The following is a 72,089-nucleotide window of genomic DNA, read 5'->3' on the forward strand; positions in this document are numbered from 1 at the left end:
AAGAAATAAGTGCCCTGAGCACGGCTGATTAGTTGCTACCATTACTGAGCATTTTGTGTATTGAGATCAGTATCATCATTCTGATCATGATCAACATTCAATTTATAGAAGAAACAAGCTGAGAGGTCTAAGAGGGTAAATAGAAAGTCACGGAGCAAGATGTCTGTATCACACCCAAGCCCATATTCTTTTTTAAATTATACTTATTATAGTAGTGTTTTACCTGCATATATAAATACATAAATATGCATCCTATATGTGCCTGGTGCCCAGGGAGGTCAGAAAAGGGTGTCAGATCCTCTGGAACTAGAGTTACAGATGGTTGTGAATCATCAGATTGGTATTGAGAACCGAATCCAGGTCCTCTGCAAAAGCAACCAAGTGTTTTTCAACTGTTGAGCCAGCTCTCCCCATGCCCTGAGGCCATGTCCTTAAGCCTTATCTTACATTTTCCCCCCTCCCACAAGCAATAGCTGTGGGCACTTCAGAAGAAATCTGACCCTTTGACATAGCCTTTCCTCTGCCACGGTTTGTCCTACATAAGGAGTCACTCCTGTCTACAGGATATATTGATAAAAATGTTTACAAGGATCTATTGATAGAATATTCACAATTGTGTCTGTAAGAAATTAGAAACAACACAAATGGCCAATTACACTACAGTGTGCTCATACAAAACTGTGCCACTACTAGTAGCTCCATGTTTTAGCAGACTGTTTAATAACCTGGAGGAAATCTTTATGATTGTCTTTACTCTTAAATTTTAAAAATTATATAATGTGTAGCTTTCTTGTAAAAGTTTGCTATGTCAGGAAGAAAAGCAACAGTATTACCCTGAGCTCAGCAAACTGAAGTCTGGGCTCCAAAAGGCTAATATCTCAAGGAAGAGACTCTACTCTCACCCCAGCCTATTCTTGGAGGCCTAAGAGACTGTAACAATGGGGACAGACTAGTTCAAGAGGGAATATCTTTGCTCATGAACCAAGCTAGAGCCAGAAGACAGCAACTGGGATATCTTCTAGAAAAGGCGAGGCCTAACCTTTAGGAACTTGAGCCAAGCTAACTAAATTCAAGTGTTAGATGCCTCTCACTAGCTGGGTTACTTTAAACAAGCCACATGACTTCCTTAACCCTCAATTTCCCCATTGTACCAAGAAATTTGGGAGACAGGGCCTGGTGTGGGCACATGCCTTTAATTTCAGCACTCAGGAAGCAAAGGCAGGTAGTTATAGATCAGCCAGGTCTACATGGTGAGCTCCAGGACAATCAGAGCTACATAGTGAGACCCCATCTCAAAAGAAAATAAAAACAAAACCAAACTCGGAAGTGGAGATAACAGTATTAGCCTCACACTAATGTATGTACTTACCAATGGATACTGCATCTGCACATCCATCCCTATTTTGTACCACCCTGCCACATCCATTTCATTTCCTTCTAGGTCCATCTTCCCCTCACCTCTAGTAAATACAGTGAGCACAAAGACGTTGGTGTTAAAAAGATTTCAAGGTCTGCTATCACCACTCACTAGTTACATGACTTCAGGTAAGTTACATACACACTGCTTTCCTATAAAATGGGAATAGTGGTCTGTCAATAAAAGTGGTCTAATAGTACATTTAGAGAACTAAACACGATGAGCACATGCTAAATTTTTGGCATGCAGTGTCAATAAGTTACAGTTATTTGACCTTTTGGTAATCTCCAGAGAACTGAGCTCAAGAAGAGGCCGAGAGGCCATGTCAATATATGCTTGTCTGTAGAGAGACACTCTTATCTGCCATAGCCCAGAATCAAGCTGATCCTCAAATACCTAGGGGATGTTGGGTTTCAAGGGTCATTTGAGCAGCCAACTCTGATTACTGTGGACACTGGTGATGGAGATAAGGTCCCTCTAAGGAGTCTGGGGCAGCTACAGCAGCCCTGAGCTCTGTCCAGTTTGTAGATATCAGCCTTAGACACCAGACTCCTGTCTGCTAAATGCTAGATGAAAGGGTTCAAGTCTGGTCAGTTATTGTCCAATTCAAGGTGACAGGCACATTTTCCTTCTTCCCACCAGAGGATCAGCTCCTGGCATTGGCACACACCAGCTAAACTGCCTCCCTTCTCACTCATAGACCCCCTAACTCATTAACACCATCTAAGACCACTGTAGGCAGGTTCTGAGCAGCTCCCTATAGACCCTTACCATTCTCTTTCCTGCCTGCCCCCAAATCCCAACTATGTCAGAGGCCCCAGTCCCTGCTGGTAACCCTCCAAATTCTCACTCACTCTCTGAACTTCCCATTCGGACTTTTCACAGGAGTGGAGGCTCTATTTGGACCACAGGGCCCAAAGACATTGAAATACAAGGCTGACTAGTGAGGGCATACTGATAGACCCATAGACCCATAGTCCCAGCAGGGTCCAACACCTTCCCCCCTCCCGGAGTCAGGAAATTCAGGATGAAGTATGAGGTTTCCAAGCTGAGAAAAAAAGTAGTTCTCCCAGCTCTCTCTCACAATAGAACCCACCGTCATTTCTCACACAACAGTGGCCACATTACACTATTATTTAGCCAAGAACACAATCAAGTGGGAAGGAACTGCCTCCCCTCTAGACTCCTCCTCCAGGAAGTACTTAAATAAATGGAATTCTATAGTACTTGATATGTAGGCTTCACCTTTTCCTATAACTTCACAGTGACCAATATAGCATTTGTATACCATTACCTCTGGGACTTGCTAGGGACAGCGCCAGAAAGCCAGAATGAGCCCAAGGCAATGGCCTTCACAAAGGCACAGGCGACTTGATTGTGGGAACTCTCAAGGCAATTTCCTGACTTTGAATGCTAAAGAAACCTCACCACCAGTTCAACCTAAGTGCAGGAGTCTGGAGAAAGATCGAAGAGATTTAACTTTTAAACAAAAACTCAGTAACCACCCCCTTGTCAACCTGAAGCCTAAAAAGGAGAAAGCATCAATCCTATAACTCCAAATGACAAATAATCCTAAAAACCATTGCTGTGTGACAACATGTTTGAGAATGAGGTCAGTCGTGCAGTTTCTCCTGTTCACCCTAGAACAGCAGTTCTCAACCTTCCTGACACTGCGACCTGTTAATACAGTTCCTCATGTTGCGCTGACCCCCAACCATAACGTTATTTTCATTGCCACTTCATAACTGTAATTTTGCTACTTTCATGAATAATAATATAAATATCGGATATGCAGGATATCTGATGTGTGATCCCTGTGAAAGAGTCATTTGACCCCAGAGGGATCGTGACCCACAGGTTAAGAGCCATTGCCGTAGCACAAACCACCCAATACTCAGGAATTATTTATCGAATGTGAAACAAATCCAAGGCTTGTTTCATTCAAATGTCATTTGTAGTAATCCAGACTCCTTCTGTTTATACCCACTTAACATAGAGGAAGTAGGTTATACTACAAAACTCTCTGGATTTTGAAATGAGTGCATCTTCCTTTTGGTCTTGGCTCTGCTGGTAACTATGAGACCTTGCATAAGTCTTTGTACTTAATTGGGAGAAAGATCATGAAAATGAGAGCAAAAGCAAGCGGCATGGCCCATGTCATCAAAAGGCTCCTTTCAGCTATGTTGTTCAACAGAGCCTGCATTTTATGACAAACAATTTAATCATGTGTCTCGAACACAAAAATCTAACTCTTTCACCCAAGTTGGAATAAATAAATAACAACTGATAGACAAATATGTGGCCCGTAACTCACATCAAAGACTAGGAAGATGGGTGTCAAACAGTGGGGGCGAGATTAAAAGCGCACCACTGCTTTAGGAGAGGACCTGATTTCAGTTCCCAGCACTTATTTTGGGTGGCTCACAACTCTCTAACTCCAAATCCAAGAGATCTGACACCTTCTTCTGACCTCTGCAGGCATTGTACATAGGTGGTATGTACTCACAAGCAAACATACACACATAATAAAATATAAAAAGAAGTATAAAAAGAAGGCAAAGGAACGTGGACTGTCAAGAAGGTAATTCTAGCCTGTATTCTGAAATTCTAGAATCATTTCTAAATCAAGGGTCCTTTCATTCATTTCCAGACCCATGAGGGGGTGGGAGCCTTGAGCTCTCATTTATTGATTTATCAGAAAATAACCTGGTACCAAAAGGCCATGGACCATGGACAGATAATTCACAGAAGAAACTCAAATGTCCATAAATACGAAGTAGATAAAAAGTGCAGAAAATATCCAGTCTCAATATTAACCAAGCAAGTACATGACACTGAGGTTTACACTATCAGATTATTGCATTGAATGTTTGAATGCCATGGGTTAAGCAAGCTTTCTGCACTTAACCAGAGCTGGCACCCTTTCCATGTAACTATTTGGCCAAGAGCTTGTAAAAGAGCATTCTCTGTGACTCAATAGTTCTGCTTCTAAAAATATACGGGCATATCTATGATTACAGCCTTACACATTTCTAGAAACAGAACTTTTGAGTCACAGAGTGTTCTTTTACAACCCACGGCATTCAAATATTCGGTGCACTGTACTATGCAATATTGACACACAAAAGTCTGTACGTGCTTAGTACAGTTGCAGGTTGTTTTTGTTTTGAGATAGGGTCTCACTGTGCAGCCCTGGTTGGCCTAGAACTCATTCTGTAGACCAGGCTGCCCTCAAACTCACCTGCCTCTGCCTCCTGAATGCTGGACTTGAAGGCATGCACCCCCACACCAGACACAGATTTTTTAAGAATATCTTAAATCTAAGGTTAGTGTAATCTGTGAATATGGAACTCAAGAAAAAAGAGCCTACTGTACTAGCTATGCTATAAAGGGAAAAACTAAAAGAAAGTAACTTATAAGATAATGTATTTTAATAGAAACACTTGGGAATGTTTATGCTGACATATAATAAAGTACAAGATACATCCTACTGTTTTTAGAATCACTGTTGAATGCAATAAAAACATAGACTCACACAGGTAGTTTGTGTTGGCAACTTCAATACCCAAGAACAGCACTATAGACAAGGATAGCTTATAATAAGTTTCCAAATAAAGTATACTACTACCTTTCCACAATCTACACAGTTGCTGCATTCCTGGAAAGTCCGTTTATAGTCACATTATAAGATCATTTTATATTTATTTATGAAATTATTAGGACTGGTAATTATACCATCTTACACCTGTATTCATGTTCTATAGGACATTTGAATGTTCTTAAGATCTATGTCTATATTTCTTATTCCCCTTTCATATTTACCCAAAACATGCAATTTACCAACACTTTTTCTTGTGCATTGGGTTTGTATCCTTTAAAATTAATGATATTCGGGGTGTGAGCCTTTGAGTCTATTTTTAAAACCTATCGCCTGAGAACAGCAAGAGATTCCTAGAATGTATTCTCAAAAGTAACACAAATGCCTTTTGAATTACTGGGAATGTGATTCTTCTTTAGTAGCACCATAAGAAAAAAAATTATCTTTAGGGGGAAAAAAGCTATTTACTGTGATCTCTTGGTGATTTTCTCTCGCCTGGCCCCAGCCTCAGGAGTATAAAATGAACTGAGTTGGAATAAAGGACTAACAAGGCCAGGCTACAGAGGGTGAGAAGGAGGCTAAGTTGCTAGGTAACCACTTGAGCCAATCTAAGTGGTCCCAGAGGGGTACCAGATACAGGACAGCTCTCTCTCTCTCTCTCTCTCTCTCTCTCTCTCTCTCTCTCTCTCATGCTAAGTTGAAGTCCCTCTCAAAGGAGAAAGGAAGGTTTCAAAGGTGAGGGAGGGGCCCGATCACTCATACTAGGCACAAGTAAAGAAATGAGGCAGAAGCACAAAGAAACAGACAGCCCTATATTTCTAAAACCATTCAAGTCTCCTTCATTAATTGGCTTCCCCCAAAAGAAAGATTTCTTTATTAAGAAGTACCAGAGAGTGAAAAACCCCAACACATACACATTTGTAGGCTCACACAAAAGTGCAGAGATTTACATATTAAATTGCATTTAAGTTAGAAAATAGATTTTAAAACAAAATATTTTCCCCTAAAACAAGATAAAGAGATTTGGTCAGTAGGAAAAGGGGCCTTAGGGGTAAGGTAAGGGCAGGATGGTTAGGATGGGAAGAAAGGAAATTAGCTGCTATAGAATTCCATCCCCATTCCTGGGGAAAAAAGGAAAAATGTAAAAGGAGCAATAATGATCTCAGCTAGGGCCAAGAGGGCCCCAGAGCCAAAGGGATATAAATTTTCCCTTCCCTCAGAGGTTTTGAACCAACGCCAACCATCCTGGCCTGGAGAAGTGGGGTGGGTGCATAGGAAGTGTGAGGAATGGAAAGGAAGGGGAGCATTGGAGAGAGTGTCAGCCATTGAAAACATCAAACAATATAAGGCCTCTTTCCCCAGAGAAAGATCAAGTTTTCAATCTCTCCTCTGATCAGAGCTCAGACTAGGGACAGTCCCAGCTGGTATATGATATGAATGGGACAGGTATTCAGGCAAAAGTCTTAAATACAGAAGAGAGAGAGGGAGAGAGGGCAAGGAGAGTGAAGAAGCAGATTTAAACAAACAACAAAACAAGCAAACAAACAAAAACATTTTATACTAGAGATAAAAGATTTCCATTTTGATCCTTCCCACCAGAAGAGAAAGCTCTTCTGGCTGACCTAAGGGGCAGCAGAAGAGCAGCTGAGGTAAGTTGAGGGAGGAAAGAAATCCATTTTGTCCCAAGAGTGAACATGAGCTGAGGAGTGACTAGAAAGGGAGTCCCCATGAGGGGCAGTTGATTGGAAAACACAATAACACAAAAACATGAAACTTCCACACTCTCCACGATTGTCCCCCTTTTCAACTAACTGAACCCAAACTGTAAGAACAAAACTGAGAGAGCCATTGAAAAAGTAGGAAAGGAGAAGCAGAGAGGAGAGGAAGTTGAGTCAAGCTCTCTCCCAATGACTCTCTTTCCCCCAAGGATATTAAATTCAAATCCTGCAGCAACCAAAACAAAAAGACACAGAGAAACCTGGGAGCAGCCAATTTCACCAATTACAATTAACTGGAAAGAGTGAAATAGGAGTCTTGATTATAGACCATTGAAAAGAAATGCATGCCATCACTTGTAAAAGATCACTAATGAAATACTTCCAAGGGGAGGCCCTGGTCAGCCTGCTTCAAAATCCAAGACTCACTTGCAGACAACAGTGTCCACCTACTTAACACAATATCCCAATGAAGAATATGTTCTCTAAGTGTCAACCCTTTACTCTCCCAGTCATGCTCACACTGTGTATTGCTTGGACGTCCTGTCTTCATAGTCCAGAATAAGATAAACTTCGGCCCAGAATTAAATAGATCAACGGAGAGGTTGAATTTGAGAGGTATCTATCTCTTCAACCCAAGGGTACCCAAGAAAATGGAAGTATGGGAAGTAACAAGCAACCCCTTTTACCCCCCACCCACCCCCTGACCCAACACACAAACACATTCACAACCCCGTGGTGGCTCTTGAAATGGAAGGGGAAGGAGGAGGCAGGCAGCTTGCATTAGACACAGTTTAATTGCCTTCAAATAGATTAAAAGTTGTGGTTCACACCCCTTACTGTCCCCATAAGTTGTCCAGACAAGACCCTGGCTTAGAAAGAGAAAAACACAGGTACTTTAGGAAATATAGCCACATATAATACATAGAACTTCTTCCCTGAAATAGTGCAGGTCCTAAGCAGAGCTGCCTGGGGGCTACAGTCCACCCCCAGGGTGAAGTGGCTCAGGGACTCTGCCGGTGGAAGTGCTGGAAGAGTAGGGCTTGGATGAAGCCCCTGGTGTGGTTACCATTGCCAGAGGTGGGCTGAGGCCTTGGAGTGGAATACCCGGGAGGGTAGCAGTGCTGGGCTTTCCCTCACTCAGCCAAGGCTTAATGGAAGAACTGTTTAGCCTTTTTGTTTTGTTTTGTTTTCTTTTTTTTTTGAGGGGAGGAAGAGGGATAGGAGGGGAGAGGAGAGGAGAGGAGAGCCTCTCTGTGCCTTGGCTTCCCCATTTGTGCATTCAGGGCCTCTGTAGGCCTTACACAAGAAGTCTGAGGGGTAGTGTTTTAATGAGCACTCAGGCTTCCTCTGAGGAAAAGGAAGCACCAAAGTGCAGGCTTTTATTACTGCCATTCCTGCTCCCAAAGGAAGCAGGAGTCAAAAAAAGAAAATTAAAATGGGCTAATGAGAAAAGAGGGGAGATGAGACAGAGAGTGTGAGGGGCTATGCTGTTGGCATCACATCAATGCTTATTGAGAATAGCACAGGCATTGAAGTCTCTGGAGAACCTATGAGAAATATAAATTGTTATCTCTACTATGACTACTTACATATATCATCTAATGGGGGAAAGAGTGGAACTTGGATGTTAGAGAGTGGATGGGGGTGGGGGGAGAGGAAAAGCTACACAAATAAATACAAGTGGAAGGTATTTGCCCTGTTCCTAAAAGGATTGGCTGGCAATGCTGGCACTTTGTAGCCAGGAAAATCCTCCAACCTCACTCTCCAATCCTCATTAGGTCTGAAGGAGTCAAGAGCCCAGTTAGGATTCCCTGGCCAGAGGTCTCTGTGACTGCCTCTGGACTCAGGATACGTAGCAGCTGGAAAGGACCTGAGTCAGTCTTGAGCATCTTTAGCCCAAGAATGAGACCAATGACCCCCAGCAGGAGAGCTAGGATCTGGAGGGAAGAGAAGGGGAGTCCAAGGACACCTTGTGGCTGAGACCATGGAAAACAAGTGCCATGTCCCAAGAGACCCATTTGTCCAGTTGCCAAGAGGTAACTGGCATCTTCTGCCACTGTCTTAAGTCCATAAATTTTAAAAAAAAAGTTTGCAGCAAGAAAATGCCAGTGTGCAATTCGGTGACTAAAGACCAAAGGAAAATAGTAATAAGGGACAGCTTATTTGCTCTCTGTCTCAGGTTGATCTTCCCCCTGAAATCTCTCATAGCCCTAATGAAACACAAACAAAAGTCTCTTCCATAGACAGGCTACTTCTCAGCTTCAGTCGCCTCCTGTGGTGGCTCTGGGGGCTCCGGAGGTGGCATCTCTTCCGGAGTAGTGCTGTCCTCTGGCATCTCATTAGAGTTCATATGTTCTGTTGAGGCCTGAGAAGTAAAAGATATCAGATTCAACGCAAAGTTCTCTTAAAACCAATGCAGATAATCCAAAGGCATTGACTTCTTCCTTAGAAACCTTTGACTCCAGTGACACTAATATATGCAGCCATGGTTACCAAACTCAGACCAAGACCATTTCCTCAGCAGAATGTGCCTGCACCTTATTGAGGTCTATCCTTAAACTGTTATGGACAGATGTTTCCACTATTATAAAAGATGATACTAAGAAGTACCATGAATAATTACATACAAGCATACCCACCACTACAGAATATTATATTGTGCTTATCTAACAAGGTTTGGCCCAATGGTTTTCAATCCTGTTTCTGTCCTAACAGAGAATTTATTAGAATAATGAGTTGAAATCTATGAAAGTGGTTTCAAATGATACATATGATTTAAAATGTCTCATAAGTGACTCTAAAATAATCCTGTCCTATATTTAGCTGAAAACCACTAACCTATATTGTTATTATTTGGAATCAGCCTCATCAGAAAAATGATATTCAAGATGGTGACAATGACATGCTTGCTGTCCTCTAAAAAGCAAATGAAGCTGGGCGGTGGTGGCGCACGCCTTTAATCCCAGCACTTGGGAGGCAGAGGCAGGTGGATCTCTGTGAGTTCGAGACCAGCCTGGTCTACAAGAGCTAGTTCCAGGACAGGCTCCAAAACCACAGAGAAACCCTGTCTCGAAAAACCAAAAAATAAAAAAATAAAAAATAACAAAAAAATAAATAAAAAGCAAATGAAAAATTTAGGGGAGAAGAAAATAATATCCCTACAAAAGGTATGCACATGAAATAAGATATTTTGAAACAAAATTTAAATCTAAAAATCTATTAGAATGAAAACATATTTGGTTAGATTTCAGAATATGAAACTGGCATACAAAGATTAATTATGTTTCTCTATACTCCAATGAGCAATGCAAAAATGAAATTAGGAAATCAACTTCATTTACATTAATGTCAAAAAGAAAATATTTATGTAACAAAAGATTCATTTAAAACTATAGCATCAAAGAAAACCAAAATGAACAAAAAGACAGCCCATGATTTTTGGTAAGGGTTCCCTTCCTACCTGGCAGAGAGCTACTATCCCACTGTATCATGACATGTCAGCAGGTATGAGAGTCAAAGAAGCAGATCGGCTCACTCTTTCTCTCTCTGTGTCTGTCTCTCAATCTCTCTCCCCTGTGTGTAGATGTGCATGTGAGTGTGTGAGCGTTGCAAGTACCCTATCACTGAGCTCCACCTCCAACAAAAGATAGCCATTAACAATGGCTCAGAAAACTTGTGTCATGGTGGCAGTATTCCTCAAAGTGATCTATAGAGTCAATATAATCTCTATCAAAATTCCAGCTGGTTTCTTCACAGAAACTCATAAGCTTTAAGATAATCCTAAGGTCCACCTAGGATTTCAAGGAACCAAGACAAGCCAAATCAATCATGAAAAAGAATAAAGTTAAAAGAATAGTATTTCCTGTTTTAAAAACTTTTCAGTGTTAAAGCAGCAGAGACAGTCATGTACTATAGGCATAAGAACAGACATATAGATCAACAGACTATAATTGAGAGTCTAGAAACGAAATCACACATTTCAGTCAATTGATTTTCAAAAAGAGTGCCAAAATAATGAGGGAAAGAGAACAATCTTTTCAACAAATGGTAGAAAAATAACTGGATATCCACAGACAAAATAAATAAATAAGATACATGCTCCCTACCTCTTCCCACATATAAAAATTAACTTAAAATGGATCAAAAATATAAGTGTAAAAGTTCAAACTATAAAACTCTCAGAAGAAGTGGAGGAATCTTCACAACCATGTATTAGGTAACGGTTTCTTAATGTGGCACCAAAAACATGAGCAAAAAAGAAAAGAAAAATTGACATACATTAAAATTTAGAACATATGGGCTGCAGAGATAGCTCAATGGGTTGATGTGTAAACATAAGGACCAGAGTTTAATCCTTAGAACCCAGAGTAGGAGAAAGTCAAAAATGGTGACAGACACTTCTGATCACAGAGAATCTAAAAACAAACAAACAAAAATACAAGCCAAACAAATGAACAAGCCATCAAAAAACAAATCTGGAAAGCACTTAAGGAACAGTAAAAGTTATCCTCTGTCCTGCTATCTGCCTACACACATGAAGCAGGATAGGGGGTGAAAAGGGCTGAAGGGGTTGGGGGAGAGAAAGAGAGGGCGCAAACAAAAGATTTGAATAAACATTACCCTTGTGAAGATATACAAATTACTAATACCTATATGGAAAGATGTATGCATCATTAGTCATCAGGGAAATGCAAATGACAGATAATGAGATAACACGTCACATCTACAGACGCTAAAATAGAAAGATCAGATAACCTATCAGATAATGCTAGTGGAAATGAAAAATGGTGAAACTTTAGAAAGCATCTCAGCAGCATCCCAAAAGATGTAAACGTTTTATTTATATAATTGTGTTACCACTTCTTTCAGCAATTTCACTCCTAGGAATACAGCCAAGAAAAATGAAAGCATTTGTCCATGCAAAAACTTGCACAGAGACGTTCATAGTAGCAATGCTTATAATAACCAAAAGGTGGAAACAGGGCTAGTGAGATGACTCAGCAGGTAAGGGAACTTGCCAAGGAAGCCTGATGACTTCAGCTTGATCCCTGGAATTCACAATGAGAAGAGAGAATTGACTCTAAAAGTTGTTACCTGACCACCACATGCACACTGTGGCATACACATGCCCACACTCACACACACGTACCGCATATACACATACCACAGTAATGATAAATAAAATTTTAAAATAGAAAAATGTGGAAATGGTGAACAGATAGATACAATACAGTATATCCATGTGATGTGATATGAGTCAGCCATACAAAGGAATGAAGTACAACCACATGTTGATACATTCAAAAGGTTACACCTGGGTAGGGAGAGCTTATTGTTAGAGTGTTTGCTTAGCATGTATGAGGCCCTGGGTCCCATCCCCAGATCTCATTGCTAAGGTATGCAAGGTTTCTTTTCTTTCTTATTTATGTATCTGTTTGTTTGTTTTTCTAGACAGATTTTTGTCTGTAGCTTTGGAGCCTATACTGAAACTCGCTCTGTAGACCATGCTGGCCTCGAGCTCACAGAGATCCACCTCCTTCTGCCTCCTGAGATTAAAGGGGTTAAAGGTGTGTGGCACCACCGCCCAGTGTATAGAAGGTTTCTTAAGGCAGAGGATAAGGAAATTCTTTTTTTTAATTTGTGACAATCATACACATGTTAGTATACTATACTAGGGAACTGTACATTTTAAATAAATATTGCATGGTATTGCATTGAATCTCAGTAAATATCTTAAATTTCAAACTGGGTGGTGGTAGCACATGCCTCTAATCCCAGCACTGGCGAGGCAGAGGCAGGTGGATCTCTGTGAGTTAAAGGTCAGCCTGGTCTACAGAGCTACTGCCAGGACAGGCTCCAGAGCTACATAGAAAAACCCTGTCTTGAAAACCCAAATAAAGGCCGGGCGGTGGTGGCGCACGCCTTTAATCCCAGCACTTGGGAGGCAGAGGCAGGCGGATCTCTGTGAGTTCGAGACCAGCCTGGTCTACAAGAGCTAGTTCCAGGACAGGCTCCAAAACCACAGAGAAACCCTGTCTCAAAAAAAAAAAAAGAAAAGAAAAGCCAAATAAATAAATAAATAAATAAATACATATAGTTCAAATAACTTTTAAGAATTGTACAAAATATATCTTGACCAAAAAACCCGGGAGAATGCCCACAGCACCCGCATATTATACCAATGTAAACACATCACTAACTCTTACATGGTCCTCTGGCCACACCTTTGCCCCTACAACATTGTATGTTTCCCTAATCAAGCTACTCTTCACCCGCTGAGCAATGTTCTGTTTTCTTATCCCCATCTCCACCAGACAGTAACTTCTTTCAGGGAAGGACATCATTCAACTTGCTCACTGGTGTATCCCTTGAACCTATGAAAGTAGCTGGCACAAAATAACTCATCAGTATGTGTCAAAGAAATGAATAAATCTTAATCTATGCCAAGGGCACAAAGATCTGAAGGCACTATCAAGGGCAGAAGCAGAGACAGGGAATCTGGGGAGGTTAGGATACAAAAATCACAGTTATATTTTGAAGCTGTAGAGGTAGCCCACATGGTCCCTCTCACCGACACAGCATAAGTCTGCAATACTTACTGGACTTTGCGGCAAGAGGCTACTGCTGGTCTCTTGAGTACTTGGAGGACGACTTCCATTTTCCTCCAGTGGCAAAATACCCCTTCGATCCAACACACTGTCAGAGATAGGAGAATTAATCAAGGTCTTTGGCAGCCACTCTTCTACCAGCTCAGTCCCCACTGAATCTTGTTATGTACATTAGAAAGTACAAACATGCCTTTGGCAATCTCTCCTGACCCTAGCACACATCTACCTTCTATTTACTCTTCCACAAACTAAAGGATGTCACATTAACCAGGGAACAAACAAATGAAATAACCAGTCCATGGTTTATGGACCATGTAGATATAGTGCCACGTGACAATTCCCAGAAAGGCCTATTTGAGATTAAGAAGCTCCATTCAGGAGAATGCAGCACAGCAGGCAAGAAAATGGGTTTGAGTAGTTCATCCTAGTAGCCAAGAACACTTTTGTTACTCAAGTACCTGGGGGGCAGGGGGCCACAAAGCACTTCACAGCAGTTCTTCACAATGTTGCCATGGCTGTAGGGATTCTGCACACGATTCTTCCCTGTCCAAGATCCTTTGATCTAGAGGATAAACGCCAGGGCTTACATTAAAAAGTTATGCTGGAGAAATACATGCAGCATGGGATAACGGAAAAGTTCAAGAGGTGGATAATGGCAATCATTGCACAATAACATGAATACACTAAATGTCACTGAACTGTACATTTAGAAAAGCTAAAGATGTTGGGCATAATGGCACACACCCTGTAATCCAAGAATTTGGGAGGCCAAAGATGGAAGAGTCTGGGTGCTAGGCCAACCTAGTCTACATAGTAATCTCAAAATCCCACAAAAATAAATTAATAAAAAATTTAAAATGGTTAAGGTCAAATGGTTAATGCTTTATTTTATATATATTTTACCAAAATTAACGACAAAAATAGGGGCCAGGGAGATTGCTCAGTAGGTAAAGGCACTTGCCACCAAGTTTAATGACCTGAGTCATCAGGACTCATAAGGCAGAAGGAGAGAACCAAGTTTCCCTCTGAAATAACACAAGTGCTGTCATGCATGCACACACACTAATGAAAATTTTAAAAAAGCAAATAGTTGAACATGAAAATTGTTTATAAGAGTAAGAAAGAAGACAAATGAACACGTATTATTTTTATTCTAAAATACAGTGTATATAAAAACTCACAGAGACTGTGACAGCATACACAAAGCCTGTGACAGCATACACAAAGCCTACACAGGTCCAGACCAGACAAAATTCCAGCATGGAGAAGAGGAAATAGACACAAAGTCCTACCACTAACCAAGAAGTTATCTGCAATTGATACTTGCTGGGAGAGAAGTCAGTTTTCTCCAGTGAGTGTCACTGGATATAACAACCACTCTCCAGGGCAGGCTCCAAGCCCACGAGTAGTTGGCCAACACAAAACAGACTCTGTATTTTGCCTTTTGTACTCTTTGTTTTGGTTTACTTTCCTTTGGCATTTCTTATCTTTTTTTTTTTTTTGGTTTGCTTAGAATTTTGTTGTTGTGACTTTTTTCTTTCTTTTTAAAAGAAAGAAAAAGAACATGAAGCCAGATGGGTAGGAGGTGGGGAAGATCTGGGAGGAGTTGAGGTAGGAGAAAGAATATGATCAAAATACATTCTATGAAAAATTTTAAATAAAATTAAATTTAAAATACAGAGTATGTGTAAACAAATAAGATCAAATCTAGACAAGTTTAGAAGAGTATAAATCATACCATTAACAAAAGTGATATCTAGAAGGTAAAGTTATGGGGATGTACTTATTTGTTCAACTATATTTTTCTCATATCCATAATGAATTTGAATTGGTAATTCATTAAAAGTAAATATTTATTTGGTGTAATCATCCTATATTCTAAATTTAGAATAGTACCAAAAGCCTTCGCTATTATTTGCTTGTTTTTAAGGCAACACGTCACTCCATAGCCCAGAGTAGTCTTCAACTTGAGATCTTCTTGTCTGAGTATCTCTAGAAACCACTGTGATTATAGGAGCGTTCCATCACATTAGGACTTCAACTAGCCTTTAAGGACCTATAAATAGTTAAAAGACATTGTGCCTATCCAACTTTTTAACCTCTTCCTAATGTTCTGCAGGCATTCAGCTCCAAACAAAGCTGTTTGCCTTCTCTTCTAAACCTTTATTTAACAATCTCCCAAGCCAGGTTTCTTTTCCACTTGTCTCAATCTTCCAGGCCTTGGCAACATGGTTTCCTAGGTGACTAAAGAATGGGAACAGAGAGGATATATAGCAACATGAGAAAGCTGACTCACATCTTCATTGGTTGTCTGGTTGCGAGCCACGAGGAAAGTGTGAAATCCAGTCAGTCCCACAACAGACCAGAGTGTGAAGAAGCAAATGAGAACTTCCAGAACAGTGAGGTTAGGTTAAGGAATACTCAAGAACGCAAACTAGGGAACCTGATGTTTCAGTTCACATTTGTGATACTAGTTATACCACCTTTACCTCTTGGAACAAGTATCACAAAAGTCAAATTATCTGTATATAACTATACATGAATTCTAAATTTCACTGGATAGATCCTTTATGAAAGTTAATGCATTTCTGCTTATTCACGATGAATAAATCTCTAGCATCTCTAGCATTTGACTGTCATCAGTTCTTCAAAGAGGCCATTTAGGTAGGTGCCAAAGCTAAACAATGTTGGCCACCACTGCTAATGAAAATCCCACCCAAGATAAATTTTATAAATGAAAAATCAGTGGGATAGAAACAAGATGTGGTTTATCCAAATCTCTTCTAAATCTCCTTTTCAGAACTGTAGTCACTGCACAAAATAAGCCTCCACTGGAACAGTAGGGCAGGGCTCCCAGCAAATAGCACAAAAGTGGACTGAGACAGACAGTAGCCAACTAGAGGCATTAAGGCTGCACCTGGAAGGACTCTTGAAGGAGGGGAGACAGCCGAGAAAGAGGTGAGGGGCAAATTTCCCTTAAAGTCCTGACCATTTTTCATTCAAGTTGCTAACACTAGGACTACATTTGTTAATTTTAGGCTTTGGCATTCACTAATGTCTGGAAAACTAGATAGTGGGAGAACTGCAGGAAGAAAACATGCTGGCAAGCAGTTTAAGACGCTTCACAGGGATAAACTGCCAGGGGAGGATATGTTCCAGGAGTTTCTTTCAATGTCTCCAGGAAGCCAATTTTCAAGGATTCTGTGAAATTGGGAAGAGGAGCAGAAATAAAAATTAGTGACTTCAGTCAAAACTATAAAAAGCCCCTTAGTATCTACTCACTTCCTCATATTCCTGTCCTGTACTATACTCTGGCAAAAGAGAAGGTCCCACCGAGGCAAGGGGAAAGAGTTTCCCTTTCATCTGCACACATGTGACTGAGTTCACATTTCCAACACACTCCAATGCAGCACTAAGCACTGGTACAGAGCTGGGAGAAACTAAGCATTAGGTTCCTTTTCCCAGTTCCCAAATATGGACATGCAGTGGGATAGTAACAGATGAAAGAAACCAGAAGTACTCTAGAGGAACCTTCTCACAGATGACCCTCCCTTGTGTGATCGCCAGCTTAGAGCTCATCTCGTTTCAAGACCTCTTGCTTAGCTCCATACTCATGCACATGCACATGAGGGTGTGTTTTCCATCTCTGAAGTATATACCATAAGCCACAAACAGGAAAAAGACATTCCCACCACAAAGATATAGCTTGCAAGACAGAATGAGAGGATGTGTAGCGGCAAATACATACCCAACCTTGTGTATCACTTCAGAACCTCTCAGTACTCTGGGTGTGGCTCAGGAATTAGGGCCCCATTCTCACCAGCAGACAGCCAGAGAGAAGGCCAGAATACTCAGTAAATATCTATCTACCAATGTGAGCTCAGATTGGTTATCACTCAAGAACAGACAATAGTACTCACTTCTGTTTGCTCCTGGGGTGTCTTCCTAGCTACAAGGACCCACCAGAAATCCAACTTCCCCTAAGCTACCCCTCAAGCCTTTCCCCACCTAACTCCAGTGACAGATGCTGCCCTGTATACTCACTGAGGGCCACATAGACGATGTTAAAGGCGAAGACATAAATTGTAAGGAGGGAGAGAGAAAGAATGAAGAGGTAGAAGTAGCGGTAGTTCCTCTTTCCAACACAATTTCCCACCCAGGGGCAGTGATGGTCGAAGCGCTCTGTGGAAGAAAGGGAATTCAATGACAGACTCAAAACAGAAGCCACCCCACCAGCCACATGGTACCCAACCCAAAGAACTCAAGGAGCTGGCCATGGTGGTGCACACCTTTAATCCCAACACTTGGGAGGTAGAGACAGGTAGATCTCTAGGAGTTTGAGGCCAACCCAGTTTACGTAGTGTGTTCTAGGCCAGCCAGAGCTACCTGTCTCAGAAAAGAGCTACATACATACCTGTCTCAACAGCAGTGGAAGGGAAGACAACTACAGTTGACATCCTTCACTTTATCAAAATGTTTTCACCTCTAGCTCATTTGATCTTATGATGGTTTATCATTGTTGTCAACTTGACAATTTTGGTAATCAACGAAAACTCAAGCTGCTGGACAAATCTGTGAGGAATTTTCTTTCTTTATTTTGTTTTTGTTTGTTTGGTTTTGGTTTTTGTTGTTTTTTGAGGCAAGAGTTTCTCTGTAGCTTTGGATCCTGTCCTGGCACTCACTCTGTACACCAGGCTGGCCTCGAACTCACAGAGATCCACCTACTTCTGCCTCTCAAATGCTGATATTAAAGGTGTGGACCACCACTGCCTGGCATGAATTTTCTTAATCATATTGTTTGAGGCAGGAAGAATCTCCCTAAATCTGGGCTATACCTTCTGATGGTAGCCTACATAAAAGGACACGGAAGAAGAAAGCTTTTGCTTTTTGCCTGTTCACCCTCACTCTTGCTGGCAAGTTCATCTATCCTGTTGCTGAGGCATTCCTTCACTGGTATCAGTACACACTTCTTCAGATTCCAACATAGACTGAAGACTAGGAATCCTCTTGGACTCTAGCACCATACTGAAGTTGTTAGACACCCAGAGTCGTGGACTTAACAACTACTTACTGGATTCTTGGCCTTTTCATTAGGAAGCTATTATTGAACTAACAAGACCATAGCCTGTATGCCATTCATATATATATGTATATGTATATATATATATATATATATATATATATATATATATATATATTCTATCAGTTATGTCTCCTTAAAGAAGCTTGACTAAATAGATCTTCACAACTACACTGGATGTCAGTTTAAAAAATATTTTCTCACTTTACAGTTCAAGAAAAAAGGCTTTGAACAGTCTAATGGTTGGGTTATTTTGTCAGTTAAGGGAAGAGGCATTGCTTTTTCCAGTAAAAACCTTAGCAGGTAGATTTACTAAATTCAGAAAATAAATTTGAGACGTGAACAGTATGAATCTTTTACCTGTATTCATTAAAAATATAACTCTACAATACACCATTCCTAAAGCTGTATGGAATAGGCTGGGTGGTGGTGGTGCACACCTTTAATCCCAGCACTGGGGAGGCAGAGGCAGGTGGATTTCTTTGAGTTCAAGGCCAGCCTGGTCTTCAAGAGATAGTTCCAGGACAGGCTCCAAAGCTACAGAGAAACCCTGTCTCGGGAGGGGGGGGGAACACCCCTCCCCCCAAAAAACTGCATGGAATAGCTCGAGGAAACAGAAAAAAACATAGACTGTAGAGCATGCAGAAATTTACCATCTAATAAGCACACCATTATAAAAGAAAGTATGATTTCATGAATAATTGTGAGACAATAAGCTAACTGGTAGAAAATAAAGTTACTATTTTTCCTTCACACTATTTGATAAAATAAATTCCAGATGGATTGATTAATCGTTATAGGCAAAAAACAAATTTAGATAACAAAATAATTACAAAGACTAGATATAGGACTTTCCAAGCACCTAAATAATCCAACAAAACGTAGAGGACAAAGAAAAACAAATTTTACTAGGGAGGGAGAGGCGGGAGGATCTCTGAGTTTAAGGCCAGTCTGGTCTACAGAGCAAGCTCCAGGACACTGAGGACTAAACAAGAAACCCTGTGTCATAAAACCAAAAGAAATCCCTTATTTTAAAAAAATGACTTTCCATACATTAAAAATACTAGTGAGACAGTTGTGTGGCAAAAGGCACTTGCCTTGCAAGCCTGACAACCTGAGTTGGCTCCCCAGAGCTCACATAAAGTAGGAGTGAATCAATTCACAATGTTGTCCTCTGACCTCCACATTCCACAGCACACAAGCCCCACCCACATCAAACACACACACAAAACATTCTCTCTCTCTCTCTCTCTCTCTCTCTCTCTCTCTCTCAAAAGGAAAAACTAGAGAGAACAAACATATATGCCTAATTTTGTGAGAAATCTTTCTAAATCAATAAAAAAACACACTTCCTCAAGAAAAGTACCAAAGACTACTAGAAATTTTCTAAGAGAGTTCCTCTTTTTTCAGTTTGGGTTGTTTGTTTGTTTGTTTCAAGACAGGGTTTCTCTGTGTAGCCCTGGCTGCCCTGGAACTCACTTTGTAGACTCTTTTGCTAGTCTCTACCTTCAGAGTGCTGGGACTAAAGGCGTGTGCCACCACCACCCAGCTTTGTTTTTATTTTGTAAGACATTATCTCACTATGTAGTTATAGAGTGGGGTCTTAATTCAATTGGAATTATGTCCCCCTCTGAAGAGGATGTGACACTAGAAATGTGTGAATGTAGAAAGAAAAGGTGTGAGGACACAGCAAGGAAGAAGCCATCTGCAAGCCACAGAAAGAGGCCTTTCCAGAAACTAACCCTTCTGTCACCTTGGTCTTAGACTTCCCAGTCTCCAATACCATGAAATATACATATTCTGTTGATTAAACAATCAAGTCGATAGGATTTTGTAGTCATAACCCAGGCAAAGATCCAGTTATATAGTCAGAATGAGAGACCCTGTCTCAAGAAAATAAGTTGGGAAGGCAGCATCTAGATGGTTCAGAGGACAGAAACATTCTCAACCTTAAACAAGTCAACCTCAGCTGAATCCATGCGGCTGACTTAAAGGAGAGAGAGAGAACCACATTAAAATGCACTCTGAAGCACATAAGCACAAATAAACATTACACAACACAAATACACACAAATTAAATTAAATTTAAATTTAATCTGAGGTGGGGAGAGCAATTGAGGAAGATATCCAATGTTGACCTTTAACCTCTAACCGCATGTGTGCACAGCCAAAACACACACAGACACACACACACGAACATGTCCACACACATACACACTCAAAAAAATAAAATAAGCCTCTTATATGTGGAGTAGCCAGAGAATTAGTGTAGAGATTCCTCAGAAAACCAAAAAATAAAACTACCACAGAGATACTTGCACATCAGTGTTTACTGCTGCAGTACTCACAATAGCCAAGATAATGGCCCCAATCTAGAAGCCCATTAACAGATGAATAGATATCCTAGACATATAACAATCGAATTCTATTCAGCTGTAAAGAAGAACGAAATTAAGTCGTTGTCAGGAAAATGGATGGAACTAGAGATGATTATGCTAAATAAAATAAGCCAGAGTCAGGTGCTATGTATTTTCTCTCACATGAGAACAAGATTCGTGTGTATGGATGTGTGTGTGTGTGTGTGTGTGTGTGTGTGTGTGCGCGCGAAAGAGAGAGAGTTGAATAGAAATTACTGAGGCAAATATGAGCAAAGTGTAATGATACATGTGGATGAAAATGGCATAATGAAACCTATTATTTTGTACAATAACTAAAAACTAAACAAAGACGGGAGATATAACCTGTGATAAAGCGCTTGCCTAGCACGTGTGAGGACCTGGTTCAACCCCCAGTGCCACAAAACCCAGAAATTAAAAATCTTTTATATTATATTATGTCTTGTTTTACAAACAAAGGAATTAGAAGGAAATACAGCAAAAATAGAGTGTAAATTTAAAATTGAGTTTTATTTATATTTTTATGTCATCCATATTTTTTAACACAGCACAGTATTTTAATTGACTTTTTAACAAAGGGGTTGGTGGCTGGAGAGAAGACTTAGTGGCTAAAAGCACCTTCTGCTCTCCCAAAGAACCTGAGTTAAATTCCCAGCACCTAAAATAACATCTCATAACTATCTGTAACTCCAGTTCTAGGGGCTCCAACACCCTCTTCTGGTCTATGAATACCAGGCACACAAGTGGTGCACAGAAGTACACAGAGGCAAAAGTTATGATAAGTTAGTATAAAATAAAAGCTAAGATAAAATAAAAATAAATGAAATGGGGGTTGAGGGATAGCTCTGTTGTAGTGTTTTCTGTGCAAGCATGGGGACCTGAGTTAAGCAACCCCCAGACTCACATAAAAAGTATAAGACATGGTGGCACATACTTATAATCCCATCACTAGAGAGGCAGAGACAAGGATATCCCTGGGGCTCACTGGGCAACCAGGATAGCCTAATTTGGTAAGTCATAGATCCCATAGAGAGACCCTGTCTCTAAAAAAAGGGAGGAATGACATCCAAAGCTCTCTTCTGGCTTACATATGCATGGGCAACCACACACACATGAACACACACACAAACACCTCTAAAGGGGGGGGTAGTATTTGAAGAACAGTGAGCTATGTACTAATCAAAAATACGAATGTAAGAGTAGTATATCTCCTTGCTAAATGGTTACAATATATGTTTTTTCAGAAAGAAGAAATGTATAAAGAAAACTGTCATGCTCAAGCAGTTAGCATCATGCCTAGAATTATAGTCTCATTTTAAGCAAACTTGCCATATAAAAACGTTGAGAAAAATGCAAATTTATACAGATCTATGTTTTAACATCTTTTTAGTGCCGCTTTCAACTTGGTTCTAGAAGCTGTCCCACCCATCGCCACAGTGGCAGGAGTCAGAGCACTCAGAACTTATCAAAATGCTGAGAATAGCCGGGCGGTGGTGGCACACGCCTTTAATCCAAGCACTCGGGAGGCAGAGGCAGGCAGATCTCTGTGAGTTCGAGACCAGCCTGGTCTACAAGAGCTAGTTCCAGGACAGGCTCCAAAACCACAGAGAAACCCTGCCTCGAAAAACCAAAAAAAAAAAAAGAAAGAAAGAAAACAAAATGCTGAGAATAAGTGACTGTTGAATTCAGTCATAAATGAGACATTTATATTGACCCTATTAAGGCTCAAAGAACTTCATGGAAGAGGGAGAAGAAGGAGTACAAGAGCCGGGGGATTTGGAATGCTGATTTCTGAATGAGCATGACAGGATCCATTGTACTCATGAACAGCTTCTATGGTTACCTGCACAAAATCAAGCCAGCTAATTCCAGCACAGATGAAGGGGGGGGGGCTCATGAGGTTCCACCTTTAGCTGAGAATCCATCAGCAACTGATGACTGCTGGGAATGGAGAGTTGTTTTTTTCTTTAGGGGTGTGGTTGCCAGATAATAAATGACCCCATATCCATGCACATGCAGGCAGCACTAATTGAACTCAATGGGTTATAAAGAATAAAATGGGGGCTGGATAGATGGCTCAGTGGTTAAGAACACTGACTAGCTGCTCTTCCTGAGGACCCAGGTTCAATTCCCAGCACCTATATGACAGCTCACAACTGTCTGTAACTCCAATTCCAGAGAATCTGACACCTTTACACCAATGCACATCAAATAAAGTGTTAAAAAAATAAAATGAAGAGGGCATGAAGTTGGGAGAGGCATGTGTTGGGGGTTCTGGAGAAGGTCAAGAAACATTGTATGCATTATGAAATTGTCAAGAAATGTAGTAATAAGGGCGGCGGGGCTGCGTCCCCAGCACCCCAGCCGCCCGCACGGCTAGCTTATGCCCGAAATAACAACACACAAACTGTATTCATTTAAACACTGCTTGGCCCATTCTCTTCTAGGCTAATTCTCACATATTAATTTCGCCCATTTCTAATCATCTGTGTGTAGCACCCCAAGGTGCGCTTACCGGGAAGATTCTAGCCTATGTCCATCCTGGGTCGGAGCTTCATCCCGGGAGCAGGGCATGGCGTCTCTCTCAGGCGTCTGCTCCAGAGAGGAGAGCTGTCGAGACTGAGCTCACTTCCTCTTCCTCCCAGCGTCCTGTTCTGCCTATTCCTCCCACCTATCTTCCAACCAATAAAATGGGCCAAGGCAGTTCCTTTATTAGCCAATGACCTTCCTCCATCAAAGAAAAATTAAAATACAATTTTCAGAAACATCCAGTTTTAACATTTATCTCTGATTAGTAGGGGTTTTTACATTAATTAGATAATTAAATTTTCTGTTTTATGAACTGTATCTTTCTCACAAAGCATCAGTGCTTTTCAAGAATCAACTTATAAGCTGGTGTAGAGGCATATGCCTTTAATTTTAACACCTGGGAGAAACAGATGTGCAGATCCCTGTGCGTTCTGGGGCAGCCTGATCTACATAGAAAGTTTCAGGTCAGCCAGAGCTACACAGAGAAACCCTGTCTCAAAAAGTCAATCGTACAATTCTTCTATTTTTTTTACTTGGGTATAGGTTTGCCTACATACATGTCTGCATGCCTAGTACCCACAGAAGCCAGAAAAGGGTGTCAAATCCCCTGGAACTGAAGTTACACATGCCATATATAGCCATGGCTGTCCTGGAACTCTCTTTGTAGACCAGGTTTGGCTCGAACTCACAGATATCCACCTGTCTCTGCCTCCTGAGTGCTAGGACTAAAGGCATGCACCATCATACCTGACTGTATGAGTTCTTTATATATAAGAATATTAATAAAGAGAGGGATGGGTTGGAGAGATTAAGAGATTAAGGGTTAGGCTGAATGGGCTCAGAGGTTAAGAGCACTGGCTGCTCTTCCAGAGGTCCTGAGTTCCATTCCTAGTAACCATATGATGGCTCACAACCATCTAGTGAGATCTGGTACCCTCTTCAAGCTAGCAAGGATATATGCAAGCAGAACACTATATACATAACAAATAAATCTTTTTAAAAATAGAGGGAATTCTTCATGAAACCTTCATATCACACTTTAAATATTGTTTGTATTCCATTTAAAATTAGTTTTGATTTATAGAATCTAACCCACATTTCAGTTTGGACCATATAAAGGAATATATATCTCCCCAAACTTTGCCTGAACACCTGGCTTGTAGGAAGAAAGCAAGGTTCGCAGACATGGTACAGCACATACAGAATGTTCAAATTTCATCAGTGACAACAGCAGCGTGACCTATATATCTATCAATGAACACCTTTATTATCTGTGTATGATCTTCCGCAGAGTTCAGTACAAAGTAGGAAGTATATCTAAGACTCATATACATAGACCTTGTATCCTGCACATCTATACACATATAGTAAGAGCAAAGACATAAGAAAATCATGCCAATTACACAAACTTACCCAAAGGAACTTCACTGTCACCATCTATAAAATGGGGATGATACTGATTTCTAGGGGTTGCTATGAACACTAAATGAGAGAAAGGGCAAACACCCTAGCCAGGGGTAAGCACTCAGCCCAGTGCTTAGTACATAGTGGGACCGCAAAGACCACTTTTGCTGTAGGCCTTCCTCAAAACTGCCCTCTAGTGTACAACGATATTCTCCCCCTTTGTAAAGTGGGCCACACCTGACAAGGAACGAATAGAAAAATTGAGATTTCCCAAACAGGTATTGTTTCCCATTGATCAGAGAGATTTTTTTAGACCAGATCTCCTTAAGTATGCTGAGTTGCTGTTGTGTAGGAGCTTCTTTCCTATCTAAATCTACCTTGTTTCTCATCTGAATCTGCCTTCTCATTCCCATAGAATTTTCCCAAGAACTACTGGCCACTCACTGTGAGACCCCTTGTTCAGCTGAGCCTACCCCTCATCCCTTTGGTTTTACTCACCCACACAGTTGTCACAGATGCTACAATGGGAGGCCCGGGGAGGCCGGAAGATCTTGCATGTATAACAGTATTTCAGTTTCACAATCTGGTTGTTTATCTGGAAATTTTTAATATGAGGAGGTGGTCGCTGGCCCTGTGGCACCGCACCATTGATGGCTTCTGTAAGTCAGTAAAAAGAAATTTAATTCACTGCTCTCCTTTGTTTGAGTCCAAAGTCTCAGCACCTCTCCAAAAGTTACAGAGGCCATGAAAGGCAAACGCTCCTCTTTCCCATACAAGTGCTACTAGACTAGAATTTCAACATCACACAACATCCCCCACATGTCTACTAAATGTCATACAATTTTTACATGTGATGTACATGTAAGAAGATGTTTTTTCAAGGGTATTGTGTTTGTGGGGCAAGTTAATTACAAATAAAAACATAAAAAAAGAAAAATGGCAAGAATATGAAATAAAGCATCTAACTTGACTAAAATCAGAGAAATGAACTTAAAATATAGTCTGGCATGTTGGACACATGACTTTAATCCCAGCACTCAGGAGGGAGAGGCAAGTAGATCATCATGAGTCCAAAGTCAACTTGGTCTATATAACAAGTTCCAGGCCAGCCAGGGCTACACAGTGAAACCCTATGTCAAAAAAAAAAAACTACCAAAACACAAAAGTACTATTTCTGCCTATTATAATTAACAAATATTAAAAAGACAATAAATGCTCAGTGTACCCTGAAAAGGTCAAATTTATTTCTTACCAGTGATCAACATACTAGCAGCTACCATAACTTTAAATGCATGTGCTCTGTAACCTCGTAATTCTACTAGCAAAATTCAAAGAGAACTACAAAGCATGGTTATGCAAGAGTATTTTAATAATGTCCTTTTTAATAGTGAAAACTGCCAGCATGGCAGCACATGTCTGCTATCAAAGCACTTAGGAGGTATAAGCAGTAGGATCAGGAATTTGAGGAAAGACTTGGTGGTTACACAGGACATTAGAGACCAGCCTGGGCTACATGAGATTCTGTCTCAAAAAACAACGTCTAGAGGTGAAGAACATGTTCAAAGTACATTATATACTACTATGAAAGTGTCCTTGCAAAACCTAGTACCATATAGAATTCATATATGCCAATTAAAATAATATTTCAAGGGCCTGGAGAGATGGCTCCTCAGTTAAGAACATTTGCTGTTTTTTGCAGAGGGCTTAGGTTTAGTTCCCAGCACCAAAATGGCAGCTCAAACCTGCTTAAAACTCCAGTTCCAGGGATCTGATGAGGATCCTCGTCTCTATGGGCACTGCATGTACATGGTGCACTTACATACATGCAGGCAAAACATCCATACACATAAAATATAAATAAATATATCTTTAAAAAATTCTTTCAAAAACAAATAGGAGTAGGGGCTAGTAAGACAGCTCAGCAGGCTAATACATTCGCGGCCAAACCTAAGGACCTGAGTTTGGTTCCCAGCGAAGGACAGAACTCACTCCTGAAAGTTATCTTCTGACCTACACACCTGCATGTACCATGATGCATGCAGTTCCCACCCCCAAGATAAACAAATAAATGGAATAAAAATAATAAAAAAAATATGTTAAAATAAATTGTTTTTAAAAGGAGGTACACTGGGGCTGAAGAGATGGAGAGAGTAGTTAAGAGCACACTGACTGTTCTTCCAGAGAAACTGGGTTCATTTCCCAGCACCCACATGGCAGCTCACAACTGTCTGTAACTCTAAGATCTGACACCCTCACACAGACATACATGCAGGCAAAACACAACTGCAAATAAAAATAAATAAATTTTTTAAAAGGGGGGTAAACCAAAAGTTACTTCCTTGTATTAAAACAAGGAAGTTTTAAAATATGAATTAAATATTGTATTTAATATGATTTAAATATATATTAAATAATAAAGTTTTTTAAAATATGAATTAAAAATTAATTCATATTAAAGAGGAAAAGGAAACAAAAATACACTGAAAATATTTCTATAGTAGGTTGTTTTAAATGTCTGTTATTTCCCTTAACTAAACTCTTAAGGAGCCCTTTATTACTAGGACAAAGGGTATGAACCCTTAACGCCACTTTGCTTATTACCAAACTGCCTTCCAGTGTTGCGGGAGGTCCTCCCACTCCTCCAGCCTATCACCGCTGAGGTACCAGCCCACTGGGGCGTGGTTTCTCTCCCTTTAAAAAAGCAGCCACTTCCCTCTCCTCGCTCTCTTCACTTCCTGCTCCGCCTGCGACTAGACTCCTTTCCTGGTTGCGTAGAGGGCTGTTGCCTGGGACAGTGATCTGTAAGTTTTTTCCCCTTTAAATAAATACCACCCTAATAATCATAACCCCGAATTGGTGTGGCATTGTTTGTGACTTACGCCTTCATTTTGGCGCCCAACGTTTGGTTTTAGAACCTCTCCTTTCCCCACTCGCAGCCACGAGTTCGGCTTGGCGGCCCCAAGTTCGGCTTGGCGGCTGCGGGCTTGGCGGGCGCAAGTTCAGCTTGGCGGCCACGGGCTTGGCGGGCTCTAGTTCGGCTTGGCGGGAGCCCTCCCCTTCCTCAGCCGCCAGCGGCCTTGGCCTCCCCACGTGGATTTAAACTCCACAGGCCCGCGTAGTCTCTGGCCGCGTGGTTTGCTTTTTTCTGAGTCATTTTTAAATCTCCCTTGCAAGTACAGCTCTTAAGTGGCACGAACCAGAGCACGTGGTTGCTGAAAGCTGCAACCCCTCAGGGTGACTCTGTCACGTGGAGGCATAAGCGGCTTCCAGATTGCTCTTCTCTACCCCTGGATTCTGGGTTTCTGGTTCCGTCTCAGGAATTGATTTAATTACATTTACTTTGTTGAGAAACTTGCATTTTCCAGTTTTTAACATCTACTAAGGCACTGAAACAGGACCATGTTTTCACCGCGACTCTGCAACAGCGCCACCTGCTGGATAATAGGTAATATTGCAGTTTTTGTTTCTAACGCAAATTTTACTGCTTTGTTTTCACTAATACAATGGATTAGTAAATTTATATTTACTAATACAATGAATTACATCATACAAGGTTTATATGATTATGGGGATACCTTAATTTGCTTGTTACTAGCCTTCAGTTTTCTTTTCCATATTCTATCATTAAGGAAGAATATGGCACTCCTAAGAATGATAGAATCTTTACGAACTAATAATGAACAACTAATTGACAGGATTAAAATTATTGAAAATCAGAGGTTATCTGAACAAGTGGATACTATGACAGACAAAATTGATTCCATATCCAAGGGTATTAGAAAGTTACCTAAAAGGGTTCAGGCTGTTGAATTTGACTTTCAGACTTTATCACAAAGTTTTGATAAGGTAACAGACAGAATGTACCTCCAAGATGGGAATCTACATGATATACAAGAAAAGTTTAAGGAGGACATGTTATCTTTGAAGGAAAAAATTAAAGCTTTGGAATCACAGGTGCAGAATGGGGACCAAAAAATTGATACCTCAGTGAAATCACTGGAAATATATACAGGTCAGGAGATTCAGGATTTAAGAGAGACAATGATAAAAAGATTTGAAAAGATTGGGGAAATTATTGCAGCTGGTGAACAGAGTAAGGAGGCACAAGGACAGGATACAAGGCCTCCACCAGCTATTAGAACTGGCTTACCCAGGGTTCTAGCGACATACCCTATACTTAATTCTGAAAAAGCATCAACTTCTAAAGGCTCAAAGGGAGTCAGAGAAGCTAGATGGACGCCAATAGCAATGAATGATCTGAAAGAAATTAAGCAAGCTGTTGTTAATTTTGGCTTGCACAATGCATATGTAAAGGAAATGATAAGGACTTGGGCTTCTAATGCTAGAGCTACTCCCCATGATTTCCATCAGTTAGTGTCTGCAGTTTTAGATAATGGACCTTCCTTGATGTTTGGAATTTATTTCAGAGAAGAATCCAAACATATGGAACAGCAAGGAAGAGCAAAAGGTATTGAGGTTTCCCAAGATCAAATTCTTGGTGCAGGAGAATATGCTGATCCACAGGTCCAAGCTCTTTATGACGATGAAGTACTGTGTCTATGTCACCAAGCAGCTTTAAATGCTTGGAATAGGATACAAGATCCAGCAAAAAGGGTTGAATCATATACCAGAATTAGGCAGGGACAGAGAGAACCCTTTATTGACTTTTTGCAAAGATTAATTAAGGCTCTGGACATAGGGGTAACAGACCCAGAAGCTAGACGAATACTTCTTGAATCTCTAGCTTTTGAGAATGCAAACATAGAATGCAAAAAGATAATTGGGCCTTTAAAGTCTAGATCAGCACCTATGGATGAATGGATTCAGCATACGATGAATGTTGAGACGTTTAGCTATAATGATGAATCTTGGGTAGGAGAAGCGATTTCCAAAGCAATGAGGAGACATCAAACTGCCAGGTGTTTTAATTGTGGTAAATTAGGACATTTGCAAAGGAATTGCAGGCAAAGAATTTCTAGGAATAATATCTCTTCTGGGAATGACAAAAATAGGAGACCTCGGCCTTCAGGTATATGTAGGAGATGCGGTAAAGGCAGGCATTGGTCCAATGAATGTAGGTCAACAACAGACAGACGGGGCAATCCGATATCATCGGGAAACTCCTTGGGGGGCCTCTCGCAGGCCCCCAAGCCAACAGTGGCCCAGTCATTCCCAGTCACAGTGGAGAACGTGCCTCACCAAGAAAATTAAAAGCTCCAATTTCTGCTGTAAAAAGTAATACTGGTCTAAATGAAGAATTACGTGTGGAGGATGAGTCAAAAAACCCAATAGGACAGAGTAAACGTATATTTTGGCAGACTTCTATTAATGATCAAAGACCAAAGCTAAGAGTCTGTATAAATGGCACTTTTATTGAAGGCTTATTAGACACAGGTGCGGATGTAAGTATCATTACCCCAGAATCTTGGCATCCGAATTGGCCTCTTCAAGAGGTAGATGTTCAGTTCCTGGGAATTGGAACCCTATCTCGTGTAAAACAAAGCACAAGATGGGTTGAATGCATAGGGCCCGAAGGGCAAATACGAAGACTAAGGCCATATATAGCCAATATTGCCATAAATTTATGGGGCCGTGACCTGCTACAGCAATGGAATACCCAGATTAACATTCCTGTATTTCCAGGAACTCATAATTCTGGGAAGGATATGATGAGGTATTATGGAAAAAGGTCACCAGCCATTCAGGCTGTACAAGAACATACAGCAAATACCAAACCTTTAGAGGTACCAACGGCCCTACCTTTAAAATGGCTAACTGAGAAGCCAATATGGACCAAACAATGGCCTCTAGCTGAAGATAAACTACAGGCATTGGAACAGCTGGTGCAAGAGCAACTAGATGCTCACCATATTGAAGAATCAACCAGCCCTTGGAATTCTCCTGTGTTTGTTGTAAAAAAGAAATCTGGTAAATGGAGAATGGTGACAGATCTAAGAGCTGTCAACAAAGTAATTCAACCTATGGGCCCACTACAATCTGGAATTCCTTTGCCTTCTCTGTTACCAAAAGGATGGCCTCTTATAGTTATTGATTTGAAAGATTGTTTTTTCACTATACCGTTACAAGAAAAGGATAGAGAAAAATTTGCCTTCACAGTGCCTACTTATAATAATTCTCAGCCTAATAGGAGATATCAGTGGACTGTCCTCCCACAGGGTATGCTCAATAGTCCTACACTGTGCCAATATTTTGTAAGTAAGCCATTGGAAATAATTCGTAAACAATTCCCCAAGTCCATCATTTATCATTACATGGATGACATCTTATTATCTGATTCAAATAAAGATACTTTAGAAAGGATGTTTGAAGAAGTAAAGAAAGTCTTGCCTAGGTGGGGATTACAAATTGCCCCTGAAAAGATTCAAAGAGGAAATTCTATTAATTACCTAGGTTACAGAATAGGGTTAGAGAAAATTAAAACGCAAAAGGCACAAATTAGGAGAGACCGGTTAAAGACTCTTAATGACTTCCAAAGATTGTTAGGAGACATTTCCAGTCTACGACCAGCTGTTGGGATAACACCTGATCTAATAGTTCATTTAAACAAAACCTTAGATGGTGATAAAGATTTGAATAGTCCAAGAGAACTGACAGCTGAAGCAGAAAAGGAACTGACAATGATTGAGGAAAAATTACAGGAGGCACATGTGGATAGGGTGAACCCAAATCTTAGCTGCATCCTAGTCATATTGCCTTCCAGAATTTCTCCTACAGGGATTCTAATACAGAGGGAAGATATTATTTTAGAGTGGATATTTATACCTAATAAACCAAGTAAAAAATTAAAAACTTATGTGGAAAAGGTCTCTGAATTAATTATAAAAGGTAAGCTGAGACTTCGTCAACTAGCAGGTATAGACCCAGCAGAAATTATAGTGCCTTTTACTACTGAAGAAATAAAAAAGTTATGGGAAGACAATGAACCGTGGCAAAGAGCTTGTGCTAACTTTTTGGGAGAAATTAATAGCAACTATCCCAAAAGTGATAGACTTAATCTCATAAAAAGAACTTCTTGGATTCTTCCTAGAATTGTACGTGATGCTCCAATAACTGGAGCCCGTACGTTCTATACTGATGCAAATAAATCAGGGAAAGCAGGTTACAAGTCAGATGAATTGAGTAAGGTGGAACAAAGCCCTTATAATTCTGTCCAGAAGGCAGAATTATATGCCATTCTTATGGTGCTAAGGGATTTTAAAGAACCTCTTAATATAGTTACAGATTCACAATATGCAGAAAGAGTTATCTTGCATATTGAAACCGCTGAATTTATACCAGATGACACAGAGTTGACTTCATTGTTTATCCAGGTACAAGACATAATCAGGAACAGGCTTTGTCCGATGTACATAACACACATCCGGTCCCATACAGGTCTGCCTGGTCCTCTAGCCCAAGGCAATGCTGAGATTGATCAATTATTGATTGGAAGTGTGTTGCAGGCCTCGGAATTTCATAAGAAGCATCATGTCAATAGTAAAGGCCTAAAGAAAGAATTTTCCATTACTTGGCAACAAGCTAAGGACATTATAAAGAGATGCCCTACTTGTTCTTTCTATAATCAAACACCGTTGCCTGCAGGGAGTAACCCAAAGGGTACTAAGAGAAATGAAATCTGGCAGATGGATGTGTTCCACTTTATGGAATTTGGTAAATTAAAATATGTACACCATACCATAGACACGTATTCAGGTTTTCAATGGGCTACTGCCCTGAGCTCAGAAAAGGCTGATTCAGTAATCACACATTTATTGGAAGTTATGGCCATCATGGGTATACCTGCGCAAATAAAGACAGATAATGGTCCAGCATATGTATCTAAGAAAATGAAACGCTTTTTTGATTATTATAATATAAAACACATTACAGGTATACCAAATAATCCTACAGGTCAGGCAGTTATAGAAAGATCAAATCGTACTATAAAGGATATGCTGAACAAACAGAAAGGGACTGAAAATACCCCCAGAAATAGATTACATAATGCTTTATTAACCTTGAATTTTCTTAACGCTAATGAGAAAGGAACGACAGCAGCAGAAAGACATTGGATAATGGAAAAGTCTGCTGAACTAAATCAACCGATTTATTTCAAAGATGTGCTGACCTCTCAGTGGAAGCCAGGAGATGTGCTACGTTGGGGAAGGGGTTTTGCTCTTGTTTCCACAGGAGAAGAAAAATTGTGGATACCATCAAAATTAATAAAGTTTCGATTTGAAGAGGAGAAACCTCTTGGAAAGGAGAAATGACAACTCATCCACAATGATGATATTCATACAGGTGGTAAGAAAAACATAGAATGGGGCAGGGTTCTGTTCTTATCTCCACAGGAAAACACTCATCTTTGAGAAATTCAAGGGACCCTGGATGTTTGGATACTGACAGATGGAAAAATACCTGCCCAATAGGAAATATCAAGACAACTGAATGGATTGTGTAAGTAATATTAAACCATATTTCTAAATTTATAAAGCTGGTTTTGAAGTTGGACTCTGGCTCAGTCCCTCTCCAATTCCAAGCCTGTTAGTAAGAGAAAAACCCAGAGTTTCTGGAGTTTCTGTCTCATGTCAAGAGCCATGATATGGGACAGAAAGAAATATGAGTTTAGAAAACATCTTTGCTTTTCTTCATATCTATCATACTTTTCATTGAATATATCTATCATGTCTTTCATTGAATATATATATATATATATATGTTTATATATGTCTATATGATTAATGTTTAAGTTTTTCATAATGAACAATGAGTTTTTCCTGAAGTGACATTTGAAGTTTCCAGGAAGAAGATGGGGCCCCATAACAGCAACTCCACCTGGTTTATATGACGTCATGATACTGATAGCGCTACTACAAGACCTGCTTTTGGTACCAGCTGCACAAGACAGTTCCAACTTGGTTAGCTGAAATGGTGCACATCTTATACAACATTTTGGCCAGACCTGCACAAAATACTCAGAGACTATTGGCAATTTTAAAAGACATTGATCTTGAAATTTAACCATCATTTCACTTTCACAGGATCCCCCAGAAAGAACGTCGCCCCCATGACAGCTGGAAGTAATTCTAGAGGACGACGTCCCCTTTCCCAATAAAACTTGCCCTTGGGTTTAGGGACATCATTTAGGGGTTGATTATAATTAGTATACGATTGAGGGTTGGGGGAGGAATTTTATACGCTCAGGGATCATTTTGAAAAAAAAAAAAGAGGGATGATGGGATAATAGATTTGTAATTGTGAGTTACTGTTTTTAGACAAATACATTGGTATAGATTCTTGTATATTGATACAAAGTTAAATTATATTGACTATTGTACGCATGCATGTTTCTACCTCTGTTTAAAACATTTTTTTATGTATTGACATATATTGTATTGATATATATACATATATATATATTGTATATATTTACCATATTGCGGTGTACATTTCTACCTCTGATTAAGATACTTATATAATGATTGTGTATTGATATATATTTACCTACTGCAATGTTTATTTGTACATTGTTTATATTTGGAGGTCATTGTCCTCATTTGTTTCATAGTCGTTTATTGTCTTAGTCTTTAAGTTAGATAGATATTGAGAATTATATAGACTAATAGTCATCTAAGTTTGTCATTTATAATAGACTAATCAGGTTCTTTAGATATATAGAGATTATACTCAGTATAGATAGATAATCTTCAACTTCTTCAAAGAGCTGTAGAAAATGGCCTTTAATCTAACTCAGAGTTTTGTGGTAGTGAGACACAATTGCTCCTGGCAACACCACTCTATTCCCGAGAGAATGTTGAGCACCAAAGACACTCCACCTGGAGCCTTTCTTTTTGGCAGAACTGGCGTTTGGGCAAAGAAATGCCCATACCTCAACAACTGACAAAGATACAGAGCATGCATCAATGGATAAAACAGGACTGTCATATCCTGCCAAGACAGGGTAAGATAGTTTTGAAAAGTTGCTTGCCTTAGAAAATGGTATGTCAGTTATGTTAGGCCTTAGCCAAAGTTGGTTGCTTCAACGCTGCTAATGTGACTTTGGGTGATTGCCCAGGTAGCTAGTTGTCTCTGTAATTTGTTGCATGTTTTGGAAGTTGTTTTACTGAACTTCCTAATTACCCAGGTAACATTATTTCCCTTCTCAGATCTTCGATGGGGTTGAAGACTATATAAATGTAGTTACTTTCTCTCATGACTTGGCCAAGTTATTTATTATACAAGACCTAAGCTAGTTAGAATAGGATATTTGTACTTATTGTATATAATTTCATAGTAGGTTTAGAACTCTCTTATTTAAACAAAAGGGGGAGGTGTTGCGGGAGGTCCTCCCACTCCTCCAGCCTATCACCGCTGAGGTACCAGCCCACTGGGGCGTGGTTTCTCTCCCTTTAAAAAAGCAGCCACTTCCCTCTCCTCGCTCTCTTCACTTCCTGCTCCGCCTGCGACTAGACTCCTTTCCTGGTTGCGTAGAGGGCTGTTGCCTGGGACAGTGATCTGTAAGTTTTTTCCCCTTTAAATAAATACCACCCTAATAATCATAACCCCGAATTGGTGTGGCATTGTTTGTGACTTACGCCTTCATTCCAGGCAGACTGTATGAATTTGCATGCCTATCCATCCCTAGCATATGAGAGTGCTGGGCTCGCTGCACCTTTGCCACAAAGTATAATTCTAAAAACAGAGTATTTTTCAATCCACTTTGATTCTAAAAATATTTGCCATATGGAACATTTTCCCTTTTGTAGAGTGGGGTAGGTGCTGTGAAATCAAACAATAACAGTGTGCTACACGTCCTAAGAAGATGAGGCTAGCTATTCATAAGATGATGATGTAAGTGCCAGCATGCCCCTTTAATATTTATTTACATATGCTTTACAGTAGGGTGTGTGGGCCACAGAGTTCATGGCAAAATCCAGGAGAGACATTGGGGTAGAACATGGGGTACTTAAGAGCAAGATAAAGGGGGACTTACGAGTACTGTCTTTTCTCTAGTTGAATTAATCTTACACAGCTACTTCCTCATTCCCATGTGGATTCTGCCTATGTCACCAAACCTTGCCTCTACTTTATGCTTACTATTTTCACCCTCACCTCACCCCATGTAGTTTCAGCTCAGACATGTGCAAACCATTTTCTCTTTAGCTCAACTAAAACTGGCCGAGTTTTTCCAAAAATAAACATACTATAAAAGTAGGGGGAAACAGTTCAAATAAACAAACACAAAAGCATGGCAGCCTTCGGAGCAACATCAAAGAACTAAAGGCTAGCCACAGACCGGAACTCTACTAACACGGATATTCAGCATTCTAAGTTCCCAGTCACAGAGCAGGGTATACAACTCAGTAGTAGAGCATGTGCATAGCATGCCCAGGAGACAGGGTTCGATCCCCAGAACCCAGGGGCAAGGAAGTGACAAAACAAGTCCTGGGTCCTTTATCTGTTCTTATCTTGTTTCCCTGTGGACTCAAGCTACTGTCAAAACAAAATTGAGAAACAACCACTGCTACTGAGCTGGTGGGCTCCCACTTGCTCCTAGTACTCGCATCATTGACTTTTCACAGTGGGAACTCCCAGGATATTCCGTTTCTAGCCGTGGGATGTTCTGTTTCAATTCACGAAGCCATCATGGCTCCTGGTGGTATTACATTTCAGTCTCAGAGTTGCAGACTGTAAATTCTGAGCCTGAAATTTCTTTCTTTACTCCTCTGAGTAGTTCCTAGTACCATGGCTGTCCCTTCTCATTTTGCATGACTCCTTGAAGCAGAAATTCTTAGTCTTGGACCCATGAGTGAACTTCAGAAGACCTATGAAATTATATCCCAAGTTGTATGTATATGCAAAGAAGAACATTTTATGGAAAGACAGTTTACAGCTTCCCTCAACAAGCAGATGTCTGATGGGATGGCCTCCTCCAAAAATGGAAAAGACACTCTCTTGGCAACAATTCAGTCAACAAACCCTTTCTTCAACGCAACATACGGAAAAAGAAAGCATGTAGCTTTACAGGCTTACTGTAGCCGTCTTACCGAATTCATAGGTGGTCATTTAGGATCTCAGACAGGAAAAGCTGGGATAGTAGTCTGAATCTGTGACTATGATGATCCCACTCTCCTATCCAACGGGGCCACCCACTATATAACAACTTGCCAACTGGTTACAAGACTCACCTATTTCCATTTCTATGAAAGCTGCTTCATCTGGTAGTGCTCGAGGAATCACTCCAGGGTCACTGAAACTGGTCCTCAACAATGTGGCCATAGAGAAAAGAAAGAGCATGGCAGCAAACACAGGAATGGCAGGAGACAGCTGAACAGCCAGGTAGCGACACCTGAAGAAAGGAATCAATTTAACATTTAAATATCAGCAATGGAATATATATATATCCAGTTATTGCAACTGTATCAATCTGGTCTCCACAACAAGAACAGCAGATCTCCAGGGCAAAGACTATGTTATTTAATTCCTCTGGATATTCCAAACACTTAAGATGTGATTCTAAATACAATGTAACCTCAACACATACTTAATAGATTGGGGTCACCTATGGCATATAAAAGCAATCTCAAGGGAACTCCCTTATGCCTAAGATAACCCATACCTCTTATAACTCATGCCTCTTATCAGGACTCTAGGAACATTTTGTCTATCTCAAGAAAGGCTGATGCTTGCTAGGGACAGAGAAGTAAGAGCCTGGGTTTGTAAACAACATAGGGTACTTTTGCTCTGGGAATACACAGACCTTTTCTTATCCCTTTATCTGGCATTAGGACTGAGTTTGATGAGGAGGAGAAAAAATAGGATCAATCAGGAAGCAGGCTCATAGTGGCACACAGAGGGTATCTCAGCATGCTTTAAGACCAGTGAAAAGCTTCCAGGCTGCTGACTGACTCTGCAATATCCATTCCTTTTGTCTCCTCAAATAGCTCAGCTAGTAGGTGATGAACTATCATCAGCAATGGAATAAGAAAAGTCCCTAGCGCCACTTTCCAACACAATGTCCATTTCTGTCTTTCCTCATAATGCACCTTTTCCTCTCCATATCCCAAATGAACTCCTCTTTCAGGTCCTAGAAACATCACTGTCATCAATGCAACTACAACTTACCATATACCAGGCACTGTGATAACTACTTTTAAAATACCTTGTTTCATCCAATTCTCACACCAAAGCTACAAGGTAGGACCCTTTATATTTATTGATAGATGAAGAATTTGGGACTTAAAGAAGTCTTGTCTCCTCCTAAAGGCCTATGCGAAGCAGCATTCTCTCTTCCCTCCTGCCAGCAGCTTCACTGTGAAAGCCCTACATTATTTCCTAGCTCGTTATCAGTATGTTGATTTTACATCCTTCAACTTGACTTCTTAAGAGTAAGAAACTGGTCTCATAGGACCTTGGGTTCAAATTCTGGTTCTACCAACTCCCAACTGGGTGAGAGCTACTACCAGTTTCCTCATTTGTAAAATGGGGATAGTAGTAGTATTTCATGGGGTCACTGTGTAGACCCAATGCACTATTATGAAAAGTTCAAGAAGTGAACTTGATGTATATAAACCCTGAATAAATGACCTCTATTAGCATTAGCATCTGACTGTATATTTGATAGATCTTCATTCAAGTAAAGGAACAAAGACACTATCAATAAATACTTGTTGATCTGACCTGACTATCAAACCGAATGAATGAGAGTATGTGATGAGCATTATCACTGACCTATTTTTAGCCATCTCCTCCCGAGGCACATTTCTCCTTGAAAATAGAGATCCTCACTGGAAGCAGACTATAAGTAGATGAGCAAGGAGCAGAAGAAGAGCAGAGAAAGTACACTGAGGAAAAAGCTTACTTCATCAGCATGGAGAGTAAGCAAGCCACAGTCTATTCAGGGCAAATGTTTTAACTCCAGGCTGTATGTTTGCTCTAGTTGCAGAACAACTCCCATGGGATGTTCCCCTGCCTCCCCTCCACAATATAAGTACACAGGGTGGGGGTGTGAACTCACTGTTAAATTAGGCTAAGTAGTATTTATAATGAAAGTGAGTATATGTACTGAACCTGCAAAATGATTTCAGTGGCCTTTTGTTCTTTTTAAAACATAATTTGTGGTCTTAGCTTTCCTTTTTACAATTTACTTCCTTCTTTGAAAAGTCAAAAGGGCATTGGGGGAACATGTCAAGAACCTAGCAAATGGGTTCAGGGCAACTAAGGGCCATGACTATTACTAGTTTATAAATTAATTTCATTTCCATTCCTCCCTTTGCAGGAATACATAATCAAAAAGTAAATTCAAAAACAAAAGTCACCCCCACTTGCCAGAGACCCAAATGACACAGAGGAATCATGAAGCCATGTTTCATGAGCAAGCCAAGCACAACCACTACACTAACAGAAAACAACTATCTTCCTAGTCGTTGATCATCTATAAGATCACTCTTCAAAACAAAGAAGCAATGTCTCTAGGAATAACTGCCCTGAGTATAGTCTCCAGTCAACACGGAAGAGGGAAATCGCATGGGGACCCACCCATAAACAAAGAGCTACAGGCAACTGAGGAATGCTAAGAGCAGGAGAAAAATCTCCCACCCCAGGGAAGAATCCTCTAATTGGTTATGTCATACTAAACAGACAGAGCAGGGAAAAATGAGGTTGCTTCTTTTTTAAGATTTATTTATTTGTATTTCATGTGTATGTGTGTTTTGTATGCATGTAGGTATACACGCTATGTACATGCTTGGTGTGCCCTTAGAGGTCAAAAGAGGGTGTTGGGTCCCTGGAACCAGAGTTATAGATGGTTATGAGCCACCATATAGATGCTGGGAATCATCCCAGGTCTTCTTCAAGAGCAGCAAGCAATTTTAATCACTGAGCTGTCTCACCAACCCCATTTCTTTTTATTTAAGAAAAAAGACATGGAGCTAGTAAAACAACCACCAAATTAAAAAAATCAAATCAATGCTGGCCCCTGCAAAGAAGGACCAATGCTTAACTAAGCCCAATTTCAACTCCTGCTGTAGACTAGACAAAAGACAACTTCGATTTGAATTCTACTACTCCATCAAGGATAAAGGTCTCTGTAGTCTCCATACAGACTATCTTCTGCACCTGCTAAAACAATCCATTCTGTATGTCAACAAGCATACAACAAGCTCATTGTATTATTCTCTTCCAGAGATGAGGCTACTGGCAGTCAGTTGTCCCTAGTAAGTGGGCGTGGTTAGAAAGGGAAATGGGGGACCAGCAGGCCTTTCTACTCCAAGTAAGAGAATATGTCAAAACCAAGACTATTGTGAACTACAACCTATGTTATCTCACTTCTAAATAAACATGTTTAAGTAAAAACAGCATCCTAAGTAAGGAATGGTGGCATATGCCTGTAGTCCCAGTTACTCAAGAGGCTGAACCAGGAGGACTGTTTGAGTTCATGATTTCAAGACCACCTTGGCAATACAGAGAAACATGTGTGCTTTTTTAAAAAAAACAAAACAAAACAAAACTCCCTCAATGTGGAGAGGTTGGTCAGAGGTCACATAATTTCAGAAAGGAAGAATAGATTTAAGAGACCCACCACACATAATAGTGACTATAGTTAGTAACAATAATAAAAATGGTTGAAAATAGATTTTAAGTGTTCTCTGCACAAAAAAAATATGTCTATGAAATACTATATATGTTAAGGAGATTCATTTTAACCATTCTACAACATACACATGCATCAAAATATGTTGTTCACTATAAACAGAGTTTGTACTTGCCACTTTACAAACATTTTAACCTTATTTTAGTTCCATGGCTGCAGTAAGCTGGCACTCTCTTTGACAGGAATAAGCTCCATGAAAATTTAGTAGTAATTCCCCAAAGTCAAGGTAACCTCACACTTCACTAATTTGTCTTAGAGAAATACTTGATGTGTTATCAATAAACAAAAGCTAATTAAACTCCCTCTATTTTCCATCTCTATCATTTATTGGAATAAAGATATCCACACTCTCATGGAAACAGAAGTCCCTTTTGTCTTCCAAGTACCAGGAGGCCTTCCTCCTTCCAGCGGTTAGAAGTTCCCATTCTTACTTTATAAATAAGCCATGTGCCCACTAAGCATTCATTTCTGATACCTGAAAGGGCATTATCATTTTCAAATATCCTCTCCCAGCTCCTTGACTGACCTCCGGTTTCCATAGCTGGGCTAGAATACTGGATTCCCATATGTTTCCATGAGCCACATGCTGGTACTGACCAGCAGTATCCAGCAGTGCCAGGCTAGGCTAGTGCATCATGTCCCATGCCCCACCCCCAGCATGCTAGCTCATCAGAGGAATGATAGTAATGGCACAGACTTCAATTCACTCGAAAAAAAATCTCAAAATAGATTCATGAGTGGAGCTGGTAAGAGACCAAATAGATTCTATGTTAGGGCTTTGCCTCACAGACTGCAATCTTGGATTGTTCTATATAACATTCTGTCTCTAAGTCCCTAATAGCTTTCTTCCTACATTTTTAATGCTTTGTTTGTTCTTTTATCAGTACAATCAATAAGCCAACAAGTATTTATTGGTCTAACAACTGAAGAACAAGAAAAATGGGAGCTAATTTTGTTGGGGAAAACATAACTAACATATGAAACAGCTAAAGCATAAGATGAGACCAATAATCAAGTGTTAGAATGGTGATTCAGACTCTCTGGACTGTAAGTGGTCAGGAAAGAGCTCTCTTGGGGAGCTGGTGGCTGTTGAAACTGTTCCAATAGCAGCTGTTAAAGAAGAGCTGTGCTTTTAACAGCAAGCAAGGCCTAAGGATCTGAGCCCAGTGATGCTCTTTGATCCACCATGATAGAAATAACACTTCATTTTACTTCCTCCCAGATATAGGTGGATAGTTGTCTCCTTATTTACTACTTACTGGCATACATTAAATGTTTCTGTTTCCACAAAATTCATGTTGAAATCCCAGCCCCTGATTCAATAGTATCTGCAGAGTCCTTGGTAAATGATTATGTTACCTAAGTCTCCATCTCCATGAATGAGATTAATGACTCATATTAACAAGACCTCCTTTGCCTTTCTATGATATGAGAAAATGACAAGAGGACAGCCATGTCCAAGCTATGAAATAGGTCCTCACCAGACCCCAATTCTGCCAGTACTTTCACCTAAAGCCCTCTAGCCTCTAGAATTGGAAGACAGATTTCCATCGTTGAGAAAGCATAGTCTATAATAGTTTGTAATGGCAGCCTCAACAGACTAGCAAGAACTACCTCTAGAGCAAAATAATCATGTAGAATTAGCACCCAGAACACATTTTCAAGGTTATCATAGCTACACTCAGAGTACTGAAAGGGAAGACATCCTCTTCAACACTAAAAACTTAATTGAAAATTAACCTCCAGACATTTTGCTACATAAAGGTCAGAGGAAAATGCATAACCCTCATTTGCTTCAGTAGAAATGGAGAACATTAATCAAATGAGCGTTTTCTATTCTGTGGTGGTAAAAAATCTTTTTGAGGAGATACATAATCTGTACCTGTAGATACAAAATCTACTCAGAAATGGCCAAATGTTAGTTTTAATGACAATTTTTAAACTTCAATCATAGTATACCCCTGCTTAAGAGCTTGGTACTGCTGCCAACTATGTGTGTGTGTGTGTGTGTGTGTGTTTGTGTGTGTGTGTATATATATATATATATATATATATATATATATATATATATAGTCCCAAAGTCCACAGACCAGTATTCCAAGGCCTTCCATTAACTAGCCTTATCTAATCATCATCTCAAGGCTCCTGCCTTCTCATTGCTCCATCTCAGAACCATCCCACTAATTATACTGAATTACCTAGCTTCCTGATTTGGCAAGAGACACAAGGTGCCTCCTTTGTTCATTCTTAAACAAAATACTAGCTCTGACATCTCTGAGGAAGAACACTTCTGAGGTCTCTTCTCTCCTTGAGTGAGCATCTTAACTCATGTCAGATTGCCAGGAACATTTTAGTTCTTTGTGCTCACCTTTTCCAGTATAGAGAATTGCAGACTTAATTAAGATTCATTCTAAACTGGCACGGTGGCTCAAGCCCCACTATCCTAGCACTCATGAGACTGGGACAAGATGGATCACAGATGAAAGGTCAGTGTGGGCTACCTAGAAAGATTCAGGCCAGGCTGGGCTAAGTAGAACCTTTCTAAAACAAACAAACATACAAACAAATGACTCGCTCTCATTCTTGGCTCTGGTTTCATATAATTGGGAAGCTGAAGTAGGAGGCTCACGTGGGTTCAAAGTCATTTGAACATAAAGAAATGGCCATCTCAAGAAAAGAAAGACTATAATCCTCTTGGGGGGTAGGAGTGCAGCTAAATAGAACACTTGTGAGGCCTTGGGTAGTATAGAAAAAACAATATTCATCTAGGTGAAATTTTAAAAAATATTTTCAAAACAGATTGACAGTAAGTAATGCCATTATCACAAAAGATGGTGAAGAGAATAAGCCATACAAAGGAATCCTGGATGACAGAACCACTGGGAATTATTAAAGGAAATAAAATAGTTTGGGAGACTCATCTTCAAGGAACATGCATTATCAGAGCTACACCTAGGGATGTAGCTCGGTTGCTATCCTGCCTGATGTTCCATCCTCAGCACCACATAAAACCAGATATGGTGGCACCTGCCTGCAATATTAGCACTCAAGAGAGAGAAAGGAGGATCAAGAGTTCAAAGTCATCCTCAGCTATGTAGTACATTTGAAGCTAACCAAGGCTGTATGAGACCTCATCTCAAAAAAGGAAAAAGTTAAGTTTAGCTAAGAACTGTAGTAGACTGATATCAAAGAGGTCAATGGCCATTATAGTGTTCCAAAACTTCCATTTGGTTGCTCAAGTACAAAACAGCTCTAACCCACGTAAAGTACAAGACTGACCTTCCCAGAGCAACTCGCAGAGGAACACTCTCTCAATCAGAGGTCATGATAGTTACCTTTATCTCATCTCAGTCTCGGTGAAGAATGCTCTTCAGGATAGACAGTAGATTTCTACCATGTCAAGCTGGGACTTTGGTTTCTGTAATGCTGTATTTCCTTAAACCTGGTTAACTGTTGCCAGGTCTGCTTTTTCTACTGAGTCATGAGTACCCACAGAATGTCTAGGTAAGGAGCACACTTTGCTCAATCTTTCTCCCAGCAATTTTCATACTGGAATCCAGACCAAGGAGTGGAAACAGAGACAGTAATCCTTCATGAACTCACAAAACATCTTACATTTTAAGTGCTCACTTAGTGATAGGCCACTATGCTCCTGCAAGGATGCCGTGCCAAAATGTTGTCAGTTTTCTACAAAATACTCCTTGGTTTCCTAGGAGCATGAGCTTAGAAGATTTAGCATTTGGCATCATACTTTAATAATTTGAATGTCTTCAGAATTGCATAGCCAAAAGAAAAGCAGTCAACAGAGCTTGAATTAGCTTACTTCTGTGGGCCTGATTTCCTGAACCACAAAAAGGATTGGAGAGAGTCTCTAGAGCTCTTTATAACTCTACCATGCTATGATTCTGAGTCAAGACTGGAATTTTAAAAAGCTTCCAGAAATTCTCCTGGCAACATTTACTGACCACCTACTCCAGTGTAAATCACCACAGGGGTTACAGACACAGGAGATAACACCTGAGCCTGAAAGAGCTTGAAGCTCTGCAGACGCAGGACGAGTGCAAGCATAATAGAAAGAGAAAAACAGCCAGGCTGGGTGTGGCAGCACAGACCTCTAATCCCAGTACTCCTAGAAGTGGGAGGATCAGGAACTCAAGGTCATCCTTAGCCAAACGGGAAATTCAAGGCTGTCTTGAGCTACCTGAGATCCCATCACACACAGAAAATCAAAGAAAAAACTCAGAAATGTAAGACATGTCACATTATTGTACAATGAGCAAATGTACAGTTCAAGGAACTTGAAAGAGGAGGGAGGAAAATCTGGGTGTGCTAGGAGAACTGAGATTAATTACTAAGCAATAATATAAATCTCTTTTCTAGTTTATCTGATTCAGTGACTTCTCTTCTAATATGCACACCGATGGTACCCATGGGGACCAGTCTGACAAAAAAAAAAAAAGGTCTGACAGCACCTTTATTCAATTTCTTCCACATCCAGCACACAGAGAGCATCAGCACCAATCACAGCAGCAAGGCACTACTATGTAGGGGTCAAGAGTCATACAGTCTTTCTTGCCACATAAAAAGTCTGGAGACTTTGACCCCACTAGAAAACCAGTCAGACAGTTAAAAGAGAACGTTTATAAAGTTCATTTCAGAGGACAGTGTGTTTGATCCTTTTCCCAGGTCTACACTTCATCAGGAAGTTGATTTAAACCACCTAATCACCAAAGCTTTTCAGTAGCTGGACAGCTCGCAGGTTATCAATGTCACTCTGCTGTAATGTTCTGGTGGAAGCTGGACAGGGTTTGAGCAGAAGGGCTTCAATATTGTTCCTTGTGCTGAAAGCTAAAACTGGCATCCACAAGCACATTTCCTAAATACCTCTCCCCCGAATTAATCAGAACATCCTTTGTCTTTATGCATTTTTACAATTTTCACTCCACTTTTAAATGTATATATGCTTCCCACAAATACAACTACCGATTGGTAATCTATACCCCCCGTATGCACCCTCACATCCTTTCAGACTCAGTTATGCAGAATTCCAACAGATCTACCACTTCACACGGAATTTCCAATCTGTGACAGCAACCTTAAGGGATGGCCACCTCACTTCTTCAGAAATACTTCTCACAATTTGGTGCTAACTGCTCTCAGGTTGCTTTAGGTATCCAACATGTAACCTGTTCACTGAAAATTACACATCTCTCTTTTGAACACTCAAGATTTGGAAAAGTAAAATCTCAAAGTGCAAGGCTGGCACTAGTACCAACAAGGCACATTTTTTTCAGGAAGGGGGCACCCACATGACTGACCAGAATGCTCAAACCATCTGGCTGGCCCACAGCTAGGCCAAACACAGTCATAAGTCTGCTCACACTTGTTCCTAAGCACCTGCTGCCAACAGGACCTGGTTGATAAAAAGCACATCCAGATGTGTATCAAGATTTGAACTACCTTCCTGAGTGGCAAAAGTGTGACAGAATAGAGAATCTAGACTCACAGATAATTTAAGAATGACAACAGGAAGCAATCTGTGAATTCAAATATGCTCTCCTATCACTTCTTGGTGTTTTGGTTAAAATCGAGTGTAATGTCAAATGTCATCATCAGCTGCCTGAAATTAGAGACTAGATCTGCTTTCCTTGGGTCTCATCACATTTTAATACTAACATTAGGGCCCCAACTCTGGCTTCCAAACCCTACTACCCTCCACTATTTGCCTGAGAGTAAATTATAGACTAGTCTACCAAAAAAAAAGTCAATTCCTCATTCTTATGTTGCTGTACCTTGCACAGCCTACCATTAGATAGGTACAAAGTAGCCACCACTTTGATTATCGATGTGCCTGCATATGCCAAACAGACACATGCACATGCATGCCTGCACGTGCACACGCGTGCGCGCTCGCACACACACACACACACACACACACACACACCAGATTCTACCTTATTAAAAGAATTCATTACCTAAAAGCATTCATCACGGGAGTCCTCTTTTCTTTGGTCAGATTTACACTTCCCCATTCCACTAAGCTAACACATTTACTTCCTTCTCTCCTCCCTCCCCCAGCCTTTACTTTTGAAATATTTATTTACTCTTTCAAACAGACAGCTGAAACTCGGGACAGTTTTACAAAACTTCGTGTCTACAGAAAAACCCCAAGAAATAACTTTTAAATGGGAGTTGTCTTAGAAGAAAACTTATCAAGCTTCTGTTGAACAGTAATTTAGCTAATTAGAAGCTTCATCCCATGGGCAGTTTTCTTCAGAGGCCTTCAGGGGCCTAAGTGGAACAGATCCAAGGCACAGTCTCTTTAAGCCTTCCAGGTACAAAAACAGGCCCAAAAGCCACAGTTCTAAATCCTATGTTTCTCTGACCAAACCACAGGTTTCCTGAACCCAGAACTACCAAGTCACTCAGAGCCGGAAAATAAGTTTCATCTTGGTCATGAAAGATTCAAATCATAAACATCTAAGTGCAGAGGTGGGGGGGGGACCAAAAGAAGAGAGAGGGAGCAGGATTCAACGTTGTACTTCCATCAAGAAGACAAGCAGGAACGAAGCAAGAAAAATGTAGAAAGAAGAGTGAGGTGAAGGAAAACAAACTGTTTTGTGCTATGTATAACCCTCCTGGATGCACATGCTCACTTGTAACCCACATAAGCACATGGTGATGTATACACACGCACACACACACACACACACACACACACTGAGTTGTAAAACTCAGAATGGAAAGCAGGTAACAAGCCTTCAGCAGCCTGTCTAACTTCATGGAAAACCTCCATCAAGTCAGTGGCAATAACAACAAAAGGACCTTTAACTAAGAGTTCATTTGATCTTATTTTACCAGCCCTGTTATAGAACATCATAACACTCTTCCCACTGCTGTTACTCAAGCCAGATGCAATCATCAAAAGTCTAGCAAAGTTGCCCCCCAGTCACTCTGAGATGCACAGTGAAAGCCTCTAGCCCTTAGAGAAAGACAAAAGTGAGTCTCAATGATCTGGAGATCATTTAATGACTTACTCAGTTTGGCCAAGGAGCCCCCTTGGCACCTTCCAGCCACACCCCAGCATGGGAACTCTTATTTCCAGGTCACCCATGAACACAAGCCATGGCAGGCTCATAGTAGGTGTGGCCTCGGTAGACATGTGTACACCTCTTGTTTCCTCAAGGTCCTCCTTAACACAGTAATCCCAAAACAATTAACACTGCTCCCATCCCTAGTGGAGACTCATTCTCAGCATACCCAGTTGTCATGCCACAGTGCATGAGACTCCCAACTGGCCACCTCCCTGAAGCAGTGACCTATACACACAACGAACAGCGTCTCTGGCACTGGGTGTCACGTCACAGAAAAAAATAATTCCAAGGCTAACAGTAGGCCAACATAGAATGTTTATTTTTTTTTAATACTGAGTGATTGGGGCGGGGGGAGAAAGAACAACCACGCTTCAAAAGCACCTATATGGCATTCCCACAGCTTCTTTGTGGTACAGCTGATGCTGGAACCAATCTTCAGTTCAGTTTTTCAATTTAACAGCTAAGTAAGAAGTAGGCCTTATAGAAATAGGATCCAAAATAGCAGATTAAGTGGATATTGTTGGGAGGTGTTATAACAATGGGGGCTACTCCCAGACCTGGGAGGGGTAGAGAAGAAATAATTTGTTACTAAGTTACTGTCAATGAAAGAAGGTAAATAATTAAGACAAACCCCTTGTTTGTCAGGGGTTATTCCCACCAGTGCTATGAAGTTGACATTAAAGTCCCTGGTCTTTTTAGGGAGTATGTATTCTACTATAACCACAAAGCAGTGAATTCAATAGACACAGCCTATAGACACTGTTCACGAGAAGAGTGAAATCATGCAAGAGCCACCCAGGAAAGACAATTTCATTCCTTGGACCCAGATTAACCATCATCAGACAACCGTAGTCAATGAAAACTCACTCGAAGGCAAAGAAGAGTGTACATGTCCCCAGGATGAGGAAGAGGGTCAAGTAGAAGATGCCCTTTTGCCGGGCCATCATGACGCGGCCATCACAGCAGAAACACAGCAGGTGTTCCTGCCTGGGAGTTTCTCCCATTTCCGTGTCACCTTCTTTCTTACCACCATCACAGACATGACTGGAGATCCTGGTCCAAACGGGCTTTGTGACTACAGGAGAGCAGAAACAGAGGCTGAGCCCAGCTTTGAAATCACAGCGTCTACTATTGTTGCCACTGGGTCAAACATTATCAAGAGCCCTAAAATAAGAAAAGGGGGGAAGGTCAGACAAGAATAACAAAATGCAACTGAACCCTCATTACCAGAGACAGAAAGATGAGCACTGCCTGAAGGAGTGGAAACGGGGAGGTCTGAAGTATTTATTTCTAATCTGTGTTTGTTCTCTAAAGAGGAAAACAAACACAACAGCTCTCCAAAAGGGGAGGAGACTAGTATATTTAAATAATAAATCCCGTTTCCAAAGTAATACTGACGATTTGGTTAATTCTGAGTCTTGGAAGGAAGCAGGAATTCTTTGTGTCCATCCTAATTACTATATTTTACAAAGAAGTAAACTGAGGACCAATGAGATGAAATAACATATTCAGGGTCACGCAGCAACAAAACTGAGACAAGAAAATCATGCGCACTGACTTCCAGTCCCTGGTACTTTCCACTACACCCCTATATTATTTAGTCTTCATTAAGACACCTATAATAACAGTAGTAGGTTTTTGTTATTCTTGTTGTTGTCTGTCCCTAAGTAGCCCTTCCCATCCCTCCTCCAGGCCTTAGCCTTCTTTCTTCCGTTAGTCATTCAAAATATCCATTCCAGAAGGGAACAAGTAATCCTGTGGCTGGGGTAAGATGTTCTGAGCATTCTGTACAGAACACACACACTGTATTTACCCGAACCAGATGTCCCCTAATCAAGCCTTTTGCAACTTCCCGAGTCCGAAAATGAAACAGTCTTGCTGGTCTAGCCCCACGTTTGTAGGACTCTTAATAAACCACATCACCCTGTAGATAAAAGGCTTTCTTTACCAGGAGAGATTCCGGGATGGTTGGTAACTGGCGATGGGGTGAGGGGTGCCTGAGGGCGGTGGCAGTGGCTAAGATAAGTCCCTTGGGGGCTTTTTGGGACATTTCACCAATACCAGCTCAATTCAGCATCCTGGATTTCCAGGCCTAGCCTTCCCACTCACTTTCACCCCCTTCTCTTCCTCTCAGGTGTGGGGCTGTGTCCTCTATTTACTGGCACCACATGCCCCATGCTGGCAAGAATGAGTCGGAAGCCTGCAGCCTGATGAGCAAGAAACAACCAGCCAGAGATCATTCTGGAGCTAGAAGAGGGCAAAGGTCCAAAAGAGGACTAAAAGCTGAGCTGCGAGGTGGAAAGGTGGAAGGCGCTGGGAAAGGGGAGGGGGCCCCCAGAGGTGCAAAGATCACTTCCTTTGTGTAAAAACTAACCTGGAAAACAATCTCCTCCTCAGAAACTGACCCAGCAGGAGAACACAGACTAGGAAAGGGAGCCCAACCTGGGAGGAGGAGGAAAATGAAAATCCGTCGGGAAGCAGCGACCGGCTTCAGCAGCCCGAGTGCAAGAAGCCAGGGCAGTGCAGCAGCGGGCTTGGCCTCTCAGGAGGCCCGCCCTGCCTCCTCCGCCACGCAGCCGACCACCGCCCCAGGCTGACTGGGACGCGCGCCACATCCACACGCACACGCGTCCAGAAGCTCGTACACACTCACACACACCCCGCCACGTGTAGTCACCCTGGGCCAGGGGCTTGGCAGCTGGCGAGCTGAGCAGGGCGGTGCCAACGTCCCCGGGTGCCAGCGGAGCTGAAGTGGGATGCAGCCCTCCAGACAGCCGAGCCCCGGAGACCCCCCCACCCCCACCACTGCTTACCTGAATGAGAAAGACCGAACTCGGCCAGCAACTGAGGACAGAAAGTGCCCTGTCCCTGGGGATCGTGTCAGCCGCCAAAGGTGCTAGCGACTTCTCCCTGACAGGGAGGGTGCCTCCTCCTGACAGGGTGCCCCAATGGTCGGGGCCCTAAACCAGCTGTGGCAACCGCCCACCGCTGGCGGAATGGAACGCTCCTCATGTCACCAGGTCGCTCCAGTAGTTGCTCGTCTTCCATTGGCTGAACGGTCACAGGGCCGCCAGCCCGCCCCTGCCGCGTCCTGCCATTGGCTACTTAGAACGCCACTCCGGAGCGGCTCCGCCCACCCCCCCCACCCATCTCCTTGCTACAAGCCCACCTGCCAAGCCACAGCCAGCCTGTCTCTGGGGCCTGAGCGCCAGGATGTGGAGTGTTCCCTTCTATTAATATAGTTACGCAAAAGCGGAGGCGAAAGGTAGTGTGGACAGGGCAGGGGAGGAGCCAAAAGCAGGCTCCCCACAAACACACGGCGAGATGCTGAAGCAACACCAGCTCACAGATCCGGGCGCTCACCCTGAATTAGGTGTGCCCTGGGCCTCTCCAGTACTGTTTGCCTTAAAATCAACCAAGGTCTGTTAATGGGCATCTCCGTGTTAAGTTCTCTGCTTCCCAAGCCCCACCATTCAGAAGCCAGGGACTCCGATGCAATCTCGAAAGCTTTCAGAAGAAAACAGAAAGAAAAAAAAAAAGATGATAAAAGAAATAACCGTCTCTGAAAACGTCCTGTGATATTGAAAATAAGTAATTGACATTCAGGGAGCTGGAGAAACTCCACTGAGACAACATAAATACTTCCAGGTAGATAATGAGGTAAAGATTGCCAGAAGGTAACTAATTTCTATTAGAACCTGAGGTCTTGTTGGGTGTGGTGAGGCAGAAATAAGTCAGTTTCTGTAGGTATGAGGCCAGCCTGGTCTCTACATGATGAGTTCCAGGCCAGACAGGGCTACATAGTAAGATCCTGTTTCAAAGAAACAAAACAAAAGAACTGGGGATATTATGATAATTAAGGGAGGGGCATCCAAGGCACAATTTTCATACATCCAGCAGATTGGCTCTGTCCTTCTGATGCCTCCTCTGCAGTTACTGCCTTGGCTCTCAGTTGTGGTGAGGAACATCATTTAGAGATGGAAGACGACAGGAGTGAGGAAAAGAGCTGAGAAACACAGCGTTATATTATAGGGTGGATGTTACAAGGCACCAGGCCTGTTTCCACCAGCATGCTTGCTTCTTGCCTTCCAAATAATACCAAGGATAATTTAAAGTGGTCTGCTCTTGCCTGCCACACTATATTACCAGCCCAGGTTTTCCAGAGCTTGACCAAAGTTTCCCTAGGGTCACAGTAGTCGGAATTAGTACAGAGGTGACTGCCAATGCTCTCCTAAAACAGTTTTGTGATAGATTTAATGAAGGACTACATCTATGGTTCAAGAATTAGTCTTCCTTTATAGTATTTTGGTCCCACATGATATAAAATAAAAACCTTTATAATGATAATTATTCTTGAGACGTTCATGACATCTTTCAGTCAAAAAATTTAGAGGATTTCAAAAGCATGACCCAATTGTATTACAAGAGAGATGTGTTATAATTAATTTGTTGCTGAAAGTATGTCTTTGTAAACCTCCTATTGTTCCTGAGCACTCAAGCTAACTGTAATCATCGGTGTATTCCTTATGAAGTATGTGATCAGCATTATTGCCTCCAATTCCTGGAGGGTACTGATATTATTACACACTTGGCTTGAAAGGAACAGGAACTTCTCTTGGCCCTGTCAACTCTCTGAATTCCCAAGCGTGTGCATACGAGATGATCTTAGGAATTGCATGCTCAGCCTAGCTGTCATTCTTGTGAGTGTGCAGCCATCAGGATGAAGTGACCAAAGCAAAACATGCTTTGGTCATCACTCAGGTGCAGGTGAGGCCTAGGAAGTTCTGGAATGAACAGAACGTAGCAACACATTCCTGAGCTCTGCCCCTCCCTGATCTGGGTCACATTCCCTCTGGGATTAAATGGTTTTGTAAGTCAGGCTTGTTTTATTGCTTTAATTTCTTATTAGTCTTGCTCACTGAAAGAAAATTAAGGAAATTTTATATGACTAAATATTTATTTCTACACAATTACTTTTTTTTTTTGTTTTTTCAGGACAGGGTTTTTCTTTGTAGTTTTGCAGCCTGCCCTGGAACTCGCTCTGGACACCAGGCTGGCCTCGAACTCATAAAGCTCTGCTTGCCTTTGCTTCCCAAATGCTGGGATTAAAGGCCAATGCCACCACCGCCCGGCCTCTTAAAGTTTTAATAAAAAGTATAAACTGACGCTGGGTTTTCCTTTCCTTTTCTCTTTCTTTTCTTCCCTTTGCTGTTTTTGACAAACTTCCCTACTTTATGCACCCAAATCAGTGCTGCCTCTTTTAAAAGGAAGTTGCAGTTATCCAGCAAGTAGGAGAAGCACTACTAGAACCAAGAGGTAGACTTCCATCTTATAAGCAGCTCATGACTTAGTGGTATATGTCTGGCATGCTATTTTTTTAAGAATTTGTCTTCATATTTATGGCATATGTGTATGTGTTTATGCATGTGTAGGTGTAAAGTAATGTTGAAGGGATTCCAATTCTGAATGGCACTGCTGGATTGGACACTGCTTGTCAATGTTGTTCCAGAGACCATCCAGAACCATGGCCAAGAACACATGCATCAAATTAAACCCTAGGTCACGTTTGAGCTCAGGATAACCCCTTTTCTTCCTATACTCAATCCAATACACACGTGCCTCTTCTCACCCCACTTGTCTAACTTACATTCCTCTCCCCACTCCCTGGCTATAAATAGATAATAGTAAATAAATCACGAATGCCATGCCCACACATGACCAGCTAGTGTTTCTAAGCAAGATCTGCTTCTGTGGGAACAATATAGATGAAAAATGGTATTCAGTAGAGAAAGAACATAAGCCTTATGACCAGGCAGATCTAAGTTCAAATTCAGGATACTTAATATCTGGGGTAATCCTGGCAAGCAACTTATGTATTCTGTACTTATGTTCTCATCTATAAAATAAAGCTACTACAGATAGCCCTCCATATATCATCCAAATACAGATATTTAAAAATAATGTTTCAGGAAATAAAATGTACCTCTACTGAACATATAGAAACTTCTTCTTGTTATTAGCCTCCCAAACGTCATTTCTATAACATCTACTGTGAAGTCAATATCATAAATAATCTAGACTTAAAATATGTGGGAGGAAAAAAATAAAATAAAATACATGGGAGGCTTGCAAAGGCTATATGCAAATACCATTCCATCCTACATGAAATATTTGAGCATACATGCACTTTCATATTCACAGGGTCCTAGAACCAATCCCCTTTGGATAATGAGGGACAACTGTACCTACTTCATAGAATCTTAAAGGGTCTTAGAGATGATGTGTTCTAAATGCTTGGCTTATAGGAGAAACACAATCCATGTCAAATGTTATAGTCAAGTCTGTTCAGCCTGCCATCTCCTGCCTCTCTCCTTCAGTCATGCTGCAGACTAGGGATAGAGAGATAAGAACGAGACTCGCCACCATGTTTTCATACTCTCTACATTCACCACTGAATTAATCCTTATCTGACAGGCTGCTTGGTTGCCAAGTCCCACATTTCACTTCAACCAGGTAGTTTGCCCAGTAATCTTAGTCTAGTCAAACACCTGTTCTTCTCCATGAATCCTCAACAACGCTGTCACAGTCTCCATTTCAACAGGTGAAAGAGAGATGGAAATTGCTTTCAGTAAGCACCCCCTTGTTCACAGCACTACACTTGACTTGCTGGCTCTTCTCTGAGAATAAACAGCACCACTAAGATGTCCACACCTGGAGCCAGGTGGTGGTGGTGCACGCCTTTAATCCCAGCGCTTGGGAGGCAGAGCCAGGCAGATCTCAGTGAGTTTGATGCCAACCTGATCTACGGAGTGAGCTCCAGCACAGCCAGAGCTGTTACGCAGAGAAACCCTGTCTCAAAAAGCCAAAAAAGATGTCCACACATGAAAACCAAACATACAACAATCCAGTAAAAAAAAACTGCCTGGGGTGTTAGAGAAAATGTTTATCCATAATGCAATTGAAAATCTATTTCAGGTTCTAGAAACTGAGCCTCATCCCATGGTTTTCTTCTTTGCTTTTGTTGGTGGCTTTGTTGTAGTTGTTGTGTTGTGTTGTTGTGTTGTGTTGTTGTTGTTTTGACATGGGGACTTGCTGTGTGGTGCAGGCTATACTCAAACTTTAGATTTTCCTGCCTAAGCCCCTCATATGCCAAGATTATAGGACTACAATACCTTGGCCACCCTCCAAACCGGTTTCACCTCTGTCCCTGGCTGTTCCTGCTGGTTCCCGATTCGTTTCCATCTCTGGGCTGCGGCTTTCTGACTTTCCCTAGAATAGTTTTAGGCGCCACGCTTGAACCTTCAACTCCCCCTAACACTATCACATTAAATGGGAATCACAACAGCAATATAGAGGTCTTTTATAGGGAGCTTCCCTGGACCAGGAATCGTACTAGGTGCTTGATACAGATAAGGTTCCCAGATTAGGGTCTAAACTTGTCCAAGTGAGAGCAACTGATACTGACTTGGCACATCTCTAGTCTCTGACTCTGCCCAGCCCTCTCGTTCCAGGAGCTGACCTCAAAACACTGAGTAGCCCACAAATATAAACCGGTTTATTAGTCATTCACTGGATATGTATTGACCACCAACAGTTTGCCCAGCCTATGCTGAGCACTATGGGAAATGCCAAGGAAGTGTATGGCATGGCCCCAGCCTCCAGGGAATTTAAAATATTCTAAGGGGGAAAAGCCTAGCGTCTCAGTAGTCATTAAAGATAAATACTAAACAGTTCAGAGTCAAATTCTCAACTACTCACTATTGAGCCTCCAGTTAAAAAAAGTTTGACTCAAAAGAATACTCTCTTAGAGATGGGGTATAGCTCGGGGATTAGAGCGCTTGCATAGCATACATATGGTCCTAGGGTCCATCTACAGCACTAAAATAGAAAGTTTGTGGGCTGAAGAGACAGATTAGCAGTTAAGAATGAATACTGCTCTTGTAGAGGACTCAAGTTCCAATCCCACCATGCATGCTGCATGGTTCATAACTGCCTGTAACTCTAGCTCAGGGAGATCCAATGCCCCTGACCTCCATTGGCACCTGCACTCATGAATGCACACACACACACACACACACACACACACACACACACACTTAAAAATAATGAAAATGTACCATAAGAAGTAAAGACTGTACCCTCTCAAATGATGTCGATAGAATAATAAACTGCTTTTAAAGTCAGTTAGACTATTTGACAGGATCTCCTAATATTTATGTATTATCTAACCACTGATCCAACAATCCTACTTCTTTCTAGAAAAAAAAAGCTAGTAAAAATGTTTAAAGAACAAAGCTCAAAGACAATCACTAGAACATTATATATAACTACAAAAATCAATAAACAAAAAAATCCACTAAATATTGTACACAACTACACAACTGAGAGATTATCTGACTACTCAGTAGCCTGAGGCAGGAGAATCACTGGTTCAAGGCTAGCCTGGACAACAGGGGAATACATCTCAAAAATAGTAGTAGGGATAGGGAGATAGCAGTTTGCCAAAGTGCTTGACTTAGAAGCATGAAGACCTAAGTTCAATTCCCAGAACCCACAAGAAAAAGTCAGACATGTAATCCCAATATTGAGGAGGTAGAGACAGTTAGATCCCTGGGGTTTGCTGACCAGCCTTTTAGGTGTCCCAGGTCAGGGAGACTGGTCTCAAAAAGCAAGGTGGATAGCCTCTGATCTCCACACATACAAGCATTCATGTGTATGATGTATACCTACACACAAGTCCATCAACACAAACATGCAAACATACACCAAAAAAATAATATCAATTATCCTGATAGCTTAGCAGATAATAACATTTGCCACCAAGCCTAACAACCTGAGACCTGAGTTTGATCCCTAAGACCCATCCATATATGGAAGGAGAGAACCACACACTAACTAAATAAATGTAAAAAATAATTCAAAATTGCCAGGCGGTGGTGGTGCACACCTTTAATCCCAGCACTCTGGAGGCAGGGGTAGGAGGATCTCTGTGAGTTCAAGGCCAGCCTGGTCTACAAGAACTAATTCCAGAACAACTAGGGCTGTGGTTACACAGATAAACCCTGTCTTGAAAAGCCAAAATAATAATAATAATAATATCAATGCAAAATTAAGTTATAATACACATACAAAAGAGTAGAACATCATTTTTGTGTCTATGTGCATAGTTCAATAAAGAACTTTTATATTAAAGAGAGGCAAAATGGCTCAACATTAAGTCACTTGCCTCTTAGGCCTGGCAACCTGAGTGCAGTCCCCTGAACCTACATGAAGGTAGGAGAACCAGTTCCACAAAGTTGTCCTCTGATCTCCACACACAAACATTGGCAAGCATGCCCCCTCCACACACAACAATACTATAAAATAAAACCAAAAGAGCTGTGCTGGGAGATTATAATAGGGTGAGCTCATCAGTGGAAATGAAGGTCAATACCCTAAGTTTATCTGGAAATGAGGACCATTCCTCTTGAATGGCCAGAGGTTTGCTAGAAATTCTCAAGTTCAGGAGAGCCTAGGAGGTCAGGTGAAGTATGATATCATATTACAGGCTCCAGCAGGAAAGAAGAGAGTTCTATTTAAAAAAAAAACAATTGATATTAGGCTGGGTGTGGTGGCAAATGCCTTTAATCCCAGCACCTAGAAGCCAGAGGCAGGCAAGTCTCTGGAGTTGGAGGCCAGACTGGTCTACATACTGAGCCCTATTCTCAAAAACAACAAAAAAGATATTCAGTGTTAAAGTTATTAAAGAGTTTAAATTCTATAACAGAAAGAAAATTTTAATTTAAAATATTTGCATTTATTATTAGAATTGTGTGTGTATGTGCGTGCACATGTGCAATGGGGGATATTTGTGTGCCACTGCATACATGTGGAGATCCATGTGGAGGTCAGAGGACAACTTTGCAGAGTTAGTTTTTGTCTTCCAGGTCATCATGTTTATGTGGCCTTTATCTGCTAAGCCATCCTTCTGGCCTTATTTATTTTTCTTTATGTATTATATTTTCATTGGGAGGCATTTCTGTGTATCATAGCAGTCCTGTGGAAATCAAAGAAAAACTTACAAGAGTTAATTCTCTGCTTCCAACATGTGGGCCTAAGGCTTGAACTCTGTTCCTCAGACTTGGTGGCAGACACCTATGCTGCTTGAGCTAGCTTGGCTGATCATCATTGTTTCTTTTCTTCTTTTTTGAGACAAGATCTATTTGTGTAGCTTTGGCTGTCTTGGAACTCTTTGTGTAAAGCAGGCTGGCCTTGAACTCAGGAGATCCACCTGCCTCTGCTTCCTGAGTACTGGAATTAAAGGCATCATTACTTCTTAATAAAGCATTGTTTTACCTCAACAGGTTTGAACCCTATTGTTATTTCTACCAATTGAAACAAGGCATAGAAGTATTTATTCATGGATAGACTGGTTTTCTCTTGTCAGCTATAATACAAAGTGCTTAAAACTCCTGGTCAATTAATTATATGTCATGCATTAAAATATAATTGAAATTTTGTCATTGCAATTTTTCAGGCCTCCAATTATCCTTACAGTGGATAATTTAGTGATCCATATGGACATTACTGTGTAGATCAATTGTTTTCTGCCTATTTTCCTGTAATTTATATGAAGTCTTATCAACAAAGAACATTATTGCAGATAATTTCTTTTCTGTTTTTCTCAATGTGGGATTCAGAGTCTAACAAATTACCAAAATATATGTTTACTATCTCATAAGAAGTATGATAATAGCAACCTTTAATTTTTTTAAGTAATCGGAATTTCTCTACACTGTACAACTGAACTCGAATGTGCAGCTCTTCTGCCTCCTGAAATGCTAGACCTACAGGTGTGTATACGTCACTGCATCAGAAACATGATTGTATTATTTCCCATTGTAGCTGGGTAGAGATTTGGTTTAAAATCCAAATACTGCTGACATAAAATAACATTTTTGCATATCTAATGTATACACATAGAACAAAATCTTCAAGTTATATAAGGATATATACTGGCAACCAGGCCTCTGCTCTCTCTCATCTCAAAATTCACCAGTTTCTCCCTGGTGAAGCAAATGCCTGTGAGCAGTCTCACGTGTTTCCTTTGAGAGGTCATTTCACTGTGCTTTGGTGAGGAAACAGAGTAATTGCCTGTTCCCTAGCAAGCTCTTAGTACCTGGCAATCCAAACGTGTAGCTCCAAGGCCAAACTAATGTTCTAGGTATTGGGATGGAGCAGTGTCTGCCCTTGAGTTTTCTCAACTTCATCTTCAGAAAACACATTCTCAGAGCAGGTCACAAGATACTTGTCGGAACTACTTCTAGCTGGACAAAACACTAATGGACACACAGATGATGAACATACAGTAGCCAGTACACCTCCCAGATCCAGACATTTCAATAAATGCTTTGGGTGGGTCGTAGTGCAAGGAAGGAGGTGTGCTTTTATGCAAGACGAAATCAGCGAGAGACTGTTCACTATTTTCTAAGGAACTGGGGAGTTCATCAAAGAGGTGCTGTGTAAATGACAGACAGTTGGCCCCTGGCTCAGTGATACACAGGAGCCATTCCAGCAACATTTCTGGTCCAGAGGAAATCCTGGAATTGAGATTTCACATAAAAGGGACAGAAAGGCAGTATTTGATATTTATTTATAAAGAGCAGAAGAGATAAAATTAGAGTACCAGTGAAAAGCGTGTGGTAATATGGGCTGAACCACCCATTGAATTTGCAGATAATGAAGCCTTATGTAAACCTCTGTAGAGAGTAGTCAGTCTCCTTATATTTACTATGCCTCCTACATTCCTAGCGCTGTCATGGGAATACCATTCATTTCGGAACTTCTCTCAGAGGTACTAAGAATGGATAGTGAAGAACAGCAGCAAGCTTCCTACATTATATCCACCTCACAGGTTGACCCTCTTTACTAAATGGTCATAACTTTAATAAATTGTTGCAGCTATATTATTTGCATATTTAAATACAAATGTGTTCTTTTCTGCAGGGAGCTCTCCTGTGCATTTTTAAATGTCAAACAGTGTCCCTGGTCCCCATAGTACTCCCCTTAAAATGTCTCTAGACATTTTGGGCAAATATCCCATGGGGAACTATTAACCTAAAGCTTCATGAGTCTTTCTTCTTTTCTTTGGTCTTTTGAGCCAGGGTCTTGCATTATCAGCCATGCTAATATCTAATTGACAACTCTCCCTCAGTCTCCTTCATGCTGGGATTACAGGTGTAACACTCTATGCCTTGCTGAACCTTTTTGTTCTACAGAAAGTTTTTAAATTAACATTTAGAATGCTTATCAAAAGGTATCCCTAAAGGTGCAATAATGGCATTCATATCTTGGTACTACCAAACCAGCTGTCTAATTGGACTTATGATGTACTTAACGGGAGGAAAATCATGCTTACTACAGGAAACCTAGTCAACTGCCCAAGGCTAGTGAGGTATTGGATCTTAGAGAACAATTGACTAGTGCCACTTGACTAAACCAGTGTGATTTCTAACTGCACTCGAAATACTTACTCTTATACCCACAGATAAGTGTAGCTTCTCACCTTTCATCCAAGGTTCCCACTGAAGCAGAGACCACTAGAGAAAACCACATCTGGTCCAAATACAGAGAGCAGCTGATTATGGGTTTTCCATCCATACCTGACACATTCACAACACAATAACTCCCATACCTAAGGCTCAGGGAACACTGGGAAAGAGGAAATGTAAAGATTGTAAGAGCCAGAGAAACAGGAAGTCTTCTGCCAGACTGTGTCTCCAATAAATGCCTGGGAGCTTCACCCATGATACCTTAACAATATGGCTGCCGACACAAGATTTGAACAATGACATATAGACATGTTAACACAGAAAGGGAAAAATCTCATAGGAGCTCAGCCCTAGACACAAAACTATAAACAAATAAGGACTGCTGGTAGAGGGAGGGAGAATTAATCTTCCCCAGGGATCAGTCCTCTAATTGGTTATCCAATATCAAGTGGTCAGCCCTGAAATCGCATACATACAATCAAAAATAAATGGAATCAGTGGATTGTAGTTACAGATTTATGCACAGAGGAAACAATAATAATTTTTTAAAAGGTATTCATGAAAGGGAACACATGAGTGGGGAAAACTGGAGGGAGGAGGAAGGAGAAATTACATAATTATATTTCATTTTAAAAACTGAAAACAGGGTCTGGAGAGATGGCTCAGTGGTTAAGAGCACTGGCTGCTCTTCCAGAGTTCCTGAGTTCAATTTCCAGCATCCACATGGAGGTTCATAGCCATCTATAATGAAATCTGATGCCCTTTTCTGGTGTGCAGGCATACATGCAGATAAAACACTGCATAATAAATAAATAAATAAATAAATAAATAAATAAATAAATCTGAAAACAAGTGCTGGCACATGCTTTTAATCCCAGCACTCAGGACACAGAGGCAGGTGGATCTCTGTGAGTTTGAGGCCAGCCTGGTCTACAAAAGCTAGTTCCAGGAAAGGCTCCAAAGCTACAGAGAAACCCTGTCTCAAAAAAAAACTGTAAACAAGAAAAAATTTCTAGATTATAGAAAAATACAGATAATACAAAAAATCCTGCTATTAAAAGTCTTCTTTCATAATTATAAAAAAATTATTAAAATATTGCATTCTGCATTCATAGCTGGGTTGTGGTGGTGCACACCTTTAATCCCAGCACTAGGGAGATATAGGCATGTGGATCTCTGTGAGTTCAAAACTAGCCTGGTCTACAAAGCAAGTTCCAGGACAGCCAGGACTATTGCGCAGGGAAACCCTGTCTCAAAACACAAAACACCACATTCATGTGCATAAAGGTTAAATAATAACCAAAAGGCTTATAACAATGAACAGTATTTCTCACCCCATTCCTCCATGCAAGTAGTCTCATTCTCTAAAGATTACCACAATTGCTTTTGAGACAGGGCTTAATGTAGCCCAGGCTGGCCATGTCGTTGAAGATGTAACCTCGAGTTCCTGATCCTCTGCCTCTGGCTTTAGACTTGTGCCATCTCGGTGGGTTTTCTGCAGTACCAGGGATTGAGTTCGGGGATTTTTTTGCACACTAGCAACTGAGCTTTACCTTCAGCCCTGAGTTATAAACACTTATAAGTGTTTCTGACTTGGGTTTTTCTGATGATTCATGTCATTTCCATTAACTTGTGCTATAATTTGGATATGACTTTTCTTCCAAGTTTCATGTGTTGGGAGCTTTGTTCTCAGTGTGGTTGAACTGTGTTGAAGCTGATGTTACAGAACCTTAAATTAAGAGGTGATTAAGTCATTTGTGCCCTACATCTTGGGAGAAATTAATGTAGTTCTCACTGGACTCCAGTTAGTTCCTATGAGAATGGTTTGTTATAAAGACTGAGACTGGCCCCTGAATCTCTCTGGCTTCTCATCTTTCCATTTGATCCCACTGTAATCCCACATGGTACATTATGATAGCGTTAGAAGGTCCTCAACAGAACCCAGCAGATGCTGTGAGATTCATTTCTGTATAAAGCACACAGCCTCTGGTATTGAGTTATAGCAATGAGGACTAATACATCCTGTTTATCCATTACTTTAAACAAACAAAATATTTTTAAGCACTGTGTTTGTTTTGTTCATTCTCAGACAAAATCTCACTATGTAGCCCAGGCTGGTCTCAAAGTCATGGAAATCTTCCTGCCTGAGACTCCAGAGTGCCACCACCCCTAGGTATGTTCCTCTTCTTCTGAGGACAGCAGTTGTATTAAACTACAGATCTACATTATGGCTTCACTTTCCTTCACTCACTTTGGAAACAACATCTTTAGCTATATTTTAAGGTATGAGGGGTTCAACATATGCATTTGGGAAGAGACACGTTAGCCCATAGCAAGCACCAACTGGGTGATAGGCACAGTTCCAAGGAGTAGGAATAGAGCAGTGAGTGAAACATGAAAATCTTTGCTCTCGATGATGCTCTAGTGAGACATAGAAGCAATAAGAAAGATAAATAGCTAAAATAGTCACTGTTCTATTGCTGTGAAAAGACATCATGACCAAGGCAGTTCTTAGAAAAGGAAATATTTAATTTGGGGCTTGCTTACAATTTCAGAAACTTGCCAGTTGTGGTGGCACACACTGGTAGGATTTGCTGGAGGCAGGAGGATCACAATGTCCAAAACAGTGCATTTTTATCACAGCAAGGAGCACAGTCGAATGCAAACGAGCAGAATGGAGCATGGACCAGAATCTAAGACCTTTACATCCTGATCCACAGGCAGAGAGAGAACCTGTGCCTTGCATGTACCTTTGAGACCTCAAAGCACACCCCCAGAGACGCAGCTCCTCCAACAAGGCCATACCTCGTAATCCTTCTAATCCTATCAAAGCATTCTACTTCCTGGTGACATGGATCCAATGGGGGTCATTCTTATTTAAACTACCACAAACATGCAACACAAAAAACAATATGTGCAATATGGTAAACAAGATGATGGCTCAGCTTGCTGCCCCTGTAGAGGTCCCAAATGTTTGGCCCAGCACCAATGACTCAAAACTGTAACTCCAGCTCTAGGCAATTCAACCACCTTTTCTAGTCTCCTTGGGGACACACACACACAGCAAAGACACAGAGAGACACATATACAAGAATAAAATGAAAATATTTTTGAAAACAGCAAATGCTATGGAAGCAAACTAGACAAAGGAGATAGAGAGTTGGGTGGCTGCAATTTCAAATTACAGCGACCAGAGCAAACCTGAGAGGTAGGTGTTTTAATAAGCACCTGAAAGAGATGATAGAGTGAGTCACGATAATATCTGGGGAAAGATAATTCTAGGCAGAAAGTATAGCTGGTTTCAACATCCTAAAGTGGAGACAGGATTAGATCACTATAGAAACTCAGCAAGGCAGCCATTGGACTGTTGCAAAATGAGAAGAAATTGTAGAGGATGGAAATTGTGAGGCAGACAATGGTGTAAAGCTTAGGTAGCCTTAATGGCACGATCTTTTGTTCTGAGTGAGCCACCGTGACAGAGTTTAAGTTTTCAGAGAATCTCTCCAGCCGCTGTGTTAATAATAGACTAAAAGGGGGCAAAGGTGGAAGCAGAGAAACCAGTGACCGGAATATTGCAAGAATCCATTTTCTCTAAATTATTCCTCGGTTTACCAACTGCAAACAGCATCTATTGCTTCCTGTGTGATAGAAGGGGATTTAGCACTTATACCACAGCATCTCCCCCTCTTCCCCTAATACATTGCTGTTATTAGTTCCCGTTTAGTTCCCTCCAAACAGACAACAGAAGCAATGTCCATCTTTTTGTCTTTGTTTTTCTTTTGTGCCTTTATAAGCATGTAATTCTCATTCACCTATACATATTGTCTCTGGGTTTCACACTTCTTAAAATTAGAATATGGATGTCTCTATGTGTCCTTCTACTTCCTATAATTATACTTTCTGTAAGCTTTTACACTAAATGTGTCAGCAATAAAAGCTAAGTTTTCATCACGCAGTGGTGGCGCACACCTTTAACTCCAGCACTCTAGAGGCAGAGGCAGGTGGATCTCTGTGAGTTCGAGGCCAGCTTGATCAACAAAGTGAGTTCCAGCCATGGCTGTTACATAGACAAACTCTGTCTTAAAAGAGACAGCAAAGTTGTCTGTGATTTCTTTTCTTTAGCTTGGATTCCAAAAATCAAATAAAATAGTGTTTAGCTTATTATGATTTCTCAGTATAAAACCAAAGATTGGGCCATGATTGTGTTTTCCTCTTTGCAGATCCAATGATACTACCTCCTCTGCCTTACCTCAGACATCTTTCAGCTTCTTTTTCATTTTGTCTATGTTTATTTTTAAAAGTATTTCATTTATTATTACTCGGTGTATGCATGCATCTATGATCTGTGCACTTCAGTGTGGAAACATTTGTAACACAGCAGATCCAGAGGACAGCTTTGTGTAGCTGCTTCTCTCCCCTGGCTACCTGCACAAGACCTGCATAAAGTCAAGCTGATCTCAAGTCCAGCATGAAAGAGAACACAGGAGTACCCAAGTCCCCACTCCTAGCTGAGGAGCTAGGTCCAGTTGGTTGTTATTCAGGGAAGGAGAGTCACTTTTCTTTGGGGATGTGACCACTAGTAGTCATGCCCAGGACAGGTCTACACTTATTTTTTAAACTTAGTGTATATTGGGTACAATTGCATGCCAGCACATTGATATTCCATCTTTAAAATTGCATTTATTAGCTGATGTGGTGATGTAGAACTTTAATTACAGCACTTGGGAGGCAGAGGCAGGTGGATCTCAATAAGTTTGAGGCTAGCCTGGTCTATAGAACGAGAACTAGGACAGGCTTTAAAGCTACATGGAGAAACCTTGTCTCGAAAAACAACAACAATTAAAAAAATCTTGGTCTACAGAGTGAGTTTCAGGACAACCAGGGATACACGGAGAAATTCTATCTTGAAAAAACAAAAAAATACATTTTTTATTTACGTGTGTGCACAAATATGACACAGCACATGCATGGAAGGCAAAGGCTATTGTGCAGGAATAGGCCCTCTCGTTTCACTATGTGGGCCTCAAGTACTGGACTCGGCTCATTTAGTCAGATGGGAAGCGTCTTTATCCACCGAGCTATCTTGCCATCCCTAGAGACTTAATTTTTAAATACTTTTGGGTTGATGAGATAGCTTAGCAGGTAAAAGCACCTGCCATCAAGCATGATTACATGAGCTCCACCCTTGGGACCCACATAGCAGAAGGGCACAACCAACTCTCCAGCGTTGATTTCTAACTTCTACATGTGCACAGACTGATCTACAAATTAACAAACACATGAACGAATGTGAAAAAAATAATAATAATTTAAATAAAAAATTATGCCACAGAATTTCTAAGCATAATATTGAATATTTAAAAAAAAACACAGAATTCTCGCTGGGTGGTGGTGGCGCACGCCTTTAATCCCAGCACTCGGGAGGCAGAGGCAAATAGATCTTTGTGAGTTCAAGGTCAGCCTGGTCCACAAGAGCTAGTTCCAGGACAGGCTCCAAAGCTACAGAGAAACCCTTTCTCGAAAAACAATACAAAACAAAACAAAAAACCAGAATTCTCCTCCTTTCCAACTGGAGTCTGTAATGACACCATACTGATCTGACCTCCAAGATCCTCCTGGACTTGAGAATAACTGGGAAACCTCTTACCATTCCAGGGAAATGGTCCTGATTTTGATGTACCTTCTCCAGGCAAATTGAGGATGTTGACCTTCATTGACCTTCCACTGACAAGCTCACCCTGCTGTCATCTCCCTACAGATTTGTGTGTATGTGTGTGTGTGTGTGTGTGTGCGTGTGTGTGTGCTCGCGTGTGTGCACGTGCACATGCCAAGATATAGAGGTCAGAGGACAATTTGTAGAGTCGGTTCTTTCTCTGCATTCAGGAAGGTTTCAGGAATCAAATTCAGGTTGTCAGGCCTGTGCAGTAAGTACCTTTACCTACTGAGCACTCTAGTCAGCCTTCCCATCACGTCTTGCTTCTAACCTTGCATTCATTTGCCCAGAAGCTAAGTTGAAGAATAATTGTCAATGGTAATGTGATTATGGTTTTTTGAAAAGATTATAATTATCACATTTACCTATAGAAATATAATTACTGTAATTTTAAAATTCAAAAGCTAACTTTTTACTCATACAGTGTTTATTCCCACCTGACAACAACTTAATTGGTTGATGTATACACTTAGAATATTGGTCAACTCAGGGCTATATCATAAAACTAAATGGCTGAACCAACTAAAATGTTAATTTCTCACAGTTCTAAAAGCTAGAAGTCCCAGATCAAGGTGCTAGCCAATTTGGTTCCTGGTGGGAGCTCTCTTCCTTCTTGCTAAGCTTCTGTGACCATTCTTTCCTTTGTGGTACTCTGAAAGACAAAGATCTCCTATGTAAATTAATACATTCCTTATCAATAAGGGTATTTTTAAATTTATTTTATATTTAATATTTATATATTTTAATGCATATGGGTGTTTTGTCTGCATATATGTATGCGTACCACGTCCATGCCTGGTACCTATGAAGGTCATAAGAGGGTGTCACATCCCCTGGAAATGGAGCTACTGATCATTGTGAGCCACCATGTAGGGGCTGGGAATGGAACCCAGGTCCTCTGGACCACTAAGCATCTCTCCATCCCAATAAGATTTTTTTAAAGGACATGGAAAACGGAAGAAGAAAATTTCCATATACTGTAATATCTATGCATCTATTTTTAAAAGATAACTAGAAATCTGAATATTCAGTTGCAAAATGTTAGCGCTCTATCTGGTGAGGACAAATCTGCATGATCTCTTTTTAAGTTCTAGATCCAAATACAATAATGTGGTGGTTTGAATAAGTATGGCCTACATAGACTCATGTGTTTGAATGCTTGACCCATAGGCAGTGGCACTATTAGGAGGTGTGGTCTTGTTGGAAGAAGTGTGTCACTGTGGAGGCCGGCTTTGAGGTTTCATATATGCTCAAGCCATGCCTAGTATCTCAGTCTCCTTCTGAAGCCTGTGGATCAAGATGTAGAACTCTCAGCTCCTCCTCCAGCACCATGTTGACTTGAATGCTACCATGCTCCCCACCATGATGATAATGGACTAGAGTTGTGAAACTATGAGCCACCCCAATTAAATGGTTTTCTCTATCAGAGTCACCTTGGTTATAGTGTATCCACAGCAACAGAAACCCGAACATACACCAGGCAGTGCTGGTGCACACCTTTAATCCCAGCACTTGGGAAGCAGATACAGGTGGATATTTGTGAATTCAAGGCCAGCCAGGTCTACAGAGTGAGTTCCAGGACAGCCAGGGCTACACAGAGAAACCCTGTCTCAAAAAAACAAACCAAAAAGGAAAAAAGGAAAGAAAAGAAAAAAAGAAAGAAAGAAACCCTAAGGTAGACAAGTGACATTGGGCGTTAGTACTTAAACCATGTGAAGGGTGGGGATACGGTTCAATGCATAAAAACCGATTTAATGCAAAATTTCTCACTTGCTAGTAAATTAACAGGTGTCTGAGATGTATATGGGAGAATGTCTATCTACAAATACACAAACATTTAGAACTGGTTTAGCAGACAAGTGAGCAGCTTGCTTTGTAGTTGATGGGAATGATGTATAGAATGCATCCACGGTATCCAGAAGAATAGCATAAGGAATGACTAGGCAAATCATCCGCTAGAGTGGGGAAAGTGGGGCAGCAGCTTTAACCAAGGGAGTAGTGAGAAGCTAGCAAAGTCCTTTGTCAATGCGAACCATTCAGTAGGACTAAGTAGACTTTTGTGAATCCACATTCTTCATAATATCAGCTGAGTCAAAGCTCTGCCCGGCTTACTGGACTACCATCACCTAACCTGTCCCATCCTGATTACAGGCTCACAGAAAAATGATAACCATGTCCATTTAACTCGCTCGCTGTGGTATTGTTTAACAGAATTGTGTTTAAATGCTTTCGATAGTGATGATTATAGAGCAAAATGAAATATAAATGGCTACTGGCAAGTGTCATTGTAACAACTTTTATAACCCCATTATTAAGGAGATTAATATCTTCATATTCCTAAACAAGAGGTAATCACATGTCTAAAGCCTCTTTGCCCCTCACTTATTTTGTTAAAATGCTATTCTCATTTATTTTCCATCTTTTCCTCTTGGTGTGCATTAGTTACTATGGAAACATCAGGATATCAGAGTTTAAGTATCTCAACATTCCCAAGTTCTATTAGAGTATGAAAGAAATTTCTATCATTGTACTGGGGGAAGCAGTTATTGCCGTTACAAATGAAGGCAGGGCAAAAAATCATATTACCAGACAAGTACAGGCTTTATTCAGACAACACCAGATAATGGTTAGGGTTCATCTTACCTGTTCACACTATATACCAAGAGCCAAGTAGGGAATGTAGAGATGCCTCAGTCATTAAGTATACTTGCTGCTCTTGCAGAGGATCCAGGTTGGATTCCCAGCATCCATTTTAGGCAGCTTACAACGATCTGCAACTCTAGTTCCAGAAGATCCAGTACCCTCTGTTTTCTCTATGGGCACCTGCAGATTCCTCACTACAGTTATCAATGAGGTCCCCCAAAAATAACATCTATTTATATTTATAAGAACATAAGACATCAGCTTCATTTATTTATTTATTTATTTATTTGGTTTTTCGAGACAGGGTTTCTCTGTAGCTATGGAGCCTGTCATGGAACTCACTTTGTAGACTAGGCTGGCTTTGAACTCACAGAGATCCACCTGCCTCTGCCTCCCAAATGCTGGGATTAAAGACATGCACCACCACCACCACCCCACCAGCCTTGACTCTTTCAAGTCAGAACTTAAGAACAGCTTTAAAAATTAGTTTCCAGAGCTCACTATTATTTCAGTTCTCACATAGACATACATGTATGCACAATAAATAGACATTGACAAACACCAATGCACATAAAATAAAAAAATTAGTCATTTAAAAAAATTAGTTGCCGGGCGTGGTCATGCACATCTTTATCCTAACACCCAGAAGGCAGAGACAGGCAGATCCGTATGCACTTAAGTTCAGCCTGGCCTACTTAGTGAATTTCAGGTTAGCCAGGTCTATGTAATGAGATATTGTTTCCAAAGATTAGTGAGGAGTTGAGCCAGGTGCTGGTGGCACATGCCTTTAATCCTAGCACTCAGGAGGCAGAGGCAGGCAGATCTCTGTGAGTTTGAGGCCAGTCTGGTCTACAAGTGCTAGTTCCAGGACAGGCTCCAAAACTACAGAGAAACCCTGTCTCAGGAAAAAAAAAGTTTATAGCATCATTAAAACACACAAGTTGGCTTGATAATCCAGAATCTTGTTTCTGTAGCAGGATAAATTAGATCTTATTCACTAGCCTGCTTTACTGTTCCTTGTACAGAAACACAGATGCCATCAAAAATGTTCTGATTGCCTTGTTTTTTAATTGTTATAGCTTGCTGAATCAAAGAAGCTGAATTTGAAACAAGTTCAGTATCTTTTCTTTCAAAAATTAATGTACCTTTCTGGGCTTGATAAACAGAAAAAGCAACATCTATCCTCATCTGAACCCTGCAGATACTTTTTTCATACAAGAAATTTCAACAAGAGACTCATTATCCGGAATAATAATATTGATAGGGAAGTAAGTTTACATGGACCTCACCTTGTAACGGAAGCCCAGTGCACCACAGTTGAATCATATTCTGTACGTGGCCATAGATAGCCTTTCTTTTTGCCTATCATTTGTCAACCCAGAGCCTCTTCCTTCTCTTTTCATTGAGGCTGAGGTCCATATTGCTATGATTCAAGATCCTCCAAAGGCTTCCTCTGGGGCCCTTCGCCATAACAGTGCACCCATTCAGAGTGGTGACAACAGTTTCTGGAATATCCTTGGTGTGATTGCTGAGAATGGTTTTCATTCTCTCCATAGATCTGGTTTTAAAAAAATAAAGCCGCACTAATCATTTATGAGCATAAATCAATTTCTTCTGGCAGAGGCAGACTTATTTCTGATCAACTGTCCCATACCACAATAAATATAGAAGCTGCATGACCAGGCATGGTGGTGCTAACCTGCAATCTCAGAATCCAGGCAGTTGAAATAGATGGTAAGGCCTTGTCTCAAGGAAAAAATGCTGGAAAGCACTATAAATATATTGTTTTAACTTGATCACACTGGAGGGCCTCCAAGATATCAAGGAATTGACAAGCTGAAATTCTGGACCTGAGGGAAATGTAGGAAGGAATGGGACGAGCCAGATAGAGATGTGGTTACATCTTTGCTTCTAAGCAACTTGCCAGCTTGAAATCTGTGGATGAAATGTTAAAAACCAGTGAAATGATGATGAAAAAATAACAGTGTCAGAGACTCTCAGAGATGTAATAGAACTTCCATGAGGAAAATAGAGCTGAGGATCCATGGAGGAAGAGTAATCATAGTAAATACCACAAAAGTCTCAGTCTACCCACTCCCAATCGCTAGAACCTTAACCATTGGGATAAGAGTGAATGAGAACAAGATGAGTCTTATGAAAACTGAAGGTCAGTCCCAATCTCTAATCAGATTATGATGGTCACTTATCCTTGCTTTGTGTTCTTGCCAAAGGAAGAAAAAATAAATATCATCTAGAAGAAAAGAGTATCAACCAGCAGCAACTCTACATTTTATGCTTTGTTCTACACTTAATTACCAATAATGGGCCATACAAAAATACAACCACTAGCCAAAATCATGAGAAAAAGGTCAGGACAATAAACCCTGACATAAAAAAGATTCAGATATTAAAATTTTCAATCATAGATTTTAAATAACTACAATTAACATATTCATGACATAAGGGATAATTTCAGCAATGTGTGATTGCTTACATGCTATATTAGTTGCTTCCTATTTGTAGAAATAAGAGCAGCGGGGCTGCTTCCCGCCACCCGGCTAGCTTTACGCGAAATAATTACACAGAAACTGTATTCTTTTGAACACTGCATGGCCCATTAGTTCCAGCCTCTTATTGGCTAGCTCTTACATATTGATCTAACCCATTTCTAATAATCTGTGTAGCCCACAAGGTGGCTTCAGGGAAGATCTTAACCTGCGTCTCTCTGGAGTGGGAGAATCATGGCGACTCTGACTCAGCTTCTTTCTCCCAGCATTCTGTTCTGTTTACTCTGCCTATCTAAATTCTACCCTATCAGAGGGCCAAGCAGTTTCTTTATTAATTAACCAATGAAAGCAACAGATAAGATACAAAACCCACCTCCATCACCTATTGCTGTGATAAAACACCATCCTCATTCAAATCTTTATACATGCCGGGCAGTGGTGGTGCATGCCTTTAATCCCAGCACTCGGGAGGCAGAGAGGCAGGCAGATCTCTGTGAGTTCGAGGCCAGCCTGGTCTACAAGACCAGAACATGCTCCAAAGCTACAGAGAAACCCTGTCTCAAAAAAAAGACCCAAAAAATCAAATCTTCATACATGCAGAAGGATTATATTAAGGAACTGGGTTAAGATTATATTAAGGAAACACTATACTGAGTGAGGTAAACCAGACCCAAAAAGAGGAACATGGGATGTACTCACTCATATTTGGTTTCTAGCCATAAACCAAGGACATTGAGCCTATAATTAGTGATCCTAGAGAAGCTAAATAAGGAGAACCCAAAGAAAAACATATATGAAGTAATAAGGGTGGCGGCGGGGCTGCGTCCCCAACACCCCAGCCGCCCGCTCAGCTAGCTTATGCCCCGAAATAATTACACGGACACTGTATTCTTTTAAACACCACTTGGCCCATTCTCTTCTAGGCTAATTCTCACATATTAATTTAGCCCATTTCTAATCATTTGTGTATGGCACCCCAAGGTGCGCTTACCAGGAAGATTCTAGCCTATGTCCATCCTGGGTCGGAGCTTCATCCCGGGAGCAGGGCATGGCGTCTCTCTCAGGCATCTGCTCCAGAGAGAAGAGCTGTGGCGTCTGAGCTCACTTCCTGTTCCTCCCAGCGTTCTGGTCTGATTACTCCACCTACCTATGTCCTAACCAATAAAATGGGCCAGGGCAGTTCCTTTATTAGCCAATGAC

General features: G+C 40.9%; 1 protein-coding gene across 1 annotated transcript; it reads right to left on the reverse strand.

The window, feature by feature from the left end:
- Window positions 1-7,508: 7,508 nt before the first annotated feature.
- Window positions 7,509-48,564, reverse strand: LOC121444825 (palmitoyltransferase ZDHHC9-like). Its single transcript, XM_041646726.1, is given in 10 exon segments — window positions 7,509-9,098; window positions 13,333-13,429; window positions 13,800-13,903; window positions 15,638-15,740; window positions 16,494-16,542; window positions 17,386-17,523; window positions 25,249-25,407; window positions 36,939-37,099; window positions 48,364-48,464; window positions 48,467-48,564. Coding segments are annotated over 10 exon segments (1,101 nt in total). The 5' UTR covers window positions 48,539-48,564; the 3' UTR covers window positions 7,509-8,981.
- Between the last annotated feature and the right edge of the window lie 23,525 nt (window positions 48,565-72,089).

Source organism: Microtus oregoni, unplaced genomic scaffold, assembly GCF_018167655.1.
Source record: "Microtus oregoni isolate MIOR12 unplaced genomic scaffold, Mior012 000143F_ref0000043, whole genome shotgun sequence".
In the NCBI taxonomy this organism is placed as follows: domain Eukaryota; kingdom Metazoa; phylum Chordata; class Mammalia; order Rodentia; family Cricetidae; genus Microtus; species Microtus oregoni.